Source organism: Glandiceps talaboti, chromosome 17, assembly GCF_964340395.1.
Source record: "Glandiceps talaboti chromosome 17, keGlaTala1.1, whole genome shotgun sequence".
NCBI lineage: Eukaryota > Metazoa > Hemichordata > Enteropneusta > Spengelidae > Glandiceps > Glandiceps talaboti.
The window spans coordinates 18,522,209-18,574,221 of NC_135565.1; the positions used below are offsets into that span (position 1 = coordinate 18,522,209).

General features: G+C 37.1%; 3 protein-coding genes and 2 pseudogenes across 3 annotated transcripts in view; 2 read left to right on the forward strand and 3 right to left on the reverse strand.

The window, feature by feature from the left end:
* The first annotated feature begins 3,775 nt into the window (after nt 1-3,775).
* On the forward strand, nt 3,776-9,502 carry LOC144448150 (patched domain-containing protein 3 pseudogene; annotated as a pseudogene).
* A 2,597-nt stretch (nt 9,503-12,099) lies between these two features.
* Nucleotides 12,100-17,481, forward strand: LOC144448151 (patched domain-containing protein 3 pseudogene; annotated as a pseudogene).
* A 1,419-nt stretch (nt 17,482-18,900) lies between these two features.
* Nucleotides 18,901-24,058, reverse strand: LOC144448228 (cytochrome P450 4F4-like). The gene is made up of 7 exons (XM_078138382.1): nt 24,007-24,058; nt 23,277-23,413; nt 22,132-22,393; nt 21,491-21,687; nt 20,824-20,957; nt 20,157-20,304; nt 18,901-19,273 (listed from the first exon to the last, which is right to left on the reverse strand). Exons 1-7 carry the CDS (start codon nt 24,010-24,012, stop codon nt 19,102-19,104), a joined length of 1,056 nt encoding a protein of 351 aa, XP_077994508.1. The 5' UTR covers nt 24,013-24,058; the 3' UTR covers nt 18,901-19,101.
* Nucleotides 24,059-32,608: 8,550 nt separating this feature from the next.
* On the reverse strand, nt 32,609-40,181 carry LOC144447970 (cytochrome P450 4F4-like). Its single transcript, XM_078138093.1, has 9 exons — nt 40,102-40,181; nt 38,455-38,599; nt 37,661-37,833; nt 37,042-37,178; nt 35,875-36,136; nt 35,160-35,356; nt 34,469-34,602; nt 33,797-33,944; nt 32,609-32,916 (listed from the first exon to the last, which is right to left on the reverse strand). Exons 1-9 carry the CDS (start codon nt 40,102-40,104, stop codon nt 32,745-32,747), a joined length of 1,371 nt encoding a protein of 456 aa, XP_077994219.1. The 5' UTR covers nt 40,105-40,181; the 3' UTR covers nt 32,609-32,744.
* Nucleotides 40,182-43,823: 3,642 nt separating this feature from the next.
* Nucleotides 43,824-52,013, reverse strand: part of LOC144447969 (phenolphthiocerol synthesis polyketide synthase type I Pks15/1-like) — a 16,025-nt gene continuing 7,835 nt past the window's right edge. Inside the window, exons 3-5 of the mRNA XM_078138092.1 lie at nt 51,646-52,013; nt 51,078-51,171; nt 43,824-49,763 (exon numbers count right to left, since the gene is read on the reverse strand). The exon at nt 51,646-52,013 is cut by the window's right edge and continues 1,125 nt beyond it. Coding sequence (XP_077994218.1) covers nt 44,116-49,763; nt 51,078-51,171; nt 51,646-52,013 — 6,110 coding nt within the window. The 3' untranslated portion in view covers nt 43,824-44,115. The remainder of the gene's footprint in view (nt 49,764-51,077; nt 51,172-51,645) is intronic.

Sequence of the window (52,013 nt, forward strand, 5' to 3'; positions counted from 1 at the left end):
CTCTGCCTCCAACTCTCTCTGTCTCTATGTCCCTGTATGTAGCTGTATCTCTGTCTCGCTCTCTGTCTATATCTCACCGTCTGTCTTTCTGTCTCTTTCTCCCTGTGCATGTCAGTCTCAGCCACTGCCCCCCCTGTCTATTTATGTGGTCGTTTCTCTATCTATCTATCTATCTATCTATCTATCTATCTATCTATCTATCTGTCTGTCTGTCTGTCTGTCTGTCTGTATCCAAGAGTTGATTTATGAATTGAAAAAAATGAACATAAGGGAAATAAAAAACATCTCGTAATTAGTGGTAGGGGTTGTGTAAACACTAGCAAATTATGTATACCATACATTTTGCTTAGTGTAAGGGGGTAGTCAAATTAGTAAATAGTTTGGTGCGACTTTTTCTGCATCAACAAAGAGTTGAATCTGAGTTCTGAGAAAGGGATTGGGGTAGCGGGGGATGAAACCTTGTAGGATTGGTGAGGTTAGAGACTCCTAATTTTCATTGATAGCAAATCACAAACCTATCGCCCGTACGTTGGGGTAGAATTTGCGTTACATATGTCGCTTGGTATGTCGACATTTCGTTCGGGAAGATCTAGATATAATTTGCATAAATTGTCAATTGGGAAAAATGTTCCATTTTGTCTCATTTCTAATGGTTTATGCTGTCTGGTCTATTGTCGGAATTACCATCAAAAGTTCCATATCTGATGCTATAGATTATAATGAATACGTAAAAAGATAAATATTGGTCTAAATGTAATGAAGACTTTCTTTAGTTGTACGGATGGTATGGATACATTGTTTCTAACCATAAATAATCAATTCATGGTTACCCTGACAATTGTGGGAGGTTCATTTTATCAGTAGCTCCAGAGTAGGTATTACGATAACCACAGATAATCCCACAGTCCTTTGCATCTGAGCATGCTCAGTCTGGAATGCAGCAAGTTCATAACTCAGTCTTCAATACTTCCGAAACGAGATATCCGAAGGAATACACAAAGATTTCTTTTTGAGTTAACATATAATTTTCTGATGACCGGGGTAATTAGGTGATTATCGAGAGTAATGCCGCCCCCTACATTTTACTTCGGGTATCACATCTGTACATTTGTTCAACCTAATGGTGTGAGGTTTGACACATCACCGACTCTTTTGTGTTGTGTTCATTATTCGTTAGTTACTCTATTGCAAGTACTTCAGGTGATATAAAGGTCAGTCACTTCACCTGAATAGACAAACGCATTTACTGTGTTGCACTTCCTGGTCCGCAAGGACACTAGATTGGATTGTGGGTTGTTATTCATAGCCGAGTGGTTAAACCACTTGCCTCTTACCACCGAGTTCGAGCCCTAGTATTGGTTTGATTAAATGTGCGTCGCTGTAAGTAACAAGAATGTCGATCAGTTTTACTCTACATATTTACTTTACTGACAATCTGATGATGTTTTATGGGTTATTTATAGTACGTTATCATATGTAACAAGGCCTCCTCGCTGGACATCTTGCTTGGGAGACAGGTGATTTTATGCTTTTTACAGAATGTCTAGCCTTTAAGAGTACAAGATTATAACATATATCATATATTGGTGAATACAACTCAATGTTTGCAAGTGAGGTAGCATGAATAGTTATCACTGTTGACATAATTCTACAATGAGTGTTCTGATAGGTCAAAAGAGTACTCATAATACCGTGGCTTACATATGATGGAAATACTGCCCTCACACATTGACTTTGGTTAATATCATTAATATTCAAAGAGTGTCGCCCAGTGGGCATGATAGGGAAATCCCCTAACTTCCCCTAATTTATATTCAAAGTATTCATAGCAAGTACTGAAGACAAATAAGATACTGAATTTGTAATGTCGTAACCTACAGGCCTCTTTACGGAACCATCCGAAACTATATTTCGTTTCTTCAGCAGAATAATAATAATAATAATAATAATAATAATAATAATAATAATAAATTCTTCTCAGCGCATTACACAACAGCCTCAATGCGCTTTACAATACTGAGAAAAAAAGAAAAGAAAAAAAAGCACAAACTTGATTTGCATAGAAATCAAAACCAAAACCAAAAACCTTGACGTTCACTATTGATTACTATTAAAAGTACAATATGTCCTGAACGTTTGTAGACAAGAGTATGGCACAAACTAAAACTAAAACAGAAGTATGGGCTCTGGCTTGGAGGAAGGATTAATTTGTAGGTTGTATCCCCCCCCCCTCCCCCGGGTAAAACCGTCCTTCCTGGGTTATTGCACAATATCACTTACCCAGAAGTTGTTCGGTTTTTCACTGAAATGTTGACTCAAGTGCACCCTACATAATTCATTCTCTGCACCTCGTCCGCCCTCATCTATCATAGCTTGTGTGTCAGTGACAGGTGAACAAACTTTTTCCAAACTTTCCGTCACCAGTGACATTATTTTGAGTGATGGCGGTATGGGTAATCGAACTGTACTGGTGAATTATAACTCAATAAAGTGTATAAAAGGTGAACAAACTATTTAAATAGCAATGCACGTATTGTGTTTAAATTTACGTAAGTCACTAACCTCAAGTTAGATATGCCATAAGATATACAGGTAGTTTATTACCAATAACGAATTATAACGGGTCAGTAAAAGTGCTGATGGGTGAACAAACTATTGCAAAATATGGTTTTCTGTGCAGTCTGTGTCATTAACATATCAATTTTGAGATTTTTAAAACTATGCTGGTATCATACGTCTGTGGAGAACAAATGATTTACAACACATTTTACTTACAATAGTTTTGCCACACTTTTTATGTTACACTAACAGGGTACAATTTGAGAGCACACATTTTTAATTAGGCAAATGATACGATACATGATAATCCAGCCTTCGGTTTAATAAGATAGACGCTTGTTCTTCAATGTGGTAGATTACACTAGCGGGTGATAGCGGTTTGATTCTAATCACGCTGTGATCAACGTTTCGTAAACATTGGAAGTCCCAAAACACCACTTCAAGTTCATGTAACCCTAAATAAACTGGTTTTAAGAGACGCTAACCAACAGAGTATATAATTTAACCAACGGCCATTCAATAGCCTATCACTGTTGTATCAACATTTTGCGACAATAATTTTAGTTTGTGTCTATATTAGAAAACGGAAGGCTCAATTACCAGGGTAAGACACTTCACTGGCTGTTTCGGGAAAAAAATATATTTTTGCTCATATCCTTACAGAATGAAGACTGAGAACGAGCGAGTGTTTTCTCTTTCTGTATATATATGTAGGTTCACTATTTATGATAGTATACCTTCTAATACACACCTAGTCAATTGGCGTTGTTCACATTCTACATGTACTAGTATTTTTATAAGGGGTGTTCCTTTTGTACTGTTAGCATTCATTTGGTGTTTTCTGTCTTCTTTGTGCGTGAAGTAAACATGCCAACATTCTGGGGGAATATTTTATGCTAAATTATTATAATTGCTTCGACATCCGTGTACATACATCCGTATTAGATGTACATGTCTGTGACTATACGGATCCGTGGTGTAAATAACTTCAAGGATAAACTTCTTTGAGATGAATTGAAAAATTTGCATATTCCATTCACGTCGCTGTACAGTATTGTCATTATATAAAATGGGTGATTTGCAGACAAACTATTCAGTAACTGTGGGACACCGTAAGAATAATTACTGATACAGTTGTATCACTGAGATCGTATCTGGTAGTACATATACATTTCGTGCCCAAGATGCAACAAGTTTTTCTGTGAACGTACACAAGATGGGGTTTGAGTGTCAATTCGATTTTCTCAAGAACAGACTGAGCGCACTTTTTCATCGATATGGCAAATTTGTTGGTAAATATCCAGTTCCCTTTATCATTTTCCCACTTATTCTTACCGTTGGATTAACAGCTGGTTTGGTATTCTTCGAACAAAACACCAATCTGGAATACCTGTATACTCCGGAAGGTAGTCAAGCGTTGAAAGACAGAGACAGAATCGAAGAACTTTTTCCTTTGGACTACGATGATGAATTTAACGCCGTTAGACAGAACACATTAGGTCGGTATGGCCGTCTGATAGTGACTTCGAAGGATAGCGGTAACGTATTAAGAGAAAGTACACTAAGTGAAATACTGACACTCCATCAACATGTTATGAATATTGACATCACAGATGATGGACAAACATACACATTTGACGATTTATGTGGAAAATGGCACGACAAATGCAATATGAATGCTATTCTTGAACTGTATAACTATGATGCTAGCAACGTTAACAAGTTTAATGTGACATTTCCATTACACCAGACTTCAACAAGGCAGATTTTCATAGGTACGAGTCTTGGTGGTGTGGAGTTCTATGACGACAAGAAGACAATGAAATCAGCGTCTGCCTTACAACTTTTTTATTTACTCAAACCAACCACCGATAGCAAGGACCAACGAATCGATGAATGGGAACGCGCATTTATAGATGATGTCTCCAGTTATGATTCTAAAAATCTCAACATTTCATATTTCACATCATTGACCCAAGAACTTGAACTGGCTAGAAGTATAGATACTGTAATTCCATTGTTTGCTCTAACATTCATTGTATTGATAACGTTTTCTATATTGTGTTGCATCATGGCTGACTGTGTACGAAGTAAACCATGGCTCGGGGTGTTTGGACTATTATCGGCCGGGTTGGCTGTCATCTCATCTCTTGGTTTGTGTAGTTACTGTGGTCTACCATTCGTCGATGTTGTAGCCGCCATGCCGTTTTTAATTCTTGGTAAGTTACAAATTTGTTAGTCGTTTGTGAGTTTAAAAAATAAGTCATTTTATGCTATTACTGTAACTGTTACAGCAGACTTGAAACTATCTTGGTGTTTCACTTATGGCGAGTGATATTTTAACGTAAAATATAAAGATTTGAACTCCAGCTTAATAATAACAGAGGCGTCGTGCACCAACAGGATCCTGCAATTAAACACATTGAACAGTTATAAGCATTCTTTTACTTTCCTACTGATAAACAACGTGATGTCGTGTCTACTTCTGTGCTCGGAACCATTAATTGTTCATTTTGCATTTGAAGCTGTCTGAATCTATAGTAGGAAACGGGAGTTTTGTCCGGGGGTATTTTCTGATTCGGCTCTGAGAATGGATTAGAAAATTATTAGCAGAGTTATCTTAATGTAATATTTCTACATGAAGTTTGTGACGTGGCTTTGTCGCTATCGATGATTGCTGTCGAGCGCTACTCAAATGAAGTGATTTGACTTAGTCTGCATTCAAGATGTGCGGGTTATGGGTTATCTATAATACTAAGTGGGAGTTTTGTCCGGGGTGTATTTGCCAATTCGGCCGAAAGGATTAGAAAATATTAGCAGAATTATGTACACAAAACAATTGTATGTTAAATGTCGTCGCTGTTGACGATGGTATTTTCCGATTCGGCAGAATAGATTTGCATAATATTGGCAGTGTTATGTTCATGTGTTCATGTAACAGTTCTACATGAAATTTGTGGGAATTGTTGCTGTCCATGATCCCCAGCTGTACAGCTAACACTACTTATACCAAGTGATTTGAATTTCTCTATATTCGAGTTGTGGTTATGCCATATCTTTAATACTAAATTGGAGTTTTGTCCGGGTCCCGGGTCTATTTTCTGATTCGGCAGAATGGATTAGAAAAATATTAGCAAAGTTATTTTCACAAAACAGTTTTGCATGACATTTGTGGGACTCATCTCTGTCGATGATGCCTATCGAGTACTACAGTAACTGTACTCATATGAAGCGATTTTTCTGTATTTATTTCAAGTTTGATTATGCCATAGCATAAAACGAGAGTCAAGTTTTGTCCTGGGTCCGGGGGGGGGGGATATTTTCTGATTCGGCAGAATGGATTAGAAAAATATTAAACAGAGTTATGTTCACAAAACAGACATTTCTGGGATTCATCTCTGTCAATGATGCCTGTCGAGTGATACTCATTGGAAGCGATTTTACTTGTGTGTATTCAAGTTGTGGTTATGCCATATCTATAAGCGGTAGTTTTGTCGGGTCCCGGGGTTATTTTCGATTCGGTAGCACGGATTTGTAAAACATTAGCAGCAGTTGTCTTCACGTAATAGATCTAAATGAAATATGAAGCGATTTGACTTATTTGAGTTGTGGAGCCATATGCCAGTTTTTACCTAACAAAATATGTATATCGTCTGTATGTACAAAAAATATGTAAACATTTCATATGTCAAATGGGTAAAATGCCAAAACAAGCCAGTTTCTGTTATCTGTTATAATTACACTTTGAGCAATATGTTTTGTAACAAAAAAAAAGCTTTTCAGTTGAAGATAAATCGAATGCATGTAATTCTCCCGGTTATTGAATTTTGAATTTGCTCGCACCGCCTCGGCTTTCGTATGAAGTTCCACTTAGCTATGGGCCAAACAAACAAACAAACACACACACACACACACACACACATACACACACACACACACACACACACACACAAGGAGAAACATTGTACAGTGCAACTAGTACTCGAAAACTGTTGTTTCCTTCTTCATTGCACGTCACGCCGAGTCATGACTGGTCAACAAGTGCCATATCCTGGTACCTAGATCCGGGTATACTATCACGCAATTTCCCTTTGGTCACGGCCAAAGAAAAGTGAGTACGTAAAGAGACCAGGGTATGCCAACTTGTCGAGATGGTGTCTTGATAGATTCATAAACTTAAAAACAGGAAAGAAACAATATCTGTCAGAAGATTTTGTTTGCTATCATTATGTCAAACCTATAACGATCCAAACCACGTGATTTCAGAGATATTTCACTCAAGCGCATGATTTACGGCAGTGTGTAAAATATATTGTCCTGATCATTCTTCCACCCCTTTAAAGAAGAGCGCCTACAACGGACGATCTTTCACTCGATGTGTATGGCGGATTACAGAGGAAGTTCACTGAAGATCAGTAAATAGCGCCACCAATTCTCACTTCTCAATGAATTGCAATGCTCTCAATCAATACATTGTGACATCAGGAAATGTCTCGGAATCTATGCGACTTCGGTTCACCATGGGTCTAGCAACTAGACTAGTATATTGGCAGCTACTAGTAGGATGTCATTCTATGTTTACATTAATTTCGTCCTTAGGGTACATTTGATGCATGATATGTAGCCTTATCTTCCAATGCACTTCAATATTACTTTACCATTTATGTTCTAACGGTACATTAAAATAAATAAATAAATAAATAAATACATACATAAATACATAAATACATACATACATACATACATACATACATACATACATACATACATACAAGGGTATAACTTTAACATGGGAAAGTTTAGGTTAACATTCTACCCTTTTCAAAGCACTGCAACCCGTTTTCCTCAAAATGCAATAAATGAATTTCCTTTTTTATCTTCAGGTATCGGTGTAGACGATATGTTTATTATGATAGCAGCATGGCGAAGAACGTCCCATCGGCTTAGTGTCGAACAACGTATGGGAGAGGCGTACTCAGAAGCCGCCATGTCAATCACTATCACCAGCATTACAGATTTCTTAGCTTTCGGTGTTGGCGCTATAACGTATTTTCCATCTGTCCGAATCTTCTGTATCTATACCGCCGTCGCGGTACTATTCGACTATGCCTACCAAATCACCTTCTTTGGTGCTTGTATGGCACTGATGGGGTACAGAGAAGCGGATAATAGACACTGTTTGACGCTCAAAAAGGTCTTGTCAAAAGACGAGAGCCCATCTGTCTCGTATAGAATTTTCTGTGCAGGAGGGTCGTCTGATAAGTCCCCACCAAGTGAACACAGCGACCATGCTATAGCGGACTTTTTCAAGAATCACTACGGACCGTTCATTACAAAAATCCCTATGAAGATTTTTACGATTCTGTTATTCGCTGGTTACCTAGGCATCGCTGTTTGGGGATGCTTACAACTCCAGGAGGGAATCCAGTTAGAAAATCTTGTCGGTGACGATTCGTATGCTGCTAATTTTTATAATTTAGAAGATAAATACTTTAAAGATAATGGACCTGTTGTTGCCATAGTTATTGATGAAAAGATTGATTATTCAGATTCTTGGGTTCAAAAACAAATAGAAAATGTCATCGTGCAGTTGGAAGAAAGTGACCATTTCCATGACAACACTGACCTGACTCAGTCATGGCTGAGAACTTTTCTTAACTTCATGAAAGACAATGATTTGACGTACACGGATGAACAGTCTTTCATCTCCAACCTTAGAGACGCTTTCCTTCCCTTGGCTGACCCTTACAGAATTGATATAAAATTCAACAACGATAATACAAGCATCGAATCTTCGCGGTTTTACGTCTTTTCTAAGGACACCGACACCACAAATAGAGAACGACAAATGATGGTTGAGACCAGACGTATCCTTGAAAATTCTAACTTTACGATGTTTGCCTTCCACCCCGCGTTTATATTCTATGAACAATATCTGGCCATCTTACCAACTACATTACAAAATATTGGTATCGCTGCAGCTGCTATGTTTGTCATGTCACTGATACTCATTCCCCATCCAGTCTGCTCGTTGTACATCACATTTGCTATAGTAACAATTTCGACAGGTGTTGTCGGTTTTATGACATTATGGGATGTCCGATTAGACTCGGTTTCTATGATAAACATCATTATTTGTATTGGATTCAGTGTAGATTACTCGGCACACATCACCTACGCTTTCGTCATCGCACCATATAAATCACGCAATCAACGAGCCATCGACGCCTTGTATTCACTCGGTTGGCCGATATTAGAGGGAGCTTTGTCAACGATCCTCGGCCTCGTTATATTATCTGCTTCTGGATCGTACACATTTCGGACATTTTTCAAAACCATGTTTCTCGTAATCTTCTTCGGCGCTGTTCATGGCCTGTTGTTTTTACCAGTAATTTTGACTATGCTAGGTCCCTGCAATGCAGTGATAGCGCCTAAAGCAAGTAACACCATCATCCCAGTTGTGGCTCGTCAAACTCACAATCGACCAATGAGTGCTATCTCCATCATATCAGTAACAAGTCTACACTCTGACAGATCGAGTTCAGTCATAGGCCTAGACAATCCTGGTATGGTGAATGGATATGTTGACAATCCATCCCTACATCCAATCACAACTGACGATAGAGGGAGAAAACAACCAATCACAACTCCGAACATGAATACGTGGTTGAATGAAGTCTGTACCCAATATTGGAAAAATGGGCGTCGTGTTGAACAAACACCCAATCCAAATGTAAACGGAATACCTGGTGTACGAAATTCTAGACCAGAGTTGTTTAAGTCTGAATCCAGTTTACCGCTTCATAGGCCTGCATCAGCAGCAATAGATCTAGAACCACCTAACTCAGTGTCAAATGTTACTCAGCCTAGGCGCCAGTTCTGCTGGGGATCTAATGAAGACGTTGGCATAGAATCTAGCAGAAATGAATATAAGCGCAGTTGAACATTGGACACCTCTTACAATAAAAGACATTGTATCACAATGCAAGTCGTCTCAGACAAACCTTTTAATAGTTCGGCAATGTTGGCACAAATAGCTTCAGGCAGATCTATGTGCATCACTTGATCATGTCAACTCTGATAGCATTCAAAATATGATTTATAACCATGACTTTTTATGCAGAATTACAAATTCTTGGCCTTTAAGATTTCTAAACATAGTTTGTGCAACTGACTAAAGTTGTTTAATTCAAAGTGGACCATAAATGTCACTCTACGAAATACCACCGTTTTGCCGTCCTAAGCTAGCGTTGTTACATGTTGGGACTTGGTGATATCATTGGATTTGATTATTTGACCTATCACAGTATTAAACGTTAACCTTTGGTATGTTCTCCCAATTATATGTCCAATTTTTATTTTCATATTTGGTTTATAGTTTTATAGGAGATGGCATAGTTTATATTCCTTTTTTATATGTTAACCCTGTAAGTCATGGTACAGTTAGAGGATTGAAAAGTAATCTCTATTTATTCAGTACTGTATTATAATAGTTTTTCGTCTTTTGATCTCAAACAGTTGGGGTTATTTAGCCCATAATGGGCACCGCCTAGAGGTGGCTAATACATTGGGTTCCGTCCCTGTGTCCACCAGTTATTCTTCTTCTTGTGTTTGTTGTATTTCCTTATTTTCAAACTAGGATTCGACTAAATCGAACTAGTACTTGGCACATATATTTTTTATGACATATGGATTGAATCATATCACTATGAGACTCCCTTTTGGCGACATTTTTGCAATAATGTGCATAATTAGCATTATGAGATCATTTTCTCAATTTTATCACTTTATCAAAGTCTACCTCTAAAACATTAAGTTCAATACTGTACGCATATTGTATGCATATTATGTATATTGTCTAAGAATGATTAGTTTTTAGCAAAATGTGTGAATTTTGTAGTATTACGTTTAAATCGCTATATCTATAAAAATTATTTTAAAAAATTTAAAAAAAATAGTTTTAAAAAATTCATCTATAGTTCGGGATCAAAATTCATGAAGAATATGGGGCTTTGATCCTTATTTATGTCTAGGGGCGATGCGCAGATGAATTCAATTAATCGACCTAAACAGCACATATTGTTAGTCTTTTCTGGTAGCTTAACATCATTGATAGTTCAAATCTGTGTAGGGTCATTGCTATAGCAACCTTCATATCATTCATAGCAAACATTTTCCTGTCTTAATTTACTTGTTTTGTGATCGAAACTCAAAGTGTATTAAAATGTAACAATAATGACGTTGCTTACAAAATATTGTTTGGTGTGGTTTTTAGTTTGATGGTCATTCATAAGTAAGCTGGGATTATACCATAATCCAGGTACTAACTGGCAGTCACTACATCCATGCCAGGATTTTAGTTATTACATGCACATTACCATCAGCTGAAAAGTGATAAGACACATACGCACGCACGTACACACACACACACACACACACACGTACACACACAACCAGACAGACAGACAGACAGACAGACAGACAGACAGACAGACAGACAGACAGACAGACAGACAGAGAAAATAAATACATGCATACATACACACACACACCAACCTACCTACATGCATGCATGCATGCATACATACATACATACATACATACATACATACATACATACATACATACATACATACATACATACATACATGCATACATACATACATACATACATACTGAATTACCTGAGTTACTTACATATTTACTTATAATACAAATGAGTGGCAAAACCTATTAATTTTTTTGTTTAAAAAACACTAGTGACAGGTGAACAAACTTATTTTAAACTTTCCTTCACCCATGCAATTATTTTGATTTATTGCGGTATTACGGGTAATCGAACTGTACTGGTGAGTTATAAATGGTCAGTAAAAAGAGTGTAAAAGGTTAACAAACTATTGAAAACGATAAACACACTTCTGTGTAGTATATATAAAGTCCTCACTGACAAATTATGTAAATCACTACCCTCAAGTTGTATATATGCCATACGCGATATATAGGTGGTTTAAATCATTGCCCATAAAATGTTATGCTGGTTATATTCTACGTGTGAGTTATAACTGGTCAATATATAGTGAGTGAAGATACTATTGCAACATATGTTTACTGTGCAATCCACGTCATGCACATAAGTGAATTATTTTCAACCGTTTTTGTTTTTTTACACAATATTTGGACCTAGTCTACACCCATATACCTCTAGCAGAGAAACCACTGTTACATCAGCGTAACTCACCTCCGGTGGTATATCGAAGGGGAAATTTCGTGTGTTTACACAATGAAGTGTTTCAACATTCATATACATAAATCACTGAAATTCAAGGATAAACTTGTTGAGATGAATTGATAAATTAGTGTATCCCACTCGCTTTGCGATACAATGTTGTCAACGTATACAATGATTGATTTCTAGACAAACTTTTTAGTAAGGGTGTAACACTGTAAGAACAATTACTGAATATTGTTGCATTACGTATTTATTAGTACAAACATTTCGTATCCAAGATTCAACTAACTTTGACGTGCAACGTTCACAAGATGACTTGCAAGTGTCAATTCGATTTTCTCAAGAACAGACTAAGCGCACTTTTTCATCGATATGGCAAATTTGTTGGTAAATATCCAGTTCCCTTTATCATTTTCCCACTTATTCTTACCGTTGGATTAACAGCTGGTTTGGTATTCTTCGAACAAAATACCAATCTGGAATACCTGTATACTCCGGAAGGTAGTCAGGCGTTGAAAGACAGAGACAGAGTCGAAGAACTATTTCCTTTGGACTATGATGATGAATTTAACGCCGTTAGACAGAACACATTAGGTCGGTATGGCCGTCTGATAGTGACTTCGAATGATGGCGGTAACATACTAAGAGAAAGTACACTACGTGAAATACTGACGCTCCATCAACATGTTATGAATATTGACATCACAGATGAGGGACAAAAATACACATTTGATGATTTATGTGGAAAATGGCACGACAAATGCAATATGAATGTTATTCTTGAACTGTATAACTATGATGCTAGCAACGTTAACAAGTTTAATGTGACATTTCCATTACACCAGACTTCAACAAGGCAGATTTTCATAGGTATGAGTCTTGGCGGTGTGGAGTTCTATGACGACAAGAAGACAATGAAATCAGCGTCTGCCTTACAACTTTTTTATTTACTCAAACCAACCACTAATAGCAAGGAACAACGGACCGATAAATGGGAACGCGCATTTATAGATGATGTCTCCAGTTATGATTCTAAAAATCTCAACATTTCATATTTCACATCATTGACCCAAGAACTTGAACTGGCTAGAAGTATAGACACTGTAGTTCCGTTATTTGCTCTGACACTAATCGTTTTGATGACGTTCTCTATATTGTGTTGCATCATGGCTGACTGTGTACGAAGTAAACCATGGCTAGGGGTGTTTGGACTATTGTCTGCTGGGTTGGCTGTACCCTCATCTCTTGGTTTGTGTAGTTACTGTGGTCTTCCATTCACCAATGTTGTGAGCGCCATGCCGTTTTTAATTCTTGGTAAGTTACCACTTTGTTAGTCGTGTGTGAGTTGAAAAACAAGTCAGTCTATGCTATTACTGTTTACTTTCCTATTGATAAACAATGTGATGTTGTAGGATTTCATGTGAGAGTTGAAGATTGATATTTGTTCTTGTATTTCAATAGAAATGTGGCTGCCTTGGTGCTCCACTGATGGGAGGTGATAATTATTTTTTTTATAGAAGTACATATTTGAACTCCAGAAACAATAACAGATGTAGCACACACAACAGGATACTATAAATAATAATCATTGTTATACCCACAATCGTTCATTTTGCATTTGAAGCTGTCTCAATGCATGTAAAACGTCATGCCCCGTGAGAGAAATGCCATAACAAACAAGTTGCTGTTGCAAATACACTTTGATCCATAGATTTTCTTTAAAAAAAAAAAAAAAAAAAAAATCCGTCAATGTTCAAATCATAATTTAAAAAAATGAATAAATCATTCATCATCTGAGGGCTATCAAAGCTAAAATGCTATGACAAGTAAATGTCAGATCTTCACCACAGGAATCTGATGAGGCCAAATTTACTCGAAATAGTGCATGTTGTTGTGTGTACTTTAAACAAACTTCGTTGGAACTACCGACCAAACGAACAAAGAGAAACAGTGCAAGTCGAAAAACGTTTGTTTACTATCTTTATTGCATATTTGATGACGTCGATCGGATCCAACACACGTCATACATCCTGGTGCCTAGATCCGGGTATCATTTGACGCAAGATTACCATTTGGCCATCAGCCAAATAAACAAACAAAGAGAAACAATACAAAGCGGAAACTTTTGTTTGCTATCATTTTTGTATGACTGATAACGACCCAAACCACGTGATTTCAAAAACTTTTCATACAAGCACTTGGTTTACGGTGTAGTGTAAAATATATCACCTGGAACGCAAACGTCCTTATCATTGCTCCCTTGAGAGAAGAGCGCCCACAACGGCTGATCTTTGACTCTATGTTGGATATGATTACGGAGGAAGTTCAGTAAAGATCAGTAAATAGCGCCACAAATGGTCATTTTTCACAATGAATTACACTGCTCCCACCTTCAGAATGACTTCGGGACAATGCTAGTATTTAAATGTCGAATAGTCTCAGAAAGTGATACCACCTATCCCTCGCTGTCAGTCCATCACAAGGCTAGATTCCTTCCTCCTGAACGAAAACTCTCAAGGGCAGGTCAGGACCCCCTCCTTGCATTTGGCGAATTCACAAGCGCACTATTTAGACATTGCAATTAACATTATTGTTGATGAACTATTTTATTTTCCCCCATGTGAGTGAAAACCATATGGCGTTTGTCAATAGATAATAGATTTGCAGACATTTGTGACTTTAATATATAGAGGCAATATTGGTCATTATTTTCAGCTTTAAATGTCATTAAATTTCATCAAACAGGAGACCTGTTTGCAATTAATGCACAATACTAGCAATTTTCTACTCGCCAAGTACAGGAGTCAAATGAATTGCCATGATTGCAGGCGTTCAGTTCGCATCTAATTATAACTGACATAATTACATGAACTTGTATGAAACTGTCTTACACCTGTAAAAATGTTATGACAGACATTCGTTTTGTTATAAAATTACTGTAATTTGCAACACATTTCCATTAAAACCGTGTAATAGAGTTGTTTTTCAATTCGAACAAACAAACAAACGAACGAACGAATGAATGAACGAACGAACAAACGAGAAAGTAGGTACATTGAAATCAGCATTTCACGTTACGTTTCCTAATCAATTAACAACTTTCTTTGGCCACTCATTCATCATTTCCTTGATCGTTCATCAATCAATAAATTATGGAAATACTTTTGGTGCTATGCGACCTTTGTTGTTTCAGTCTCGGGTAATCTTTCAGGTCTGTTGGTCTTGGAATTAGACAAGTTATTGGTAGCTACTAGCAGGATGTCATTATATACAGCAATTAAAACACGTCAGTATGGGTGAATGAATATTTAAATCATGCATCATGCAAATAAGACTTATTGATCACTTGTGGTTGCGAACAATGAATCAACATGATTACTAATTGATTAGTATTTATTATCACATTTCCCATGATGCAACATTCAACATGGCGGGTTTGCCAGTTCCCTATTGATGCATGATATGTAGCCGCATTTCCAATTTGTGTCAATTTCAGTTTACCGTTTATGTTCTAAGGGGTATATACGCAAGTTTAACTTTAACATGAGAAATTTAAGTCAACATTTCTCTCCTTTTCAAATTACTGCTCCCCCGTTTTCTTGAAAATCAATTAATTTATTTCCTCTCTATCTTCTTTAGGTATTGGAGTAGACGATATGTTCATTATGATAGCAGCATGGCGAAGAACGTCCCCTCGGCTTAGCGTCGAACAACGTATGGGAGAGGCGTACTCAGAAGCCGCCATGTCAATCACTATCACCAGCATTACAGATTTCTTAGCTTTCGGTGTTGGCGCTATAACTTATTTTCCATCTGTCCGAATCTTCTGTATCTATACCGCCGTCGCGGTACTATTCGACTATGCCTACCAAATCACCTTCTTTGGTGCTTGTATGGCACTGATGGGGTACAGAGAAGCTGATAACAGACACTGTTTGACGCTCAAAAAGGTCTTGTCAAAAGACGAGAGCCCATCTGTCTCGTATAGAATTTTCTGTGCAGGAGGGTCGTCTGAAAAGTCCCCACCAAGTGAACACAGCGACCATGCTATAGCGAACTTTTTCAAGAATCACTACGGACCGTTCATTACAAAAATCCCGATGAAGATTTTTACGATTCTGTTATTCGCTGGTTACCTAGGCGTCGCTGTTTGGGGATGTTTACAACTTGAGGAGGGAATCCAGTTAGAAAATCTTGTCGGTGACGATTCGTACGCTGCTAATTTTTATAATTTAGAAGATAAATACTTTAAAGATAATGGACCTGTTGTTGCCATAGTTATTGATGAAAAGCTTGATTATTCAGATTCTTGGGTTCAAAAACAAATAGAAAATGTCATCGTGCAGTTGGAAGAAAGTGACCATTTCCATGACAACACTGACCTGACTCAGTCATGGTTGAGAACTTTTCTTAACTTCATGGAAGACAATGATTTGACGTACACAGATGAACAGTCTTTCATCTCCAACCTTAGAGACACTTTCCTTCCCTTGGCTGACCCTTACAGAATTGATATCAAATTCAACGACGATAATACAAGCATCGAATCTTCACGGTTTTACGTCTTTTCTAAGGACACCGACACCACAAATAGAGAACGACAAATGATGGTGGAGACCCGACGTATTGTTGAAAATTCTAACTTTACGATGTTTGCCTTCCACCCTGCGTTTATATTCTATGAACAATATCTGGCCATCTTACCAACTACATTACAAAATATTGGTATCGCTGCAGCTGCTATGTTTGTCATGTCACTGATACTCATTCCCCATCCAGTCTGCTCGTTGTACATCACATTTGCTATAGTAACAATTTCGACGGGTGTTGTCGGTTTTATGACATTATGGGATGTCCGATTAGACTCGGTTTCTATGATAAACATCATTATTTGTATTGGATTCAGTGTAGACTACTCGGCACACATCACCTACGCTTTCGTCATCGCACCATATAAAACACGCAATCAACGAGCCATCGACGCCTTGTATTCACTCGGTTGGCCGATATTAGAGGGAGCTTTGTCAACGATCCTCGGCCTCGTTATATTATCTGCTTCTGGATCGTACACATTTCGGACATTTTTCAAAACCATGTTTCTCGTAATCTTCTTCGGCGCTGTTCATGGCCTGTTGTTTTTACCAGTAATTTTGACTATACTAGGTCCCTGCAATGCAGTGATAGCGCCTAAAGCAAGTAACACCATCATCCCAGTTGTGGCTCGTCAAACTCACAATCGACCAATGAGTGCTCTCTCCATCATATCAGTAACAAGTCTACACTCTGACATATCGAGTTCAGTCATAGGCCTAGACAATCCTGGTATGGTGAATGGATATGTTGACAATCCATCCCTACATCCAATCACAGCTGACGATAGAGGGAGAAAACAACCAATCACAACTCCGAACATGAATACGTGGTTGAATGAAGTCTGTACCCAATATTGGAAAAATGGGCGTCGTGTTGAACAAACACCCAATCCAAATGTAAACGGAATACCTGGTGTACGAAATTCTAGACCAGAGTTGATTAAGTCTGAATCCAGTTTACAATTTAATCGACCTACATCAGCAACAATAGAACCACCTAACTCAGTGTCAAATGTTACTCAGCCTAGGCGCCAAATCTGCTGGGGATCAAATGAAGATGTTGGCATAGAATCTAGCAGAAATGAATATAAGCGCAGTTGAACACTCAACACTCAAAGACAGTACTAGTATATCACACTGCAAGTCGTCTCGGAAAGGCATTATTCGGCAATTTTGGCCTAAATACATTGTGACAGAGCTTTGACCATCACTTGATCATGTTAACTCTGATAGCATTCAATATGATTTATAACCATCATGATGACTTTTTATGCAGAATTTCCAAAATCTTGGTCTTTAAGATTCCAAAAAATAGTTTGTTCAACTGACTAAAGCTGTTTGATTCAGACTGGACCACTCTACGAAATGCCACCGTGTTCGTGCTGTATGCTAGTGTTGCCAGTCATTTTCTACATGTTGGGGTATCATTTGATTGGATTTTTTTTGTACCCGTCAGAGTATTGAACGTTAAACCTTTATTCTCCAAATTATATGTACATTTCATATTTCCATTTTCATATTCCATAGTTTTGTTCATAGTTGTACAGGAGGCTGCATAGTTTATATTCCATGTTTGGTAAATTGACCATGTAAGTTATGGTATAGTTAGAGGGTTGTCTTAGAAATAGCAATATCTATTTATTCAGTACTGTTACAGTAATAGCTTTCATCTTTTGATCTCATACGTTTGGGTTTTTTTTCGTTATTTTTCTGATTTTCGCGAGTAGGAATTGACTAAATCAAAGAAATTCGTGGTACATATATTTCATATGGATTTACTCAATATAAGACTCACTTTTTGATGACATCTTTGACTAATTTTGAATCAAATCATATTTTCAATGTCACTATTATATCGAAATCTACCTCTACAAAATGCATTATGTCTAGCAATGATCAGTTTTTCAGAAATATGTGTGCATAATAATTACACTGATTTGCATACTATTTAATATTTATTGCATTAACCTTCAATGAAGGTCTTGATAGAATGAAAAACTACTTTGCCAAATATTGATTGCACGAGTTAAATATCCTTGTACATATTGACATTATTAGGATTCAAATAAAGCAGAAGTTTTTAACCAGACTTGGATTTGTCCTTTTATTCGAACTCAAGTACTAGTTATGTCCTACTCAAGTCCATCTGTGTCAAAAAATTTGTCTAACCTGTACCATACCAGTGTAGTTGGACTGATATTGATTTGTACTACGAACTTAAGATTATAATTAACAAATTTTCTAAATATAATAGGTGGCTTATATTAATTAAGCCATTTGTTGTTTACTAAATATTTATTCTTGTAAATAAGTTTACTACCGTAAAGGTGAATCGCTTTATGAATCACACGAAGATTATCACAATATCTTAATATGTAGAATTTCAATCATATATAGTGTAGAAAATTAAAGTCCAGTTTAAAGAAATCCCATCAAAAAAAATCAAAAATAAGTAAAACTATGGCTAAATTATAAGAAATTTCAATATAATGGTATACTATCATTATATTCAAATCGATAACTATTAGATTTCATGCATAATAGTTTGTAGCATATTTTTGTCACTCTTTTTGTAATTTTTGATATACTTTGCCTATCAGAATTCGAATTTGCAACACACTAATCTTTACTGTGCGAATATGAGTGCATGATGGAAGGGTCCCCATATAGTTCACGTGTAGTTCAGGATTTTGATCTGTGACGAATATGAGGCTTTTCTCCTTATTTATATCTCGGTGTGATACGTAGATGTATTCCGTTAATCGATCTCAATACCAAATTGTTAGTTCTTTCCGGTAGCTTATCCATCACAGGGAATAATTCAAACCTGTGGAGGACCATTGCTATGGCAACTTTCATCTCATTCATGGCAAAGTTTTGACCGATGCAGTTTCTGAAATTAAATAAACAGGAATCAATTATCAATCCGGTGTAACAGTTAATAAATAAATGTTGTCTAACATGTTGAATTAATCACGATCAATGCACCATTTTTTTTCTAAATCACAGGTAATTCCTGATTTTTCCTGAGTAAATGGCCAGTGTGTGTTCAAGGTCTGTGTATACTCATCATCAGTGTGTGACGTTCTGTAAACAAGATGGCTACCTTGCCATAACCAACATCATCTTATAATCATCATACTAAAAATTACATAATTTATTCATCAATCCATACGTTCATATACGAATTCATTTTCTCATCCATTAAAGTGGCCATATGGATGAGAATTTGGTATTTATTTTGGATTTTTATTTGATAAAACAAATTCACTATAATGTGTTTATACTTGAAAAAATAATGCGAAATAACATATACTAAGTCTATGTCCATAACTCAATACACTGCAAAACATTAAACAATGTATAAAATGTTTGTTATTGTACGTACAATAACAAACTTTTTACACTTTTTCCATCTTTTTGCAATGTAGTGAGTTATGAACATGGACTTTGTATATGCTCTTTCGCATTATTTTTTTAAGTATAAACACATAGTGAAGCTGTTTTATCAAATAAAAATCCAAAATAAATACCAAATTCTCATCCACATGGCCAGTTTAATTTGTGAATTCATCACCCATCTACCAAGAGATTGTGTCCATGGAAAAAAGAAAAGTGAGTAAATCAATTGAAGTGATGACGAATACAGAAAGAAATTGGTGTGTGAGTCTTTAATATGGGTCTGTATTGGAGGATAATTGTGAGTGTGTCTAGTGTTTTCCTCTCCTTTCCTTTTCAATTCTCTACCAAATAAAATATATAAATAGCTACAGTACCTTGGTCCAGCTGAGAAGGGCACATATGCATATGGTGATCTGTCTTTTGTGTTTTCTGGAAGGAATCTCAGAGGGTCAAATGTCTCTGGTTCAGGCCATACATGTGCATTATGGTGCAGAGACATAATTGATACGATGACGGTGGTCCCTGTAGTAAATTAAACATTGCATTGAATAGATTATTACACAGCATGTGTTATAATTATATTATTACAATCAGAACGTCTACTACTACTACTACTACTACTACTACTACTACTACTACTACTACTACTACTACTACTACTACTGGTAGACACATTTACAACTACCACCAAACCCTGCCAATATTAGTGTTGTTCCTATCCTGAGCTCCTCAAAAAATAACGACACTTCCTAACTAAATGTCTTCCATTACCTCTATTTATCGTGCAATTCCAACAATGACAAAAACAACAATATAAATATATCAACAATAAAACAGCAAGTAGGGTAAAAAGAAAAGAGAGACAAAAATCTCATTTATAACACATTCTACAACTTAATACGCAACCAATGCATGCAGATTATCAATTCCATCATAGACATTTCCCTAAATACATATGCATGGATAATGCAGTGAGAATAGATATCTTGTAAATAACCCTACCACTCCCCCTCCTCTCCAACAAACCTTCCAATTATTTACCTGGTGGTATGACCCCAACCTCTGGTAAAGTCAAATGTGACGTTAAACGGCGAGCTACAATTGGAACTGGAGGGCGAATTCTCATACTTTCCTTAATACACAATGTTGTATATGACAGTGATCCAAGATCATCCCTTTTAAGGAAAAGAAGGTAAATAATGTTATCTGTAATATGCCATGTTTTTAACTCAATTGCGAGGATCCTTCTAGAAACGAGGGACACATAGAAGAGAACACACATGAGATTTATATAGAGTATAATTTGAGAACTCTCAATTATAGGTCAACCTGTGACGTCATCGCCAATAGCGCCATCTATCAAGGTCAATCGGCCGAGCAACATAAAAGCATTCCAGTAACAGTCGCTACCACTTTGCTGATGAGTTTAATGTTTTTAGTATTTCAAGGCCATTGACCAATCAAAATGATGCAAAATACTACTAGAAGAGAGTGAAGTCTTATACGCGTTTCACTTCAGCTACAGACTGGATTTGTCTGCAATTTGCTGGATGGTATTCTATATAAACTTGTATTCTAACCTTCTCACTCTAAATCATCATAAATGTGGTCATATTTGAAAGGATAAAATACATTTGTCAATAGCAAATGAAAACCACTTGAGCGATCCAAAGTATCTGCTCTCAGTATTAACTTAATACGAACTTACCATTCAATTTGTTTATTATCTTTACCAGTTAGTATTCGATCAGCTTCTTGTCGGCATTTCTCTTGATGTTCTGGATTAATGGCTAGGTTGTACAGAATCCAGGATATACCACTGGCTGTAGTGTCATGACCTTCAAACATAAATGTATCTACTTCATCCTGAATTTCTTGGTCTGATAACCCTTCACCCCCTTCATCCTGTAAACAATAGATTGTGAAGCCTTAAAACGAGTTGCAGTAATGACTAAGAAAGAGAATGGGACATGTTAAACGTAGTAAATGAACATTCCAAAAGTGGAGACATTTACTGACATTTTACTCGCCAGCTCCCTCTCTTCCTCCATTCACATTATCACCATATAGAGTTTATCATCTTGTTCATGGTCATAGAAATAATCGATGCAGAGATCAGTATCGAATATGTCTAGATGATGCAATATATCTAAACTATTGCGTATTCTTCATTGAAAACAATATAACATCATGATTAAAACAATCATATGTTCCAAATACATTCATCACAATCATCATCATCATCATCATTATCATCATCATCATCATCATCATCATTTGCTTAAAGATATAGACATAAATGCTTGAAAATTAAACGACATATAATTCAAAATTTTAACTGTGTTCTACCTTTGCACTCAGTAGAATATCCAAAAAGTCAATGTATTTTCGGAAACTTTTTGTCTTGTTTACTTCTTCTTTTCTCAGTGTCACTTTTCTTTCTTGTATCACACGTTTAGAGTAGTCGTGAACAGATTTCACAGCTTTACGAAATCTATATCCCATTCGTGACATGTGAAAAATGACGTCATTGTGGTAGGGTACAAATCTAGCTCTCGTCATGGCCAAGTATGACAATGCATAAACTCCCCGGATGTATGGATGCTGGTTCCTATTATAGTAAAAACAATTATAGAAATCATTAGTGTCTGTTTGTTCTCACTATAGGAAATTGACAGCAGGTCTGAGTGTTTTTTATCAAACTGGTTGCCGACCGGTTCTTATGCATCGGTAAGCTAACTATAGATATGTTCTCACTCCCTTAAAACTCAGTAACTATTGCAGACAGTCGTTCATGCCTTTTTTGCTACGTTTCATCTAAAACAAAGTCGTCGTCTCGCTCCGTAGCACTGACATACTAATGCGTACTGATTGCGAGCGAGGCGACGACTTTAGTTTTTAGATAATTAAACGTAGCAAAAAAGGCACGAACGACAGTCTATAACTAATACAGAACTGTCATTATGACACTAGCTTACTTTCTAACTGATCACCAAATGATGACAACGACACGCAATCCAGAATGATTTGCGGTAAAGACTAGTACGAGTAGTTATACTGGTAGTGTACTACAATTTTGTTAGTAGTATTAAAAGAATGGTACTATATACTTTTATTGAGATAGTTTTGTTTATATTACTTTCGATCAAATTTGTCAATATATTATAGAATTACGTGTGTGCTAGTAATTACATTTGTAATTCCATGGGTGCGAGTGCATACTAGTGGCATTTGCACTGAAATTATTATATGTGTATGCAAATGAGCGTGCGCGATTAGTCCATTTGTACACGAAATCACTCGAATGCAACTTTTACAGAATCAGTGGGTACCAGTGTGGGATAATACCCTCGAGGTATTGGCTCTCGTGATTGCGGTGTAGTCTACATTTTAGCCGTTACGTTCGTGAACGTACAGCTCCAGAGAACACTGCATACACACGTGCAAATACCACACTTTATACACACAGGTATCTGTTATATTATAATACTTACTTGTCAACTTGACAGTTGCTTTCTTGACTAAAGATACACTTCAACAGACTATCCAATGTCATCAAACTAACGTGTTCAAATATTTCTACCTCACAACTACTTTCTCCATTCTTCTGACACAGTGCATCCCATTTACTCTAAAATGAAATGGATGACAAACTGTGTATCAGGATGTTTACACTTGTATGACAGACCAGGTTAATAGCGTCGAAGATAGCAGGGATATCTAATAGAAGAACACGGTTTATGGCTTTGGTGACGGTGGTGATAGTGGTGGTCATGATGATGATGTGATGATAGTGGTGGTGGTAGTTGTTGAAGTCTACCCGTTGTGGTGGTGCTGGTGGCAATGGTGCTGGTGCTGGTGATGATGTTGATGTTGATGTTGTTTTTCTTGTTGTTGTTGTTGTTGATGTTGTTGTTGTTGTTGTTGTTGTTGTTGTTGTTGTTGACGACGACGACGATGATGATGATGATGATGATGATGATGATGATGATGATGATGATGATGTAGATGTTGATATTAATGATGCTGGTGGGGCTGCTGCTGGTGAATAATGGAGGTGAGTTAGAGAATATTGTATGGTCATGACGTCAGACTTATCAGACACTTATGAGACCACATTGTACAATTTTAAAGTTTCATGTCCATTTATAATTCTAAAAAGCAGTTACTGTGCAAATGACAAAAGTTCGAGTAGTGAGTAGAAAATCCATTATTTCCCCTTACCAACATAGTTTGAATACACTCATTGTATACATTAACATATGGTCGTAGTATATCAAAGTGAAAACCAGGCGTTAGGAGACGTCTATTGCGAAACCATTTTTGTCCAGAACTAATTAGCAAGCCATCACCAAGCCAGGGTTTGACTATCCCGTAGAAAAAATCATCCTTTGGTTCTATAGAAAAAAGGGGTAATAAAAAGATATTGAGTTTACAGAATAAAGATTTTCATTCATTTCCAGGAACTCTACTTACAAGGACTTTGACTAGCTCATCTTCTAGGATATACCTTACTCTAGCCATTTTAATTTAACTAAACAAATTACTGAGACATATCTATAAGTTTAGTGGCTACAATTCATACAAAGCTATATTATGAATTTTGACAGTACATTCTTAGCCAGAGTACCTACATACCAACATACATACATACATACATACATACATACATACATACATACATACATACATCATACATACATACATACATACATACATACATACATACATACATACATACATACATATTACATACATACATATATATAGACAGACAGACAGACAGACAGACAGACAGACAGACAGACAGACAGACAGACAGACATACTGCTCCAAAGACGATGTTTTCATTACCTGTTGTTGTTAATACTGCTTTTATAGTTGATGGATGATTGACAACGACACGTGCCAGGAAGGGCCCAAGCCACACTATAGTCGCAGGACTTAATTCAGCTGATCGTTTGACAAATTGAGAAATGCTTTCTTCATTGTTTTTAAACTGAATATTGTATGATTTAAAGAAAGCAGAAAAGAGTTAGTTATATTATATAAGTTTTCAAACATGATACGAATCCATGTTATTCCCCGGTAAGGAAGAAGGCTGTATAGTACGCCTACGACGAGTGCTACCAGAACACTTCTAACTCGATGAATAAGAAGAAATAAGCTAAAATTCAAATATAGTAATCAAAATGTAAATTTCCATTTACGCCGATGCCTTCCGGGCAGTTCATTTGATTTTCGCGTCATATATACAAATTTGACAGGCTGGGTATATAAATTATAAAATGAGATATGACTTCTTTGGTCTTCTTAACCTCCAGTTACATTGCAGTAAATTAGTGGTCTGGGGTAGTACTCATTAGTACATTGCATATGACCATGTAAACTGATCTAATATTAGCAAATTGAGATAGACACAAACTAAATATATTGTTATTACATGACAAGTGGATGAGAGCAACGCATTGGTTATGTAGCTGTCGTCATTGTTAGTCTAGAGTTGAATTTAAACAACACATCATCCGACTCTGTAAGTGCATTTATTTCGATATTTGCCGCATTGGATTCATTCGTAAATATCTTTCCCAGCAGACCTGTTTAAAACTTGTCAACGCTACTCTTTCCTCAAAGCTTGATACGCTAATGCCCTATTATTTGGACTACCGTCATCCAGCATAATCTATTGCAGAGAGCTCAAAACGACTGATTGCACAAGTGAAGAAACATGAACACATTTCTCCGATTCTGATGAAATTCCACTGGCTCCCTGTAATATATAGACTCAAATTCAAGATTTTACTTCTTACCTACAAAGCTTTGAACGGCACCGCACCTGACTACCTCACTACACTCATCGAACTTAATAAACCGACCAGATCTCTCCGCTCAAGTGACATATAGTTTCTCTTAAAATTTCATGAACAAGACTCAGATTCTATGGTGATCGTTCTTTCTCATATGCCGCTGCTACCTTGTGGAATGATCTTCCAAGTCATATTCGTTCAGCATCAAGTACTGAAATTTTCAAATCTAGGCTAAACATTTTGAGAGAGCATATTTAAGGGACACTTTGTAAAGCGCCAGTGAACATTTTAAATGGATACCAGGCGCTATATAAATTTGTTATCATATCATATCATATCATATCATATCATATCATAGAGTTGATGTATGTCAAGCTCTGTGTCAAAAATGTAATGTCCCATCAGTGAAGCACCAAGCCAGCATCATTTTAGGTGTAAAGAAACACATTGTAAACATATAGCTTAGTTTCCCGATAGTTGATCAGCCATTGAAGTTAAAAGTAAAATTTCACACTTGCATGTTGGATCACACTACATGTTTATCGGACAAAGAATCTCTAAAGGTTAGGGACATCATAATAACATTCATCGTCACTGTTTAACGCGCCACCAGAGGGCTGAAATAAGTATGGTCAGTAGTGGTCTTTGATCGAAATTAATCGTACGTGCATTTTTCAAGTGAGCTGCACATAACTTTTAGAACTTTGGACGTCTCTGGCTCACCCCATCCTCACCCCATTATTTAAATGTGACACTGACCACCGCTTGCTTGAATGTAATATGTATATGAGTGTGTACATATGTCCATAAGAAGCCATGTCAATAATATGTCATCATTTTATATATGGCGTAAACCTTTACATGTAATGTATCTCGGGTGTATCTAGTCCTGCTTGCAAACCAAATACGCCGGGGACTCGACTCGAATACCACGACATTGTCTCCGTATGAATTGTGACAATGTCAGAATCAAGTTCCGACCTTGGGTCCCGATTTTAATAAGCCGTCTACAAGCACGATAAATATAAGTGTATGCACTGTGTTAAACCAATGTTGGTGGAGGGTCTATGGTTAAACATGTCACATATTATGCCATTAATTTACATTGGTTTCTAATTTGAATCTCAATGCGTACTTGATTTGGAATGGATAGAAGAGGACATGTTCAATGGTGTGAAAACAAATCTCCGAATTAGATATACGAGACCAAATACACATGCATTGACAGTCTACTCACCATATGAAGATGACCATACAACCAATGTTTATCAGGACTTGGTATGGCCGCTAAGTCTCTCTCTCCTTGCCACCGCAATTGAAACAGTTTGTATATCAAGTATAATAGTCGTAGAAGTAATGTGATCAGTAGGGCTAGGAATATGAATTGATAGTTAAACACACTGCTCAATTTTACCGGGAAGGCCTGGAATACGGAAGTAAGAAACGTCGTCATGTTGTCGGTCCACCTTTCCTGACAGAGGGACGTCGTACTGCTAGCTGGTCTTTATAAAGCTACATAGTATTTCCCTATTTATGAGCGACTGTTGTACAGCATAAATGTCACCAAACTTTTAGTTAGTTTAAAGTTCACCAAGTGTTGGTTTGTCATGTGACAATGACTACAGTTATTATATCACGTTGTGACCTCAGTTGAACCCTAGGTTCCAACTAATCGGATTTTATTTCTTCACCATGTGCATTTTCTCTTCTTTATCAAGCTTTGGCCGACAAATTGCCGGCCATGGCATATTGCATTGTGATAAAAATACATTGGCGTTAGAAAGAAAGGAAGCCTTCAGTAATTACAAGGAGCGGGAGAATTCAGGTCTGGGCTGTTGTGTAAAATGACTCTCCCTCAATTCCCTTTCTCAAAAGCAAGAACCCCCCCTCCCTGTTAAAATATTTTTAAGTCATGGGTTAAAATGCTGTAAGAAATGGAAATGGACATGCGTATTTCACTCTCCCACCACCAGAGTAAATTTGTGGGAAGGCACTGCAATATATACTTGTGTTTGGCTGAGCTGAAGGCCAGAATTCCCAAAGTATAGATGAGTACACCCCTGACATGGTCGGGACAGAAGTTAACACATTTCTACAACATTGTTCATCCCTAATATATTACTGTTCCCTTTTACCCACCCCTCTCCTCAAATCACAACTGACAGTTCATTCACCGCATGGTTGTCAGCAGCGATTTGATTGATATGGTCTGCTAGTACGGTCCCTAACCATAACCATAACCCCAATTCTAACACTAACACTAATATTAACCAATGTGGCAGCAATGGGATGTAGAACTAGTGGCATAGGTGGGATGCTGAAACCACGAAATAATGCAAAACTGGACAACAAAATAAGTCAAAGTAAAATGTGACACACTCCCCATCCCATTTTCTCAAATATGGCCCTCCCGAGAACCAATTTATAAAACGCAACCTACCCCCTAATCCCCGTCCCTCCCCTTTGTAATTACCGGAAGCTCCCCAACGCCGAAAATCATGTACCAGCAATCTCTATCGGAATCTCGAGTAGAGAAGAAGGTGTACAAGAAGACACAATAGTAGTTGTCAATAAGCCAAATAAAAAAAAAGTTGTATTGTTCCGGTTACCCGACCGCACATAGTTTTTCACCCAGACACTAGACGTTTTCTATACATATTCAAGAAAAAAATAAGAAAATCGAGAAAATTGTGAAGTCTTGCAAGAAATATAGTGGATGCGGAAACTGACATCAAATGAAAAAGACAATATAAAACTATTCTTCCAATCTGTATGGCTGTACATCTGATGAGAAGAAACCAATAACACATACAGAGACCATGGAAAACAACAGGAAAAAAAACATAACTACCTAAACGAGATACTCACATACGAAGAAAAAAATAAACTTAGAAAAAAGTCTGCCTACTTCACTTATTCTAAAATTGAATGGGGAAACATGGTACAGAGCAACTAGTACTCGAAAACTGTTGTTTCCTTCTTCATTGCACGTCACGCCGAGTCATGACTAGTCTACAAGTGCCATATCCTGGTACCTAGATCCAGGTATACTATCACGCAATTTCACTTTGGCCACGGCCAAAGAAACAAACTAAGAGAAACAATACATCATGAAGCGGGTACGTAAAGAGACCTGGGTATGCCAACTTGTCGAGATGGTGTCTTGATAGATTCATAGATTTATAAGATCAGGAAAGAAACAATACCTGTCGGAAGATTTTGTTTGCTATCATTATGTCAAACTTATAACGATCCAAACCACGTGATTTCAGAGACACTTCACTCATTACAAGCGCATGATTTACGGCAATGTGTAAAATATATCGTCCTTATCATTCTCCCACCCCTTCAGAGAAGAGCGCCTACAACGGATGATCTTTCACTCTATGTGTCTGGTAATTACAGAGGAAGTTCACTAAAGATCAGTAAATAGCGCCACCAATGGTCATTTCTCAATGAATTTCAATGCTTTCAATCAATACATTACACATCAGGAAATGCCCGGAGATCTATGCGACCTTCAATTCACCATAGGTCTAGCAACTAGACTAGTATATTGGCAGTTACGAGTAGGATGTCATTCTTTGTTTACATTAATTTCGTCCTCAGGGTACATTTGTTGCATGATATGTAGCCTTATCTTCCAATGCACTTCAATATCGCTTTACCGTTTATGTTCTAACGGTACATTAAAATAAATAAATAAATAAATAAATAAATAAATAAATAAATAAATAAATAAATAAATAAATGCAAGGGTATAACTTAAACATGGGAAAGTTTAGGTTAATATTCTTTCCTTTTCAAAGCACTGCATCCCGTTTTCTTCAAAATGCAATAAATGTATTTCCTTTTTTATCTTTAGGTATAGGTGTGGACGATATGTTTATTATGATAGCAGCATGGCGAAGAACATTCCGATTAAGATTTTTACGATTCTGTTATTCGCTGGTTACCTAGGCATCGCTGTTTGGGGATGTTTACAACTTGAGGAGGGAATCCAGTTAGAAAACCTTGTCGGTGACGATTCGTATGCTGCTAATTTTTATAATTTAGAAGATAAATACTTTAAAGATAATGGACCTGTTGTTGCCATAGTTATTGATGAAAAGCTTGATTATTCAGATTCTTGGGTTCAAAAACAAATAGAAAATGTCATCGTGCAGTTGGAAGAAAGTGACCATTTCCATGACAACACTGACCTGACTCAGTCATGGCTGAGAACTTTTCTTAACTTCATGGAAGACAATGATTTGACGTACGCAGATGAACAGTCTTTCATCTCCAACCTTAGAGACGCTTTCCTTCCCTTGGCTGACCCTTACAGAATTGATATCAAATTCAACGACGATAATACAAGCATCGAATCTTCACGGTTTTACGTCTTTTCTAAGGACACCGACACCACAAATAGAGAACGACAAATGATGGTGGAGACCCGACGTATTGTTGAAAATTCTAACTTTACGATGTTTGCCTTCCACCCCGCGTTTATATTCTATGAACAATATCTGGCCATCTTACCAACTACATTACAAAATATTGGTATCGCTGCAGCTGCTATGTTTGTCATGTCACTGATACTCATTCCCCATCCAGTCTGCTCGTTGTATATCACATTTGCTATAGTAACAATTTCGACAGGTGTTGTCGGTTTTATGACATTATGGGATGTCCGATTAGACTCGGTTTCTATGATAAACATCATTATTTGTATTGGATTCAGTGTAGATTACTCGGCACACATCACCTACGCTTTCGTCATCGCACCATATAAATCACGCAATCAACGAGCCATCGACGCCTTGTATTCACTCGGTTGGCCGATATTAGAGGGAGCTTTGTCAACAATCCTAGGCCTCGTTATATTATCTGCTTCTGGATCGTACACATTTCGGACATTTTTCAAAACCATGTTTCTCGTAATCTTCTTCGGCGCTGTTCATGGCCTGTTGTTTTTACCAGTAATTTTGACTATACTAGGTCCCTGCAATGCAGTGATAGCGCCTAATAAAGCAAGTAATACCACCATTCCAGTGGTTGCTCGTCAATCTCACAATCGACCAATGAGTGCTATCTCCATCATATCAGTAACAAGTCTACACTCTGACAGATCGAGTTCAGTCATAGGCCTAGACAATCCTGGTATGGTGAATGGATATGTTGACAATCCATCCCTACATCCAATCACAGCTGACGATAGAGGGAGAAAACAACCAATCACAACTCCGAACATGAATACGTGGTTGAATGAAGTCTGTACCCAATATTGGAAAAATGGGCGCCGTGTTGAACAAACACCCAATCCAAATGTAAACGGAATACCTGGTGTACGAAATTCTAGACCAGAGTTGATTAAGTCTGAATCCAGTTTACAATTTCATCGACCTACATCAGCAACAATAGAACCACCTAACTCAGTGTCAAATGTTACTCAGCCTAGGCGCCAAATCTGCTGGGGATCAAATGAAGATGTTGGCATAGAATCTAGCAGAAATGATCGAATATAAGCGCAGTTGAACACTCAACATTCAAAGACATTACTAGTATATCACACTGCAAGTCGTCTTGGAAAGGCATTATTCGGCAATTTTGGCATAAACACCTTGAGACAGAGCTGTGACCATCACTTGATCATGTTAACTCTGATAGCATTCAATATGATTTATAACCATCATGATGACTTTTTATGCAGAATTTACAAAATTTTGGTCTTTAAGATTCCAAAAAATAGTTTGTTCAACTGACTAAAGCTGTTTGATTCAAACTGGACCACTCTACGAAATGCCACCGTGTTCGTGCTGTATGCTAGCGTTGCCAGTCATATTCTACATGTTGGGGTATCATTTGATTGGATTTTTTTGTACCCGTCAGAGTTTTGAACGTTAAACCTTTATTCTCCAAATTATATGTACATTTCATATTTCCATTTTCATATTCCATAGTTTTGTTCATAGTTGTACAGGAGGCTGCATAGTTTATATTCCATGTTTGGTAAATTGACCCTGTAAGTGATGGTATAGTTAGAGGGTTGTCTTAGAAAAAGCAATATCTATTTCTTCAGTACTGTAATAGCTTTCATCTTTTGATCTCATACATTTCTCATTATTTTTCCGATTTTCACGAGTAGGAATTGACTAAATCAAAGGAATTTATGGTACATATATTTCATATGGATTAATAAATATAAGACTCACTTTTTTGATGACATCTGTGCCTAATTTTGCATAAATAGCATTATCAAATCATATTTTCAATGTCACTATTTTATCGAAATCTACCTCTACAAAATGCATTATGTCTAGGAATGGTTAGTGTTTCAGAAATATGTGTGCATATTAATTATACTGATTTGCATACTATTTAATATTTATTGCATTAACCTTCAATGAAGGTCTTGATAGAATGAAAAACTACTTTGCCAAATATTGATTGCACGAGTTAAATATCCTTGTACATATTGACATAATTAGGATTCAAATAATGCAGTTTTTAACCATACTTAACTTGGACTTGTCCTTTTATTCGAACTCAAGTTATGTCATACTCAAGTCCATCTGTGTCAAAAAAATTGTCTAACCTACCATATCAGTGTAGTTGGACTGATATTGATTTGTACTACAAACTTAAGATTATAATTAACAAATTTTCTAAATATAATAGATGGCTTATATTAATTAAACCATTTGTTGTTTACTATATAATAATTCTTGTAAACAGGTTTACTACCGTAAAGGTGAATCGCTTTATGAATCACACAAAGATTTATCACACTATGCTATATTAATATGTAGAATTTCAATCATATATAGTGTAGAAAATTGAAGTCCAGTTTAGAGAAATCCCATCTCAGTACATGAAAAAAAAATCAAAAATAAGTAAAACTATGGCTAAATTACAATATGGTATACTATCATTATATTCAAATTGACAACTATAAGATTTCATGCATAATAGTTTGTTTAAGTAGCATATTTTTGTAACTCTTTTTGTAATTGTTGATATACTTTGCCTATCAGAATTCAAATTTGCTACCCACTAAAATTTACTGCGCGAATATGAGTGCATGATGGAAGGTTCTGACTTTATTCATTCCCCATATAGTTCACGTGTAGTTCAGGATTTTGATCTGTGACGAATACGAGGCTTTTCTCCTTATTTATATCTCGGCGTTATACGCAGATGTATTCCGTTAATCGATCTCAATACCAAATTGTTAGTTCTTTCCGGTAGCTTATCCATCACAGGGAATAATTCAAACCTGTGGAGGACCATTGCTATGGCAACTTTCATTTCATTCATGGCAAAGTTTTGACCGATGCAGTTTCTGAAATTAAATAAACAGGAATCAATTATCAATCCGGTGTAACAGTTAATAAATAAATGTTGTCTAACATGTTGAATTAATCACGATCAATGCACCATTTTTTTTTCTAAATCACAGGTAATTCCTTATTTTTCCTGAGTAAATGGCCAGTGTGTGTTCAAGTCTATGTATACTCATCATCAGTGTGTGACATTCTGTCAACAAGATGGCTACCTTACCATAACCAACATCATCTTATAATCATCATACTAAAAATTACATAATTTATTCATTAATCTATACATTCATATACGAATTCATTTTCTCATCCAAGTGGCCATATGGATGAGAATTTGGTATTTATTTTGGATTTTTATTTGATAAAACAAATTCACTATAATGTGTTTATACTTGATAAAATAATGCGAAATAACATATACTAAGTCTATGTCCATAACTCAATAAACTGCAAAACATTAAACAATGTATAAAATGTTTGTTATTGTATGTACAATAACAAACTTTTTACACTTTTTCCATCTTTTTGCAATGTAGTGAGTTATGAACATGGACTTGGTATATGCTCTTTCGCATTATTTTTTCAAGTATAAACACATAGTGAAGCTGTTTTATCAAATAAAAATCCAAAATAAATACCAAATTCTCATCCATATGGCCAGTTTAATTTGTGAATTCATCACCCATCTACCAAGAGATTGTGTCCATGGAAAAAAGAAAAGTGAGTAAAATCAATTGAAGTGATGACGAATACAGAAAGAAATTGGTGTGGGAGTCTTTAATATGGGTCTGTATTGGAGGATAATTGTGAGTGTGTCTAGTGTTTTCCTCTCCTTTCCTTTTCAATTCTCTACCAAATAAAATATATAAATAGCTACAGTACCTTGGTCCAGCTGAGAAGGGTACATATGCATATGGTGATCTGTCTTTTGTGTTTTCTGGAAGGAATCTCAGCGGGTCAAATGTCTCTGGTTCAGGCCATACATGTGCATTATGGTGCAGAGACATAATTGATACGATGACTGTAGTCCCTGTAGTAAATTAAACATTGCATTGGATAGATTATTACACAGCATGTGTTATAATTATATTATTACAATCAGAACGTCTACTACTACTACTACTACTACTACTACTACTATTACTACTACTACTACTACTACTACTACTACTACGAGTAGAGACACCTTTACAACTACCACCAAACCCTGCCAATATTAGTGTTGTTCCTATCCTGAGCTCCTCAAAAAATAACGACACTTCCTAACTAAATGTCTTCCATTACCTCTATTTATCGTGCAATTCCAACAATGACAAAAACAACAGTATAAATATATCAACAATAAAACAGCAAGTAGGGTAAAAAGAAAAGAGAGACAAAAATCTCATTTATAACACATTCTACAACTTAATACGCAACCAATGCATGCAGATTATCAATTCCATCATAGACATTTCCCTAAATACATCTGCATGGATAATGCAGTGAGAATAGATATCTTGTAAATAACTCTACCACTCCCCCTCCTCTCCAACCAACCTTCCAATTATTTACCTGGTGGTATGACTCCAGCCTCTGGTAAAGTCAAAGGTGACATTAAACGGCGAGCTACAATTGGAACTGGAGGGCGAATTCTCAGACTTTCCTTAATACACAGTGTTGTATATGACAGTGATCCAAGATCATCCCTTTTAAGGAAAAGAAGGTAAATAATGTTATCTGTAATATGCCATGTTTTTATCTCAATTGAGAGGATCCTTCTAGAAACGAGGGACACATAGAAGAGAACACACATGAGATTTATATAGAGTATAATTTGAGAACTCTCAATTATAGGTCAACCTGTGACGTCATCGCCAATAGCGCCATCTATCAAGGTCAAAGTGGAAAAGATGGCCGAGCAATATTAAAAACATTCCAGTAACAGTGGCTACCACTTTGCTGATGAGTTTGATGTTTTAGTATCTCAAGGCCATTGACCAATCAAAATGATGCAAAATGCTACTAGAAGAGAGTGAAAGTTTTATACGCGTTTCACTTCAGCTACAGACTGGAGTTGTCTGCAATATTTTACTTCATTTGCTGGATGATATGCTATATATACTTGTATTCTAACCTTCTCACTCTAAATCATCATAAATGAGGTCATATTTGAAAGGATAAAATACATTTCTCAATAGCAAATGAAAATCACTTGAGCGAATCCAAAGTATCTGCTCTCAGTATTAACTTAATACGAACTTACCACTCAATCTGTTTATTATCTTTACCAGTTAGTATTCGATCAGCTTCTTGTCGGCATTTCTCTTGATGTTCTGGATTCATGGCTAGGTTGTACAGAATCCAGGATATACCACTGGCTGTAGTGTCATGACCTTCAAACATAAATGTATCTACTTCATCCTGAATTTCTTGGTCTGATAACCCTTGACCCCCTTCATCCTGTAAACAATAGATTGTGAAGCCTTAAAACGAGTTGCAGTAATGGCTAAGAAAGAGAATGGGACATGTTAAACGTACTAAATGGACTTTCCAAAAAATGGAGACATTTATTGACATTTTACTCGCCAGCTCCTTCTCTTCCTCCTCCACATTACCACCATCTAGAGTTTATCATCTTGTTCATGGACATAGACATCATCGATGCAGAAATCAGGATCGAATATGTCTAGATGATGCAATATATCTAAACTATTGCGTATTCTTCATTGAAAACAATATAACATCGTGATTAAAACAATCATATGTTCCAAATTCCGTCATCACAATCATCATCATCATCATCAACAACAACAACAACAACAACAACCACATAGTACATCAATTTCATCATCACCACCACCACTACCACCCCTATCATCACGATCATCATCATTTACCATCATCACTTGCTTAAAGATATCGACATAAATGCTTGAAAAATAAACGACATATAATTCAAAATGTTAATTGTGTTCTACCTTTGCACTCAGTAGAATATCCAAAAAGTCAATGTATTTTCGGAAACTTTTTGTCTTGTTTACTTCTTCTTTTCTCAGTGTAACTTTTCTTTCTTGTATCACACGTTTAGAGTAGTCGTGAACAGATTTCACAGCTTTACGAAATCTATATCCCATTCGTGACATGTGAAAAATGACGTCATTGTGGTAGGGTACAAATCTAGCTCTCTCTATGATCAAGTATGACAATGCATAAACTCCCCGGATGTATGGATTCTGGTTCCTGTTTTAGTAAAGACAATTTTAGAGATCGTTAGTGTCTGTTTGTTCTCACTATAGGAAGTTTACAGCAGGTCTGAGTGTTTTTATCAAACTGGTTGCAGACTGGTTCTTATCTATCGGTAAGCTAACTATAGATATGTTCTCACTCCTATAAAATTCAGTAGCTAATACAAACTGTCGACAGTCGTTCGTGCATTATTTGCTACGTTTCATCTAAAACAAAGTCGTCGCCTCGCTCCGTAGCACTGAATACTAATGCGTACTGATAGGGAGCGAGGCGACGGCTTTAGTTTTAGACAAAACCTAGCAAAGCAGACACGAACGACTGTCGACAGTCTATAGCTAATACAGAACTGTCATTATGACACTAGCTTACTTTCTAACTGATCACCAAATGATGAAAACGACACGCATTCCACAATGATTTGCGGTAAAGACTAGTACGAGTTATACTGGTAGTGTACTGCAATTTTGTTAGTAGTATTAAAAGAATGGTACTATATACTTTTATTGAGATACATTGTAGTTTTGTTCATATTACTTTAGATCAAATTTGTCAATATATTATAGAATTACGTGTGTGCCAGTACATTTGCAATTCCATGGGTGCGAGTGCATACTAGTAGCATTTGCACTGAAATTAGTATATGTATATGCAAATGAGCGCGTCCATTCGTACACGAAATCACTCGAATGCATGGCCATGTATAACTTATACAGAATCTGTTGGTACCAGTGCAGCTGCAGTGTGGAATAATACCCCCGAGGTATTGGCTCTCGTGATTGCGGTGTAGTCTACATTTTAGTCGTTATGTTCGTGAACGTACATCCGCAGAGAACACTGCATACACACGTGCAAATACCACACTTTATACACTCAGGTATCTGTTATATTATAATACTTACTTGTCAACTTGACAGTTGCTTTCTTGACTAAAGATACACTTCAAGAGACTGTCCAATGTCATCAAACTAACGTGTTCAAACATTTCTACCTCACAACTACTTTCTCCATTCTTCTGACACAGTGTATCCCATTTACTCTAAAATGAAATGGATGACAAACTGTGTATCAGGATGTTTACACTTGTATGACAGTCCAGGTTAATAGCGTCAAAGATAGTAAGAGTATTTAATAGAAGAAAAACGGTTTATGGCTTTGGTGACGGTGGTGGTCATGATGATAATGTGATGATAGTGGTGGTGGTGGTGATGGTAGTTGTTGAAGTCTACCCGTTGTGGTGCTGGTGGTGGTGGTGGTGTTGTTGTTGTTGTTGTTGTTGTTGTTGTTGTTGTTGTTGTTGATGTTGATGTTGATGTTGATATTGGTGGGGCTGGTGCTGGTGAAAAATATGGAGGTGAGTTAGAGAATATTGTCTGGTCATGACGTCAGACTTATCAGACACGTAAGAGACCACATTGTACAATTTTAAGGTTTCGTGTACATTTATAATTTTAAAAAGCAGTTACCATGCAAATAACAAAAGTTCGAGTAGTGAGTAGAAAATCCATTATTTCCCCTTACCAACATAGTTTGAATACACTCATTGTATACATTAACATATGGTCGTAGTATATCAAAGTGAAAACCAGGCGTTAGGAGACGTCTATTGCGAAACCATTTCTGTCCAGAACTAATTAGTAAGCCATCACCAAGCCAGGGTTTGATCATCCCGTAGAAGAACTCGTCTTTTGGTTCTACAGAAAAAAAAGGTAATAAAAAGATATTGAGTTTACAGAATAAAGATTTTCATTCATTTCCAGGAACTCTACTTACAAGGACTTTGACTAGCTCATCTTCTAGGATATACCTTACTCTAGCCATTTTAATTTAATTAAAACAAATTACTGAGACATATCTATAAGTTTAGTGGCTACAATTCTTACAAAGCTATATTATGAATTTTGACAGTACATTCTTAGCCAAAGCACCTACATAATTACCAACATACATACCTACATAATACCTACCTACCTACCGATCTGCCTACATACATACATACATACATACATACATACATACACACACACACATACATACATACATACATACACACACACACATACATACATACATACATACATACATACATACATACATACATACATACATACATACATACATACATATTACATACATATTGCATACATACATACATACATACATACATACATACATACATACATACATACATATTACATACATATTAAATACATACATATATATACAGACAGACAGACAGACAGACAGACAGACAGACAGACAGACAGACAGACAGACATTGTGAGATACTGCTCCAAAGACAATGTTGTCATTACCTGTTGTTGTTAATACTGCTTTTACGGTTGATGGATGATTGACAACGACACGTGACAGGAAGGGCCCAAGCCACAATAAACTCGCAGGACTTAATTCAGCTGATCGTTTGACTACTCGAGAAATGCTTTCTTCATTGTTCTTAAACTGAATATTGTATGATTTAAAGAAAACAGAAAAGAGTTAGTTATATTATAGAATTGTTCAAACATGATACGAATCCATGTTATTCCCCGGTAAGAAAGAAGGCTGTATAGTACGCCTACGACGAGTGCTACCAGAACACTTCTAACTAGATGAATAAGAAGAATTAAGCTAAAATTCAAATATAGTAATCAAAATGTAAATTTGTATTTACGCCGCGAAAATGGTGACTTCCGGGCAGTTCATTTGATTTTGATTTTCGCGTCATATATGCAAATTTGACAGGCTGGGTATATAAATTATAAAACGAGATGACTTCTTTGGTCTTCTTAACCTTCAGTTACATTACAGTTACAGGGGCTTGCTGTTTGAGACACGTGTACTGTAACTCATCCATGCTCGACTTGTGACGTCATATCATTTTGAATCCATAGTAGAACCTCAGACAACTAAATTAGTGGTCTGAGGTAGTACCCATTAGTACATTGCATATTACCATGGAAACTGATTTAATATTAGCAAATTGAGATAGACACAAACTAAATATATTGTTATTACATGACAAGTGGATGAGAGCAATGCATTGGTTATGTAGCTGTCATCATTGTTAGTCTAGAGTTGAAGTATGTCAAGCTCTGTGTCAAAAATGTAATGTCCCATGAGTGAAGCACCAAGCCAGCATCATTTTAGGTGTAAAGAAACATGTTGTAACAATATAGCTTAGTTTGTGTCTCTTAGATTCCCGATAGTTGATCAGCCATTGAAGTTCAATGTAAAATTTCCCACGTGTATGTTGGATCACACTACATGTGTATCGGACAAAGAATTTCTAAAAGTTAGGGACATCATAATCACATTCATCGTGTTCAATGTGCCACCAGAGGGCTGAAATAAGTATGGTCAGTAGTGGTCTTTGATCGAAATTAATCGTACGTGCATTTTTCAAGTGAGCTGCACATACCTTTTAGAACTTTATGCGTTACGTCTCTGGCATCCCCCCCCCCATTTTTTAAATGTGACACCGACCACCGCTTGTATGAATGTAATATGTGTATGAGAGTGTACATATGTCCATAAGAAGTCATGTCAATAATATGTCATCATTTTATATATGGCGTAAACCTTTACATGTAATGTATCCCGGTTGTATCTAGTCCTGCTTGCAAACCAAATACGCCGGGGACTCGACTCGAATACCACGACATTGTCTCCGTATGAATTGTGACAATGTCAGAATCAAGTTCCGACCTTGGGTCCCGAATTTGATACGACGTCTACAAGCACGATAAATATAAATGTATGCACTGTGTTAAACCAATGTTGGTGGAGGGTCTATGGTTAAACATGTCACATATTATGCCATTAATTTACATTGGTTTCTAATTTAAATGTCAATGCATACTTGATTTGGAACGGATAGAAGAGGACATGTTCAATGGTGTGAAAACAAATCTCCAAATTAGATATACGAGACCAAGTGACACATGCATTGACAGTCTACTCACCATATGAAGATGACCATACAACCAATGTCTATCAGGACTTGGTATGGCTGCAAAGTCTCTCTCTCCTTGCCACCGCAATTGAAACAGTTGGTATATCAAGTATAATAGTCGTAGAAGTAATGTGATCAGTAGGGCTAGGAATATGAATTGATAGCTAAACACACTGCTCAATTTTACCGGGAAGGCCTGGAATACGGAAGTGAGAAACGTCGTCATGTTGTTAATTTAACTGTCCACCTTTTCTGACAGAGGGACGTCGTACTGCTAGCTCGTCTTTATAAAGCTACATAGTATTTCCCTATTTATGAGCGACTGTTGTACAGCGCAAAGGTCATCGAACTCTTGGTAAGTTTAAAGTTCACCAAGTGCTGGTTCGTCATGTGACAATGACTACAGTTATTATATCACGTTGTGACCTCAGTTGAACCCTAGGATCCAACTAATCGGATTTTATTTCTTCACCATGTGCATTTTTCTCTTCGTTATCAAGCTTTGGGCGACAAATTGCCGGCCTTGGCGTATTGCATTGTCATGGGGTTAGAAAGAAAGGAAGCCTTCAGTAATTACAAGGGGGAGGGCGGCGGAATTCAGGCCCGGGCTGATGTGTAAAATGACTCTCCCTCAATTCCCTTTCTCAAAAGCAAGAACCCCCCCCCCCCCTGTTAAAATATGTTTAACATGGGTTAAAATGCTGTAAGAAATGGAAATGGACATGTATCTCGTGAGTATTTTACTCTACCACCACCAGAGTGAATTTGTGGGAAGCCATTGCAATATATACTTGTGTTTATTGGCTGAGCTGAAGGCCATAATTTCCAAATACAAGATGAGCACACCCCTGACATTTCTACAACACTGTTCATCCCTAATATCTTACTTGTTCCCTTTTACCCACTCCTCTCCTCAAACCACAACTGACAGTTCACTCACCGTGAATGGTTGTCAGCAGCGATTTGATTGATATGGTCTGCTAGTACGGTACCTAACCCTAACCCCAACCCTACCACTAACACTAACCAATGTGGCAGCAATGGGATGTAGAACTGGTGGCGTCGTTGGGATGCTGAAACCACGAAATAATGCAAAAATGGACAACACAATAAGTCAAAGTAAAATGTGACACACTCCCCATCCCATTTTCTAAAATATGGCTCTCCCGAGAACCGATTTGTAAAACGCAACCTACCTCCCCGGCCCTTTGTAATTACTGAAGGCTCCCTAAAGCCGAAAATCATGTACCAACAATCTCGATCGGAATCTCCTGAGTAGAGAATATACCAAATCCACAATTTCCATCTTTCTTTTTTATCGGTTTTAATAATTTTTGCAGCAGATTCTAAATTTAAAAATAACTACCGTCGATGCATTCTTTATATTTTCATTATAATCGAATACACAGTTCCCGGTATATATCATCATGCGGCTCCGTATATCATCATTGACATATATTTTTAATATGTCTTTACAGACAGGACAGTTTCCTGTAGAATGGAAACGAGCTAGGGTTGTGCCATTATTTAAAGAAGGGGACAGAACTGACGTTGGTAATTACCGACCAATATCTATCCTCCGTGTAGTTTCTAAGATATTGGAAAGAGCTGTCCATGATCAACTGTACAGCTATCTATATGAGAATGACATTGTGAATAGATGTCAGTCTTTTTGTCCTAGTTTGTCCCTTTTTTGTTTATTTTTCTGTGTACGTAATATTGCAACAGGTTCCATTGGGAGAAGTGTTGAAGCATTGGAATGGTGTATCACTGTATGTATATGAAAGATTAATAAATAAATAAAAGTTACACGCATGAGAATTTTTGCAGACCGTTTCATGTTAATGTTCGAATTCACTGGCCCTCTTTGATAACCACACAAAAACCAGTAATAACTTGCACAGTCTACACTTTAAAATAGCAGGATTGGATGGCTACAGATTTTTGCAACATTTTTGTCTAAATGAAATGAACTAACGTGCCACCATGCACACATCAAAACATACATCAGAGATGTTATCCTCAAAATGGAATTTATTGCAAGTTTTCTATACCTCTGCCCCCAAAAAACACATTTCACACCTAGATTGAATCTACTTCGATGTGGGCCTCAAAATAATACCTTGAGACAATTACAGTAAGATAAAATACGTATTTGTGATGTCACATACAACTATTGGCTGCTATTTTCAAAATAAAAAGTAGAAAATGATAAATGCACAAGTTACTGAAAATGTAATGTTGGGTTGTTTAGCTTAGGAATGTGTAACTTTCAATACGACTTCTCTCCTTTTTTGGATTTAAAATAAAGCATAGCAGTGGTAATATTTCGTATATTACGTTCTTCAGAAACGACCAAAGCAAGAAAGGGAATTTTATGGTAGAGTTTCGGTGCCGAAATATATTGTTTGGGCAATTATAGTTTCAACTCATTGGTCTTCACATAAAAGCAGAACAGATTAAATGAAACACAATTCCCGGTACCTGCAGTAGAATTTTTCCACATATATGTGTGTGTCATAAAAATAGCGGCGAGTCGATTTCTTGGTCGACGCCATAATTTCCGCTCTATGCGCTACACATATAGGCGCACGAAAAGTAAGTCCGCCGTCATGGTCTATTTGACCCTCTAGCATGAGGTGAAAAGCTATTCTAGGTAGCGAGAATTGGTGATTTCTTCTTTCAAGTATTCCTTATACTACATTGTTGGTGACAAAGATTCATGTATGTCCGAAAATCACAAAAAGATAGACTGTTTACCAAGTAGGGAATCTATTCATGACGTAATGTCTTCGTTGCCCAATCCATGCAATCATTTTATGAAAACGAATATATTTGTATCTATATTTGTACGTAAATGAAATAGAAATTAATTGAAGAATCCATCCAGTTATCAATTATTGTTCTTTTTATCGACTAACCTTTAAATAATCTAATAACTACTTTTCACACAAAACCAGAATATTAACATATATTAGCAGCCACCTCTTGATATATACATATAAGGAATTAAATTTATCACACAAATATACACTTGGTTATATACATGATTTCACAATATACTGTGATGATCATTCAAAAAGAAGAACAATTTGCTTTGATCTTATGTATGAGGATACACCTGGTTGTGTCGTTTTCCTGGATACGATATGTGTACATATAAGTGTCTCGCTGGAGAGAACGGTGCTCAATGTAATATTAGTAGCAGAGCATTATAGACTTAATTCGGGGAATACGGGTGGGGTGAGCCGTTACTCGGAGTTTCACACTTCTTCTGCAATCAGCAGAGGAGTTTCACACTATGCAATCATCAGGCGACTGATTGCGATCATCAGGCGATCATCAGGCGACTGATGATCGGAGAAGAAGCGTGAAACTCCGAGTAACGACTCATAACATACGTATTCCCCGAATTAAGTCTACATATATAACTCAACACATACGGAGAAACTGGAATAAATCGTAAACAATAGCAACTGTTCTGATTACCATTGTCATCACGACTGGACACAAGCGATAATTAGTATGATGTATTGGGCTTACTGAGGTAGCTCAGCAAAGCCTGAGCGAAACCTCTTGGCCAGAAACACTTTACTGTTTATTGTATATGTTTAAATGAAACTGATTAGTGTGTGTATATACATACATACATACATACATACATACATACATACATACATACATACATACATACATACATAAATTCAACTCATGAAGGAGTTGTCAAACAGGATTACTGGAATATATCAAAAAAATATGTGCATTTTACACACAATGAGATACATTTGTCGTACACTTAGCTAAACTTGTCAGTGATACATTTATGATGAGAGGGATTCAAAGTTTTGATTCAGGAAGCAAAATGTGACAGGCATGTCACCTGAACTGTTGTCATTCTTAAATGACTGACGAAGTGGTACTCTTATTTTCTGGCGGACCCATGTTTCCTATTGTACTCAATATGATCATATCCTGAAGATCATGGTCCCCATTGTTGATAGCACCATTACTTCTCCAGGAGATTTCAGTAAAACTGGCTAGGATTACCATGTACGAAGCGGCCATCACTTTGGTCACTGTTTTTGTGTTTCTTTGATTTTACTTTACGAAGTTGATCTTGGTTCATTCCATTCACAGCCATGGGTATTGTGTGGCCAATTTCCTTCAACAATGATGGGGCCGAGCTAACCACGAACATGTGTTTTCCATTGATGGTGATCTTTTTGAACTTGGCTTGTGGAATAATTTCGTCTTTCCATTTGTCTACCATGTCAGGCTTGACAAATTCATCTTTACGCCCAACGAATACGGTCAGTCCACAATATAGGCGTGTTGTATGGTGATTTTTGTATGACTTGCAGACCTCCAATCCTATCTCTATGCATGGAAGAAGTCTCGCCATCACTGCTTTGTTGTGGAGGACACTATCTTCGATGAATCTGAAATCAGCACCATGTTCCTTCAGGGTTTTAGACAAGTTGGTAGATGTGTGTAGGACAGTTAGAGGCACGTTGAAGTCGGTTGGATGTGGATATGGTAAAGATGGTGCATACCAGCCACCAATGAACAAATGTGAAGGACACATACCATATTTTTCCAAGAGGTAATGGGCTACTTCAAATGCTATCAAACCACCCATGCTATGACCATAGAAGACAAACTTGCCTTGTTGTAACACAAGTTTTAGTTCTTCTCCAACTACAGAGACTATTTCATTCAGGGTTGGAATTGGTTTCTCTTTTTCTCTACCCTCCCATCCGGGTAATTGCAATACCATTGTCTGCACATCATTCTGGTTCAAATCGGGATGCCACCTTTGATAGACAGATTTTCCTCCTCCATTAGGTGGGAAACAGACCAGTTGTGCTTTTACATATTGTGTGGGTCCTTGGACAAGTAGAAGGGGTGGGCTTTGCTTCTCGGAGGTCGCAATGTCTGGCAATGGCTCATCACTACTCTTTTTCATCATCTTTTTATAGATGGTTTTACCAAGGCCAATGACTGTCACCTGGTCATTCAGGAGGTCTACTGGTGGTAATAGAACATCAAAGCTTTCTTCTATGAGCGAACTTAGCTCTGAAGACATCAGTGAGTTTATTCCCAGCGAGAATGGAGATACATTTTTGGGAATATCATCACTTCTTCCAAGGATTTTCATTAAAGACTTCATTAGATCTTCTTCTATGAGACCGAGAGCATGGCCTGGCTCTTCAGAGCGTATCCTGTTTGCAAACGTATCATCTTGAGAGTGTAGACTCTTGTCTGCCCCAGTGACAAGGTTCTTGAATATAGAAAAATGACTATTACCACTTTTCATATGGGCCAGAATTAGATGTTTGTTCTTTCTGAAGTATTTCTCCTTACTGAAAGAAGATGTCACACCTAATGCATGGCTACCCGACTTCAACATTGATCCTAAAACTGTGAGCACTTGAGCTGGAGTGACACTTTTCACACCTTTCTCTTCCCAGAGGCTTACAAATCCTTGTCTCACAGCAAACCCAGTACTGTTGATAACACCACCATAAATCACAGTTGCAGGTAGCCCTTGGCTTCTACGAAGTTGGCCCAGACTTGCAAGGTAGGTGTTAGCTGCACAGTAATTTGCTTGACCAGCATTTCCAAGAAGTGCAATGATGGAAGATACCAATACAAAGTGCTTTATCGGAAATGCCATATGTACTGTGAGGTGGTGAAGCAGCAATGCACCATACCCCTTTACAGCTTGTACATCATTCCATACATCTGGTGATAGATCCTTCAGTAGTGTGTCAGCATAAATAACTGCACAGTGGAACACGCCCTCTAACTGTGGTATTGCTGAGCTGGATTTGATGCTCTCCAGTGTTTCTTTGACTGCGTCGTGGTTTGATACATCAGTTTTCATAACTTCAATTACAGCACCATCATTTCTCAACTTTGTGAATTTCTTCTCGGTCTCTTCCTCAAGCACTAGGTTTCTTGAGAAAACGATGACGTATCCAGCGCCATGTGTTACCAACCATTCAACTAACTCACATCCAAAGCCTTTAGTCCCTCCAGTCACGATGTAGGATGCATTCTTGTTTAATTTGAAGTCTCCATCATCAAATTCGAGGGGTATTGACACATTTTCAGTATCCACCAACACAACCATTCCTGGTTTCGAAATGCTTCTCTCTGTAGATACCTCTGACAACAAAACACTCTCTGTCATTTTCTGCAAAATGTTTCTAGTGTCTTCAGATGATGTAGCTAGTGTCTGCAACATCTGGTTTGCCAGGCCTCTGAAAGAAGTTGATGACTCCAAGCTCATGATGATTTGAGTAAAGTTTGCTACCACAACGCCAGCTAGTGCAGGGAGAATAGCTTTGGTTTTGTCATCAAGCTTCTTCTTGCTCAAGAAGAGAACCTTTCCAATTGGTCTTAACTTGGCACAGAGTTTCTGCATCCTGTCTCGCTTAATGTGCTCACCATCAGAAAATATGATAAGGTCCCACTCGTCTTCTATTTCATTCGTTGGGCTTGATCTCTCACTGCCAGATGAATAATCACTTGTGGATAATTCGTCATCCCCATTGAAACCTAGGACAACAACTTGGACTTGCACACCAAGAGACTTTGCCATACTTGTAATAACTGTTGTTTTGTCATCATTCACACTTTGCGAGTATATTAGCAGACGAAATTCGCCATCTGGACGACTCATATTGACAAATGGAATGAGGAGATGCTGTATTGCAGATATGACAACTATTGGCGAGACCTGGTCAGGCACACTGCACAGGGAATCTGTATCGATCACTAAGCTGGATGTTATGGTATTCTTTGTAATACCAATTACCATTTTACCTGTGCCAAGATTGTCCCAAATTTCATCAGAATGGGTTACTTTGCCAGCAAATAAAAAGTGTTGCACAGTATGGCTGTCTTCGTCATCTACATTGTCAAATACTGGTAGAAAACTCTCTACTTTAACACATACCCTCCCTGGACGTATCACCTCCACTCGTGCTAATTCATTTCTTCTTACCCTCCAAGACTTCTCGTTTGTGCTGTCAATTTTCCAGACTGGTGTAATTATTTTGCCACTGAACTTGTTTTGTGCTTGTACCATCACCCGAGGAGAATAGATGTCATAGCTCTGGTTGTTATCTTTTGAAGGCCTGAGTGAAATTTGGTTCTCAGTTACCATTGGATTTTGAAGAAGTTTTGCGACAATATTTGCTGACTTTGTGACATCATGATGCACTGGTATATCTATCATGACAACAGGGTATTCTGGGTTTTCATGAACTATAGTAACACCAACTGCTTGCACTCCAGTCATCGCAGGCACTGTTTCCTCTTCCCCTTGTGTTGCCTGAACGCCTTGACTTATTAACCACAGTGAAGGCGGGTGTTCACTTTCAAGATTACACAGTACATTGTACACTTGTACACACATTATGCCACCAAGAGTCTGAGTCTTCTCAAATGTATCATAAGACATGAGTGCCCCAACATCTTGAATGCCACACAATGAGGTTGTGAGGACGACATCAGTTGGACCAAATGTTTCACAGTGACCTTCGACCTCTGTCTGCCAGGAATCACTAATGAGACTTTCACTTTCAATGACAAGTATACTATTACCATTTTGACCAAGATGATTTTTCAACTGCAGTGAAAATCCAGTATCATCACCAAGAATGAGGTATCTCCTTTTACTCATATTTTCATTGTCATCTTTGAGAATAGTATCAGTTGAAATGCTCGAGACGTTCTTCCATATGTTGCTCCACAGCAGCAGTTGGTCAGTGGATGAGGATACCTTTGCAAATTTGAAGCCCTTAATCTGGAGGAAAACCTGGGCTGTTGTTGCATCTGCTGCAATGATGTCACAGAATTTGAATTCATCACCTTCACCATCATGCATCTTGATAAAACTAACTATCTTCTCAGGGACTTTGCCTTTGAGACTCATTTCTTTCATGACACGAGGGACGCCAAATACAGGATTATAAGGAATGTTTTCTTCCTTTGCCTTTTCTTGATCAATTTCAGATTTCAGGACTGCAAAGGCCTGGAACAACGAATCGAGATATGCTGGATGAAATGTATATCTATTTGATTCTCTGCTTACTTCTTCAGACATGTCTGCAAAGAACAAGCCCTCACTTTTACTGACATTGAAGCAGACTTTAGAATTGCAGTGGAAGGACTTCCCAAGCAGAAAGCCACAATCCTCAGCTCTCTTGTAAAATTCTTCTTTATACAAAACGATAGGACATCTCTGCTGGATGTTGTCAACATTAAGTTGGTTTAAAGACAGTGTCGTCATGGGTTCATCTTCCTTTGCTGTAAATAGATTCATTTCCATAGATGAATGCTGAGTCCATGTGTCTGATTTTGGGTCGTGACTGCGTAGATACAGCTTTGCAACATCACCGTCATCTTTATCAACCTGGGTTTCAAATGTTGTGTACGAAAGTGCTGACGATGGAGCAAATAGGAACCGTTCAAATTGAAGATTCTGCAGTCGAATTTCTGCACCAGGAAAGGTTAGCTGTCGATAAGCAGCCAATGCAGTTTCAACATATGCTGCAGCAGGTACGATTACATTCCCCTGTACTACGTGATCTTTTAACCATGGAAGGGTCACAAGAGAAATTTTTGACTTCCATACATGGGATGAAGAATTCGACAGAGAGGACAGCTTCTGCTTTTTTCCCAGCATAGCATGGTTCTTCATCGGAAATTTAGATATTTCAATACCCTCTTGTACTTCTGAGGTACACTTCACTCGTTGCCATGGGTACATTGGTATGGACTTTTTTACACATTGTGTGTGAGTGAACAAGCTTTGTAAATCTATGTGGCAGCCTTCAACGTACAGTTTGGCTAAGGACTGAAACAGATTCATGAGGTCATCTGACAGTGTGTTTGTGTCACGTGGTCTCTTCAGGGAATGAGTGATGAATCTCTGGGAATGACGTGATTTGTGAGCAGCAAATATACCAGTTACTGCTGGCATGAGAGCTGGATGTGGCCCAATCTCTATGAAGTTGGTGTAGCCTTCCTGCATGACCTTTTCAATTGCTGGCATAAATTTAACTTGCTGTCGTATGTTTTTGTACCAGTAGTTTGGGTCCATGGCATCCTCTCTGGTGATGTATTCGTTGGTGACTGTTGACATCATTGGAATGGTGGGTACATGCTGGTTGTGTTTGTTATGTGCACGATCACGGAGAAACTTCACTTTCTTTAGAAAGGTAGCCCTGACTGCTTCCTGTTGGTAGCTATGGAATGCATTATTCACTTTCAAAATGATATTTCTCACCTTATCATTTTTCAAGACTGTGGAGAATGCCTCAATTGCACCTGTTTCACCAGACAACACGATTTGATCTGGGCTATTGATTGCTGCAACATCTAAAGTATTACAATAGCTACTGTTCTCTAGCAAACTCTTCACTTCATCTATAGGATGAAGTACTGCCAGCATTGTACCAGACCCACTGGTACGCATCAACTGCCGTCCTCTGTTATAAATTACTCTGACTGCATCTTCTAATGTCATTAAACCGGCTGTGTAGGCGGCAGCAACTTCACCAACACTGTGACCAACTATAGCGTGAGGATTTATTCCACACTGTCTCCATAGTTCCACCAATCCAATTTGCACTGCACAGATGCATGGCTGGGCAACCTCTAAAAAAAAGATGCACATGCAACAATATGTCAAACCAGATTTAAACTAAATGCCTCCCATAAAGACAAAACCATAGATTTTTGCTCCTACATACATTGTTTGAAGGCTCAAATCTGGGTTATTGCTATCATATATGATGTACCTTTAACTGGAAAATTAATTATATGAAACATATGCAAGTTGACCTTGTATATCGTCTAATTATCGCAAAATCATTAATTATAGAAATGAACCATTAAAGGACACATGCACTTCTTTACCATCAATGCATTCACTAAATTAATTGAAATTTAAAGCTTGCATTCAATTACAGATATCGCCAAATTATCAAAAATAGTTATTTATGCAAATTACACATCACAATTAGAAACTACGTAAAAACTACATCAACTATATGCATTGTGGTTGATTAAGATACCAAAGTATATAATATTTGAAGATTGCAATCTTTAGATAGAGCTTAATTACCGAAAATCATTACTTATGCAAATTTCTCATTAAAACTAAATGCTACATAAACAAACTTTACATACATGTGCGCTTTGTTATGTTTTATTCATAGAAAATATACAAAAATATGAAATTTGAAGCTTGCATTCTTAAGATTCTGCCTAATTACCAAACATCATTGATTATGCAAATCACTCATAGAAACTGAATATTATGCTAACTGTCTTTATGGGACATGTGTGCTTATAATGGCTAATGTAGGTACCAAAATTTGCGGAATTTGGGTAGTGCATTCTTTATATATGGCTTAATTACTGAAAATCATTTTTGCTAATTACTCATTAAAACTAATAAATATGCCAACTGACTTTATAAGACGTGTGCTTTGTTATTGGAGATGTGTATACCAAACATTGCAACATTTGAAGTGAGCATTCTTATGATATAGCTTAATTACTGAAAATCATTAATTATGCAAAATACTCATTAAAACTAGAAGCTACATCAACAAACTTTGTAGGACATGTGCGCTTTGTATTGGTTAATGCGTGTACCAAAGTATATTGAATTTGAAGAATGCATTCTTAAGATATAGCATAATTATTAATAAACCATCAATTATGCAAATCACTATTCAATGTTAATCAGATGTTTACCAAAATCTAATCAGTTCTTGTGATTAGCATAGGGAAGATGTGCAGCAAGGTTCATTAGAATCGACGCAGTAGGTTTTTTTTTAGATATTGGAACCACACATTAATAAAATTACATCTTCATAATCATAGGGTGTTTATATTTAATTATTTCGAATTACATCTAAATGTGTAATGGAATGATATTAATGTATTCAGTGGAATATTTACCTGTCTGACTGATCACTTCTCTGTCGGTTACTTCAGTCAATAACCTCAATAAAGACCATTTCGCTCCGTACTTTGTTAGCAGCTTGTCAATTTTCTGCAAAATGATGATATAAACAATTTATTTACTATTTTAATAAACAGTAATAAATATGTATTTGTAAAGGGAAATTACAACAATTGTCTGTATCCCAACATTATGAGATGATCAACTTATTTATTCTTCGAGACTATTATTTCTTATCATAACTTTTGAGTTTACTTTCTTTTGATTGTTCCTTAGTTTTGTTGGTTGTGGTTTTGTTATTGTTGCTGTTGTTGTTGTTGTTGTTGTTGATACTGTTGTTGTTGTTGTTGTTGTTGTTGTTGTTTTCGTCGTCATCGCCGTCTTCATCTTCTCCTCTTTTTGATATCTTTACACTTTAATAATTTATCAAAATACACTTGGATTACGATGTTAGAATGTAAAAATTCCATGTAGATCTAAAGTCAAAATTTACTTTGCAGTAAACCTCCAATGTTGTCGAAAACACGCAGCAAATCTACGTACAAATACCAAATTGTTCCTTACCTTCATGGTATCATAGAATGATGGTATTGATATCATCAACTGTCTTGCCATTCCCCACCACTGGGTTCCCATTCCAGAGAATACAAACACTACATGGGAATCAGATTCTTCACGTGCCATACCTTCTGCCATGTTTGGTGATGCTATATTTTCTAACCTATCTCTGATTTCCTGAATTGCCTCTTGTTTCGTCCTTGCAACGATGCCAACGCGATAAGCGTGATGTTGGGATTTTAATGCTGAGGTATAAGCTGCGTTGATGAAGTCACTATCACTGTTTATCTTGGTTTCGAGATGTATTAACCAATCTGAGAGTCTATGTTCTAATGTTTCCTTTGTAGCAGCTGATATGGTCAGTAACGTGGGGA

What these genes read in the sequence shown, in the direction of transcription:
- LOC144447970 (XM_078138093.1), bottom strand. An exon ending in GATAATAAACAGATTGAGTG is followed by an intron (nt 34,603 to 35,159) that starts GTAAGTTCGTAT and finishes TTTCCTTAAAAG; the next exon opens with GGATGATCTTGGATCACTGT. An exon ending in GGCTGGAGTCATACCACCAG is followed by an intron (nt 33,945 to 34,468) that starts GTAAATAATTGG and finishes AATTTACTACAG; the next exon opens with GGACTACAGTCATCGTATCA.
- LOC144448228 (XM_078138382.1), bottom strand. An exon ending in AGCAACTGTCAAGTTGACAA is followed by an intron (nt 22,394 to 23,276) that starts GTAAGTATTATA and finishes TTACTATAATAG; the next exon opens with GAACCAGCATCCATACATCC. An exon ending in GGTTGGGGTCATACCACCAG is followed by an intron (nt 20,305 to 20,823) that starts GTAAATAATTGG and finishes AATTTACTACAG; the next exon opens with GGACCACCGTCATCGTATCA.